At 38.8% G+C, this 64,504-nt stretch overlaps 1 long non-coding RNA gene across 1 annotated transcript; it reads right to left on the bottom strand.

Moving 5' to 3' along the window:
* Positions 1-26,506: 26,506 nt before the first annotated feature.
* On the bottom strand, positions 26,507-43,774 carry LOC116561485. The gene is made up of 2 exons (XR_004273452.1): positions 43,728-43,774; positions 26,507-26,607 (listed from the first exon to the last, which is right to left on the bottom strand). It is a non-coding gene; the product is annotated as an uncharacterized LOC116561485 (long non-coding RNA).
* Positions 43,775-64,504: the final 20,730 nt, after the last annotated feature.

Raw genomic sequence — 64,504 nt, 5'->3', positions numbered from 1 at the left:
TTAGGTTTTGGGGTACATGTGAAGAACATGCAAGATTGTTGCATAGGAACACATATGGCAGTGTGATTTGCTGCCTTCCTCCCCATCACCTACATCTGACATTTCTCCCCCTGCTATCCCTCCCCAGCTCCCCACCCCCCACCGTCCCTCCCCTATTTCCCCCCAACTGACCCCAGTGTGTAGTGCTCCCCTCCCTGTGTCCATGTGCTCTCATCGTTCAACACCTGCCTATGAGTGAGAACATGCGGTGTTTGATCTTCTGCTCCTCTGTCAGTTTGCTGAGAATGATGGTTTCCAGGTTCATCCATGTCCCCACAAAGGACCCAAACTCATCGTTTTTGATGGCTGCATAATATTCCATGGTGTATATGTGCCACATTTTCCCTATCCAGTCTATCGTCGATGGTCATTTGGGTTGGTTCCAGGTTCTTGCTATTGTAAACAATGCTGCAATGAACATTCGTGTACACGTGTCCTTATAGTAGAACGATTTGTAATCCTTTGGATATATACCCAGTAATGGGATTGCTGGGTCAAATGGAATTTCTATTTCTAGGTCCTTGAGGAATCGCCACACTGTCTTCCACAATGGTTGAACTAATTTACACTACACTCCCACCAACAGTGCAAAAGTGTTCCTACTTCTCCACATCCTCTCCAGCATCTGCTGTCTCCAGATTTTTTAATGTTCGCCATTCTTACCGGCGTGAGATGGTATCTCAATGTAGTTTTGATTTGCATTTCTCTTATGACCAGTGATGATGAGCATTTTTTCATATGTTTGTTGGCCTCATGTATGTCTTCTTTTGTAAAGTGTCTGTTCATATCCTTTGCCCACTTTTGAATGGGCTTGTTAGTTTTTTTCTTGTAAATCTGCTTTAGTTCTTTGTAAATTTTGGATATCAGCCCTTTGTCGGATGGGTAAACTGCAAAAATTTTTTCCCAATCTGTTGGTTGCCGATTCACTCTAATGATTGTTTCTTTTGCTGTGCAGAAGCTGTGGAGTTTGATTAGGTCCCATTTGTCTATTTTGGCTTTTGTTGTCAATGCTTTTGGTGTTTTGGTCATGAAGTCCTTGCCTGCACCTACGTCCTGAATGGTTTTGCCTAGATTTTCTTCTAGGGTTTTTATGGTGTTAGGTCTTATGTTTAAGTCTTTAATCCATCTGGAGTTAATTTTCATGTAAGGTGTCAGGAAGGGGTCCAGTTTCTGCTTTCTGCACATGGCTAGCCAGCTTTCCCAACACCATTTATTGAACAGGGAATCCTTTCCCCATTGCTTGTTTTTGTCAGGTTTGTCAAAGATCAGATGGTTGTAGATATGTTGTGTTGCCTCCGAGACCTCTGTTCTGTTCCATTGGTCTATATCTCTGTTTTGGTACCAGTACCATGCTGTTTTGATTACTGTAGCTTTGTAGTATAGTTTGAAGTCTGGTAGTGTGATGCCCCCCGCTTTGTTCTTTTTGCTTAGAATTGACTTGGCTATGCGGGCTCTCTTTTGGTTCCATATGAAGTTTAAGGTGGTTTTTTCCAGTTCTGCAAAGAAGGTCATTGGTAGCTTGATGGGGATAGCACTGAATCTGTAAATTACTTTGGGCAGTATGGCCATTTTCACGATATTGATTCTTCCTAACCATGAACATGGAATGTTTCTCCATCTGTTTGTGTCTTCTCTTATTTCATTGAGCAGTGGCTTGTAGTTCTCCTTGAAGAGGTCCTTTACATTCCTTGTTAGTTGTATTCCTAGGTATTTTATTCTCTTTGTGGCAATTGTGAATGGAAGTTTGTTCTTGATTTGGCTCTCTTTAAGTCTGTTATTGGTGTATAGGAATGCATGTGATTTTTGCACATTGATTTTGTATCCTGAGACTTTGCTGAACTTGCTTATCAGTTTCAGGAGGTTTGGGGCTGAGACGATGGGGTCTTCTAGATATACAATCATGTCGTCTGCAAATAAAGACAATTTGACTTCCTCCTTTCCTATTTGAATGCCCTTTATTTCTTTTTCTATAGCAGTGGTGAGAGCGGGCATCCTTGTCTGGTGCCACATTTCAAGGGGAATGCTTCCAGTTTTTGCCCATTCAGTATGATATTGGCTGTTGGTTTGTCATAAATAGCTTTTATTATTTTGAGATACGTTCCATTGATACCTAGCTTATTGAGTGTTTTTAGCATAAAGGGCTGTTGAATTTTGTCAAAGGCCTTCTCTGCATCAATTGAGATAATCATGTGGTTTTTGTCTTTGGTTCTGTTTATGTGGTGAATTATGTTTATAGACTTGCGTATGTTGAACCAGCCTTGCATCCCCGGGATGAAGCCTACTTGATCATGGTGGATAAGCTTTTTGATGTGCTGTTGCAATCGGCTTGTCAGTATTTTATTGAAGATTTTTGCATCTATGTTCATCATGGATATTGGCCTGTAGTTTTCTTTTCTTGTTGAGTCTCTGTCGGGTTTTGGAATCAGGATGATGTTGGTGTCATAAAATGATTTGGGAAGAATTCCCTCTTTTTGTATTGTTTGGAATAGTTTCAGAAGAAATGGTACCAGCTCCTCTTTGTATGTCTGGTAGAATTCAGCTGTGAACCCATCTGGACCTGGGCTTTTTTTGGGTGGTAAGCTCTTAATTGCTGCCTCAACTTCAGACCTTGTTATGGGTCTGTTCAGGGTTTCGGCTTCTTCCTGGTTTAGGCTTGGCAGGAGGCAAGTGTCCAGGAATTTATCCATTTCTTCCAGGTTTATTAGTTTATGTGCATAGAGTTGTTTGTAATAATCTCTGATGATGGTTTGAATTTCTGTGGAATCTGTGGTGATATCCCCTTGATCGTTTTTTATTGCATCAATTTGGTTATTCTCTCTTTTCTTTTTTATTAATCTGGCTAGTGGTCTGTCTATTTTGTTGATCTTTTCAAAAAACCAGCTCCTGGATTTATTGATTTTTTGAAGGGTTTTTTGTGTCTCTATCTCCTTCAGTTCTGCTCTGATCTTAGCTATTTCTTGTCTTCTGCTAGACTTTGAGTTTTTTTGATCTTGCTCCTCTAACTCTTTCAGTTTTGACGATAGGGGGTCAATTTTTGATCTCTCCTTGCTTCTCATGTGGGCACTTATTGCTATATATTTTCCTCTAGAGACTGCTTTAAATGTGTCCCAGAGATTCTGGTATGTTGTGTCTTCATTGTCGTTGGTTTCGAAGAACATCTTTATTTCTGCCTTCATTTCATTGTTTATCCAGTCAACATTCAAGAGCAAGTTGTTCAGTTTCCATGAAGCTGTGCGGTTCTGAGTTAGTTTTTGAATTCTGAGTTCTAACTTGATTGCACTGTGGTCTGAGAGACTGTTTGTTACGATTTCCATTCTTTTGCATTTGCTGAGGAGTGATTTACTCCCAATTATGTGGTCAATTTTAGAGTAGGTGTGATGTGGTGCTGAGAAGAATGTATATTCTGTGGCTTTGGGGTGGAGAGTTCTGTAAATGTCTATTAGGTTTGCTTGGTCCAGGTCTGAGTTCAAGTCCTGGATATCCTTGTTAATTTTCTGTCTGGTTGATCTGTCTAATGTTGACAATGGGGTGTTAAAGTCTCCCACTATTATTGTGTGGGAGTCTATGTCTCTTTGTAAGTCATTAAGAACTTGCCTTATGTATCTGGGTGCTCCTGTATTATGTGCATATATATTTAGGATCATTAGCTCTTCTTGTTGCATTGATCCTTTTACCATTATGTAATGTCCCTCTTTGTCTCTTATGATCTTTGTTGCTTTAAAGTCTAATTTATCAGAGATGAGAATTGCAACTCCTGCTTTTTTTTGCACTCCATTTGCTTGGTAAATCTTCCTCCATCCCTTTATTTTGAGCCTTTGTGTATCCTTGCATGTGAGATGGGTTTCCTGGATACAGCACACCGATGGGTTTTGTCTTTTTATCCAATTTGCCAGTCTGTGTCTTTTGATTGGGGCATTTAGTCCATTTACATTTAGGGTTAATATTGTTATGTGTGAATTTGATACTGCCATTTTGGTGCTAGCTGGCTGTTTTGCCCTTTAGTTGAGCTGGTACTTGTTGTTCCTTTATATGTGTAGAGCCTCTTTCAGGAGCTCTTGTAGAGCTGGCCTGGTGGTGACGAAATCTCTGAGTACTTGCATGTTCCCAAAGGATTTTATTTTTCCTTCACTTATGAAGCTTAGTTTGGCTGGATAGGAGATTCTGGGTTGAAAGTTCTTTTCTTTAAGGATGTTGAATATTGGCCCCCATTCTCTTCTGGCTTGTAGGGTTTCTGCTGAGAGATCTGCTGTGAGTCTGATGGGCTTCCCTTTATGGGTAACCTGACCTTTCTCTCTGGCTGCCCTTAGTATTTTCTCCTTCATTTCAACGCTGGTGAATCTGACGATTATGTGCCTTGGGGTTGCTCTTCTTGACGAATATCTTTGTGGTGTTCTTCCTGGACTTGAATGTTTGCCTGCCTTGCTAGGTTGGGGAAGTTTTCCTGGATAATATCCTGAAGAGTATTTTCCAGCTTGGATTCATTCTCTTCGTCACATTCGGGTACGCCTATCAAACGTAGATTAGTTCTTTTCACATAGTCCCACATTTCTTGGAGACTTTGTTCATTCCTTTTTACCCTTTTTTCTCCAGTCTTGCCTTCCCGTTTTATTTCATTGAGTTGATCTTCGACCTCTGATATCCTTTCTTCTGCTTGGTCTATTCGGCTGTTGATACTTGTGCATGCTTCACGAAGTTCTCGTGTTGCATTTTTCAGCTCCATCAATTCACTTATATTCCTTTCTATTTTGTCCATTCTTGTTAGCATTTCGTCCAATCTTTTTTCAAGGTTCTTAGTTTCTTTGCATTTGGTTAGAACATGTTCTTTAAGTTCACAGAAGTTTCTTACTACCCACCTTCTGAAGTCTGATTCTGTCATTTCATCACACTCGTTCTCCATCCAACCTTGTTCCCTTGCTGGTGAGGAGTTGTGATCCCTTTTAGGAGGAGAGGTGTTCTGGTTTCGGGTGTTTTCATCCTTTTTGTGCTGGTTTCTTCCCATCTTTAAGGATTTATCCACCTGTCGACTTTGTAGTTGCTGGCTTTCAGATTGGGTCTCAAATCTTTCAGATTGACGTTCTGTTTGTTGATGATGAGGTTATTTCTGTTTCTTGGTTTTCCTTCTGACAGTCTGGCCCCCCTGCTGTAGGTCTGCTGAGGTTCACTCCAGGCCCTGCTTGCCTGGGGTTCACCTGCAGCAGCTGCTGAACAGCAAGGGTTGTTACCAGTTTTCTTCTTCTGCTATCTTTGTCCCAGAAGGATACCCGCCTAGTGTCAATCTGATCTCTCTTTTATGAGGTGTCTTTTTGGATATATAGGGGTCAGGGAGCTGCTTGAGGAGATGGTCTCTTCTTTATAGGAGCTCAAATGGTGAGCTGCGAGCTCTGTTGTTGTTTATTCAGAGCTGCTAGGCAGGTACTTTTATGTCTGCTGCAGCAGAACTCATAAACTGCTTTTTGTTCCCAGGTGCTCTGTCCCAGGGATTTAGGGCTTTATTTATGAGTTTCCGTTATGCTGCCGCCTTCTTTTTTTTTTTCCTTCAGACCTGCCCAGCCCAGCAAGGAGACCGCCTAGTCGCTGTCGGCCTATAGCAGCTTTGCTGAGCTGCTGTGGGCTGCGCCCCACTGCCGAGTGAACTTCCCTGCAGTCCTGTTTATATGGGTGTAGTTAGAACTGCTTTGGCAATGGTGGCCCGCCTCTGTTGGGGCGGAGTCTCTGCTGTGGCATGTGCCTTGGCAACGGCGGGCTGCCTCAGCAATGACGGGTTGCCTTGGCAACGGCGGGCTGCCTCGGTAATGGCGGACGCCCCTCCCCCACAGAGCTGGACTGTCCTTGGTTCAGCTGCGCTTGCTGTGAGACTCTCAATCCAGAGTTTCTGGTTGCTGTTCTTTTGTGGGGGTGGGGCCAGCCGAGCCTGATCGCCTGGCTCCCTGCCTCAGAGCCTTTTTTAAGTTGGTGTTCCAGTCGCCTGTTGAAGAGGCGCCGGGGTCTGTTTGTTTTCCCCTGCGGCCACTCGCTGCGCTGGCTTAAACAGCGGCACTGAGGTTTGTGGCGCTTTTTTTTCTTTTTTTTGCCCTGGAATCTACTGTCCTGGTTCTCTGCTCAGTCCCCTTTTTGAACCAGCGTATGGGCGACTTCCCGTGGCTCCAATCGCCAGCCAAAAGGGCCCCCGGACCGGTGTATTTTGTACGGAGAAGCGCTGCTCCGGGGCGCCGACAAAGCAGCCGCGCGGGGCAAAGAAGCAGCGCTGGCCGGCACAGCCGCGCTGGCGACCGTGGAGCGCCTCTGCCCGGGAATTTCCTAGTCTGTGGGCAATAAAAACACGGCGTCCACTCACCCTCTGCGCTTTCACTGGGAGCTGCAATCCTGGGCTGTTCCTAAACGGCCATCTTGGATCGTCCCCCGACACAGACTCCCGGAGATGGATTTTTTAAAAGTATAATTTTCTTTTTATACTCAATAGATTAATAAAAATATAATATTTGGAGTAATTTTTATAGAGGTTTAATTGAGAACTTGATGTTACCCAATAATTATTGCTTTTTCTGAACCTGAATATCACTTACTGTCTCATATGATTATATGTTTAATATTTAAGTAAGAAACATATTAGGTCTAATGATCGAGGCAGTGATTTTTTGCTTTTAAAAATGCATCTAATTTTCAATTGGGTTGATGGGAAAAGATTTTATATTATTTCCTAATATTTACTTTAGAAATTTTGTCTTCTCAAGAACTTATTGCTCAAGTCTCTTTAGGTTTGGGATAATCATTTTTATATGAACTTATCAATTCAACTATTGAATCCTGCATCAATATTCTCTGTTCATTGGAAGGTTTTTAACTATATTTGTTGAATAATTTATGCATATACCACTGTATTTATTAGAAGAAACTATACAAAATTGCCAATGTTTGACCATTTTTGACCTACAAAAATGTTGTTTATAATGTTCAGTGTGGAACACGTTAATAAGAAAGATTGTGGCAGCAATCTTTCTTGGGTCTCTCAGTTTGTCCATCATTCAGAGGCTACAGTGTCATTCCTTACCCTTATTTGTTTCTCATTTTTCTTTTCTTTCAAATTCTTATCTTTAACATGTAGCTTACTTTAGAACGGCTAAAGCTACTCCGTATTTCCCAAGGTATACATAGCTATAAGTGAAATAAATCATTTACAGTCTCACAATGGAAAAATCAAACCTTTACTTGAACATAATATAAATGTCTTAAGATTAATATATTCTGTGTGTATTTGTAAAGCATCTTCTCTACTGAAATTCTGATTATGTATATAATGTATATTTTAAATCTGTGCTATCTATCTTATGTCTTACATTTCTTGGGGGAAGGTCTTCTTCTATTGACTCAATCTGCACAGTGACTACTACAATCAGCCAAGATCTTTAAGTGCCTACCAAATATCCAGGAATATACTGGGGCGATGTGTGTAGAGTTGACAGAGCTGCTTAGTGGACGTAGAAAGGTGGTGCCATGAAGTCCTGCCTCAGCTCCTCGAGTTTACAATTTGTATGATCTAGTTGAGTAGAGTATGTAATGACACGAGAATATACACCCATATAAAGTTGTTTTAGATGAAAAACATTTTTGTGGAAATTTCTCCAGGATTGACTGTAATAAGAATGTGGAAGTAGGAACGTCTTCTGTAGGAAGTTATAGAAAAGACATTAGCATTTCTGTGATGAAAAACTCAGTCAGATTTCAAGGAAAAGGAAGATTTTATTGTCCGGTAAACTTACTGGTCACCATCTGGTTCCATTCATTAAAAGAGTAACCCAAGCAGAGCAACCTGCTGGTTGCAGCAAAGGTTGGAGCCCAGTGGGTTGCAGGGACTTAGCAGGAGGTAAGCAGTCACACTCCACGTTCCCAGGCACCTGAGGTCAAAGAGGGACGTGTTCTGACAATACCCTCTGGAAGATGCCTGCTGCCATGGGGTCAGGCTAATGCTCTCGGAATTTGTGGTTTTCTTATAGAGAATCAAAATTTAAAAGAAGACTGTGAAGGGACAGCCTTCTCTGTGAGAGGCAGAAGATCAATATGAAGCTTGATCTGATTGAAGGAATTTATGGTGTTCTCATTTTTACCATCTTAAAATTTGTGGGCTGGGTGCGGTGGCTCACACCTGTAATCCCACCACTTTGGGAGGCTGATGCGGGCAGATTACGAGGTTAGGAGTTTGAGACTAGCCTGACCAACATGGAAACCCTGTCTCCACTAAAAATAAAAGAAATTAGCTGGGCCTGGTGGCGTGCACCTGTAATCCCAGCTATTCAGGAGGCTGAAGCAGGAGAATTCCTTGAACCCAGAAGGTGGAGGTTGCAGTGAGCTGTGATTGTGCCACTGTACTCCAGCCTGGGAGACAGAGGGAGACTCTAACTCAAAAAAAAAAAAATTGTGTGAGGGAATTTCACTTAATTTCTTGCCAGAAGAAATAATACATATGATAATGTCTATAAATGTATGTGTGGTATACTGAAAACAATGAAATTTTGAGTTGGATGATGCATTTGAATTACAATTTCATTCCTTGGTAACTGCACTTTAGGTATCAATAAATTTTTCTGAAGCTTAGTTTTCTCATACCTTCAAAAGGTCTTATTTACTTCACTGAGCTGAGTGAGATCATATGAGATATTTATGTAAAAGACTGTGTAAGCAATGAGAGATATCATCTTTAATACAGTCTAGAGAATTTACCAGGGCTTTGTAGAAAGTAGAATCAATGATCTGTTACTGTGCTCAAAAGTGGATGGCAATATTTTTCAGTTATACTGTTATAATTCTTGGTGGTATGAGAACGAAAATGTAGTTATTGTCGATCTGCTTAATTAGTTCATACTTTGACATTTCCCAATTTCCCTACCAACATCCACTAGAAAATTATAGTGAGGGGATAAAACATTATCTCATTGGTAACTGGAGCAGCACATAACATTAATTTAGTTTGATTCAAATGAACATTTTTGAGTTTCTAATATAGTGTCACAGCTTACATCAAGAATGAGTCAGTATTTTGAATGGAGACATTGTATATACAAGAGTTCATTATTAAAATTCAAATAATGCAATGGTGGGAGGAATAACAAAATAACCTGTGATCCGTAGATAATTAGCACTTTATGCAAAAGAAATAAAGTTCAGGATGATATCATCCTTATAACTCAGACACTTTTTTACCATCTTATATAGTGCTTATTAGCCTAAACCCTAATATTGAGTTTTGAACTCATTAAAACAGAATGATTATTTGATATTATTCTAACATGATCATTTTGGTTTCAAAAGAATAGTACATAACAGCTTAATATAATTTTATCTTAACAAGTATCAGAGAAACATGGATCAATAGTAGCAACATCTAGAAGAGATTTTACTAATTAGAAAGAAAGAAAGTTTCATTAAAGTGTCTTCAATCTAAAGGTCTAATTAATAAACATTCTGTTACTTTTTTCATATATTCCCTCTGAGTAATAAAATTTCATAAGTTCAGCAAGCCTTACAGCAATAGTAATTAAAAATCTGAAGGTCTTAGGAAAACAACCAAAATCAAAATTAGTGTGATATTGACCAAACATGATAAAACACATTTTTGTCAACAAAGTCAATGGAATAGCATAAGAGAAGTTCTGCTTAAAACTTCCTTACCTGCAAATCTTTCTTCTGTTAGCCCTACTTCCCTTCTCTATTTCTCTTTCTGGCAAAGACACTTGGAAGATTACCCATACCTGTTTCTCTGTTCATCTTCCATTCTTTTCTTCATCCATTGTAGTCTGGTTACTGGTCCTACTATGGTAATATTTATAGAATGATCAATGTTTGCTGAGCACTGTGCTAAGCAAGTTATGTACATTATCATTCATTCTTTACAGCAATCTAGGGATAGATGTTAGAAATTCCATTTTTCTTATACTGGAATTACTCCAGAAATGGTCACTTTGTTAGTCAGAGTTGCTTAATAACTAATAACTAATGAAGGAAGCAAACTCAAACTGCCTTAAGGATTTATGTTGGTTTCTGACAGGTCAGTAACTTCCCTTTCTCTCTCGCTTGAGGCTGCTTGTTGTGTGTTGCCTATTATCAAGCAGGAACTTGCCACTCAGTAGCAAATACAATATCAGATCGAAACTTACATTGTACCAATTACCAGTCAGTGAAAAGGGAGTGCCTAGATTCTAGAAATGGGTTCAGATATGACTTTTATTGGTCAGGTGTGGATTATGTCCTATCGATGAAAACACAGGTGAAGACCTTTGTGACATCGTGCTAAGCAAAGTTTATTAAATAAGTCAGCAAAACATGATCCACACAAAAGAGTTGGTGCATTGGAACTTTTGTTCTTCATTCTACTTTACATCCATGCAGAATGAAACTGATGAAAATTCATACTTTGTTGTGACTTTCTCCTTTGACCTCACCATTTCAATTTAAGAACAGTTTTGTTTTGTTGCTGGGGGGGCGGTGTGAGAGACTACCAGATGCTGAGTAGACATTAAGCAGAACAGAGTTATGTTCCATTCCCGCTAACACTTGGTAAAGTCAGTTTTTAAATTTTAGCCGTTCCTATAGGTGTGTAGTGCTTTTCCATTGTGGTCTTAATTTGCCAGTGGGACTTGATGTAAGTTCAGCCCAAGGTTCTTGCATGTATATTTTGTTTTCATAGTAAGGAGATGAAAAAAGCAATAATGAAGACAAGTGAATAAGGTCCAATAAAAGAGTCAGTGATATTTAGGTAAGAAGTGAATGAAATTCAAATGAGGTAAAATATTATTTAAATGTAAAGTACCTTTGTTTTGCTGTATCTGAAACAGTCATTGTTCAGAATAGAAAACATGGTCTGTGAGCCTGAATAATTCTCTGATTTTTATCATTCATACAGGTCTGACCTTGGAATATATTAGATAATAACTTCTGGTAAAATAAATATCAAATCTTTCTGTTATAATATCTCATGTGCAAAAGCTATTGTTCTCCCTTATTTTCTTGTATTTTTGTTCTTCTTTTCTCATTAGAGTGGGTATCAGGAAGCTCCCTTTGCAGTTGATAATAATGATAAATTAATTTAGAATTCCCACTGGGTGCATATTGGTGGAGACATAGGATCTTAGGACAACTTTCTGACTCTTGATTCTTTATAGAACAGATAAAGCAAATCTCTGCCTACAATTCAAGTGAATCTCTGAATATTTGTTTCTATGAAGAGGTGGGTGAAGACAGAGGTAGTGTTCCTGCTATTACCACTCAGATTTATCACCTAGAAATTTCCATTGCCTCCTAGGATCACAAGGTGGATTTTAGGAGGGCAGTAATCACCTTCTTCCAGCATCCTCCCTCATCTCTACCAAGTCATTGGCAAGGAAGATAATGTTACTTTAAATGTTGTCCACATATGCCTGTACTCTTTCACTGATTATTTAAAAATTTTTGTTATTTGTATGCACATTATACTCTTTGTAAGTTTTCCTCCAAGAAGAAAGGTTTAGGTCCATATATTTCACGATTGAAATTTATGTTACAGGCATACCTCAGACATATGGAGGGTTTGGTTCCAAACCACTGTAACAAAGTGAATATCATAACAAACTCAGTCAGACAAATTTTTTGGGTTCCCAGTGAATATAAATATTATATTTATACCGTACTGTACTGTATGGAGTGTGTGGTAGTATGATATCTAAAAATGTACATACATTAATACAAATACTTTATTGCTAAAAATGCTAATGAACATCTGAGTCTTCAGTCAGTCGTCATCTTTTTGCTGGTGGGTGTTGCCACAATGTTGGTGGCTGCTGAGTGCAGAGTGGTACTTGTTGAAAGCTGGGATGGCTCTGGCAATTTCTTAAAATCAGACAATGATGCATTTGCCATACCAATTGACTCTTCCTTTTAAAAAAGATTTCTCTATAGCATGTGATGCTGTTTGATAGCATTTTATCCACGTAGTAGAACTTCTTTCAAAATTAGAGTCAATCTTCAAACACCGAGGCTGCTTTATCAACTAAGCTGATGCAATATTCTAACTCTTTTGTTGTCGTTTTAACAGTGTTCACAGGATCTTCACCAGGAGTAGATTCATGTCAAGAAATCAATTTATTTGCTCATGCATGTAAAGCAACTTGTATCTGTTAAAGTTTGATCATAAGATTGTAGCAATTTAGTCACATCTTCAGGCTCCACTTCTAATTCTAGTTCTCTTGCTATTTCCACCACATATGCAGTGACTTCCTCCGCTCAAGTCTTGAATCTCTCAAAGCCTTCCATAAGGGTTGAAATCAACTTTTTTCAAACTGCTGATAATGTTGATATTTTGACTTCTTCTATGAATCATGAATGTTTTAATGACATCTAGAATGGCAAATATCTTAACTGACTTTGCCCAGATCCATTACAGGAATTACCATCTTTGGCAGCTACAGCCTTATTAAATGTATTTCTTAGATCATAAGACTTGAAAGTCAAAATTACTCCTTGATCCATGATCTAAAGAATGGATGTTATATTAGCAAGCATGAAAACAACATTAATCTTATACATCTCCATCACAGCTCTTGGGTGACCAGGTGCATTGTCAATAGCAGTAATATTTTGAAAGGAATCTTTTTTCTGAGCAGTAGGTTTCACTACTAGGTTTATAATATTCGGTAAACTGTGGTGTAAACAGATGTGCTGTCATTAAGATTGCATTGCTCCATTTCTAGAGTCCAGCAAGAGTAGATTTAGCATAATTCTTAAGACCCATAGGATTTCAGAAAGGTAAATGATCATTGGTGTTAATTTGAAGTCATCAGCTGCACGAGTCCCTAACAAGAGAGTTAGATTGTTCATTGAGGCTTTGAAGCCAGGTGTTTACTTCTCTTTAGCTATGAAAATCCTAGATAGTATCTTCTTCAATAGATGGCTGGTTTATCTGTTGAAAATCTGTGGTTTAGTGTAGCCACCTTCATCAATGATCATAGCTAGATTTTCTGGATAACTTGCTGTGGCTTCCACATAAGCATTTGCTTCTATATTTTGTACTTTTGTTAGAAGTGGTGAATCTGTATAGGTCTTCACTAACCTCAGTGCTTGCCTCCTCAGAAGAAAGAATTTGACCAGAAAGCATAAGGCAAAAGGAGAGACTGAGACAAGTTTTCGAGCAGGTTTAAAATTTTATTGAAACATTTTAGAGCAGGAATGAAAAGAGGTAGAGTACACTTGGGGCCAAGCAGATGGCTTGAGAGATCCAAGTGTGCAGTTTGACCTTTGACTTAGGGTTTCATATGTTGGCATACTTCCGAGGTCATGCGTCTCTTCTCTCCTTATTCTTTTCTTGGGCTGGGCTGTCCGCATGTGCAGTGGCCTGCCAGCACTTGGGAGGGGCCGCATATGCCGTGTAATTACTGGAGTTGTATGCATGCTCATTTGAGGCATTCTTCCCTCACCAGCCAAGTGTTCCTAGGGTCATCTACCAGTTAAACTCTGCCGTTTTGCCTCTTAGTACACATGCTTGAGCAGTCACCCACTTCCTGAGATCTTAACAGGAAGCAGCTGATCACCAGCGTCAGGTGTTTTCTATCTACTCGGAGCCTGCTGTTGGCTGGTGCCAGCTGTGAGCAATTATTATCTTAGAGAGACTATTTAACCACCACCTGAGCATCCCCTCACGATTGCCTTTTCAGAAGATGGAACTGCCTGACGTGGCTGGTGAGTGGAGGGCTCTCTCCGGCCCTGTTCATGTCTATTAGTACTTTTATGCTATGGAGACAGCTTCTTTCCTCAAACCTCATGAACCAACCTCTGCTAGCTTCTGACTTTTCTTCAGCTGCTTCCTCACCTCTCTCAGCCTCCATAGAGTTGAAGAGAGTGAGGGCCTTGCTCTGTACTAGGCTTTGGCCCAAGGGAAAGTTGTGGCTGGTTTCATCCTCTGTTCAGACCACTCACACTTTCTCCCTATCAGCGATAAAGCTGTTTTGCTTTCTTTTCATTTGTGTGCTCACTTGAGTAGCGGTTTTAATGTTCTCAAAGAATGTTTCCTTTTCATTCACAGCTTGGCTTACTGTCTGGCAAAGAAGCCTAGCTTTTGGCCTGTCGCTGCTTTAGATATGCCTTCTTCACTAGGCCTAATTTTTTTTCTAGTTTTTCATTTGAGAGAGATGCGACCGTTCCTTTCACTTGAACACTTCGATGCCTTGGGACAGTTTTAATGGTTTAATTTCAATACTGTTGTGTCTCAGGGAATAAGGAGGCTGGAGGAGGGGGGAGAGACGGGAAACAATTAGCTGGTGGAGCGTTCAGAATGCAGACAATCTTTATCAAGTTTGCCGTCATATGGATACGGTTTGTGGTGTCTCAAAACAATTAGAGTAGTAACATCAAAGATCACCATAGCAGATATAATAATAATGACCAAGTCTAAAATACCGTGAGAATATTTTGAGGATTACCAAAATGTGACACAGAGCCATGAAGTGAACACATACTGTTGGGAAAATGGCCCCGATAGGCTTTCTCAGTGCAGTTGCTACAAACCTTGATGTGTAAAAAAACAGAATATCTGAGAAGTGCAATAAAGGGACATACAATTCAGCGAGATATGACTGTATAATAAATTTTGTTTGAGTTCTGAACCAAACCTTCAATGTGTGAAACACAGTGTGGGGTCATTGGCTGATGCCAGTGCTCATAGTAGATGTAAAGGTGTGTTCTTGTTTTCCAAGCTGCCTGGCATTTTCCTACCTAGCAAAAGGCACACCGTGGAGGTCCTATTTATTGACTGCAGAAATTGTTTACAGTAGTCAGTTTGGTAACCTTGAAACCTGGCATATTTCTCTGGTAAGAGAAACATATCACATTGAAAAATGATTGAAATAATGTCTTGACACTTAGTGATTAAATTGAAACAATGCAGACATTGCTTCTCTAACAAACTGAGAGAAAAGTTGGTGCTTCTCTATGGCACATTTAATCAATTTGTACCATATTAAGGTACACTGATGGCATATCTCAAAGGTTTCTTTCTACACATATTTTGATGTAGAAGACCTATTTCTACATTTTCCTTCTAGTGTTTTCTCTTAGCACTAGAATGTAAACTCATGAACAAAAGTTGTACATTTTATTTTACTTCATACTTAAAATCACATGATGAATTATTTACTAGGCACTTAATATGTGTTTTTTGTAACCATGGAATTATCAATGCAGCAATAATAAAGCACAAAGAACTGTGGGCATAGCTCAGGCTTCATGGCTCAACCCTGCTAGCTGCTGGTAATGTGACTTTGGGCTGTATTTAACCTCCTCTAAACTTTAATTTTCCCATTATAAAACTGTATGACACTTCCTGCCCTGCTTAACAAAAGATTGCTTGAAAAGTCAAGTTACTTCATATGAAAATGGTTTTAAAATTATAAAATATTAAGGAATAAAAATATGGCAGAAGCTTTTTCATAATTTCATAATGCCAAAGCTAAAGAAATGAAGTTAAATCATTCCATTCTAAAGGAACTATAGCTAAAATTTAAATGTGATTGATAAAAACAAATACAAACCAAAACAAAAATGGTTTACATAAACTTTGCCAAACTTCATTTCAGGGTGTATCAGGGTTCTCTAGAGGGACAGCACTAATAGGATAGATGTATACATGAAAAGGAGTTTATTAAGGAGTATTGACTCCCACTATCACAAGGTGAAGTCCCACAATAGGCCATCTGCAATCTGAGGAGTGAGAAAACCAGTCTGCCTCCCAAAACATCAAAAGCAGGGAAGCCAACAGGGCAGCTTTCAGTCTGTGGATGGAAGCCTGAGAGCCCCTGGCAAACAACTGGTGTGGGTCCAAGAGTCCAAAAGCTGAAGGATTTGGATTCCGCTGTTTGAGGGCAGGAAGCCCTCGAGGGCTTCATGGTATAACCTTGTCTCTACTAAAAATACAAAAATTAGCTGGGCATGGTGGTACACGCCTGTAATCCCAGCTATTTGGGAGGCTGAGGCAGGAGAATCTCTTGAACTGGGAGGCAGTGGTTGCAGTGAGCTGAGATGGTGCCATTGCACTCCAGCCTGGGCGACAAGAGCAAAACTCTGTCTTAATAAAAAAAAAAAAAAGTAATGAGAACTCCCTCATCTTGGGTCATGGTGGGATTGAATACAATGAACCCTTGTCAATAGACAAGCACTGAAATAGAAATAATACAATTTTTTTGGATAGACCAGAATAAAATTCTTTCTAGTATCATTATATCATCTATCTTAAAGGGGAGTTGTGAGATTAAGCAATATTTTTAATTTTTTATATTTATTTATTTTTATATTGCACTTTAGGTTCTGGGGTACATGTGCAGAACATGCAGGATTGTTGCATAGGTACATACATGGCAATGTGGTTTGCTGCATCTATCCCCTATCACCCATATCTGGCATTTCTCTCCATGTTATCCCTCCCCAACCTCCCTACCCACCGCTGCCCCTTCCCTAGTCCCCCACAACAGACCACAGTGTGTGATGCTCCCCTCTCTGTGTCCATGTGTTCTCGTTGTTCAACACCAGCCTATGAGTGAGAACATGTGGTGTTTGATTTTATGTTCTTCTGTTAGTTTGCTGAGAATGGTAGTTTCCAAATTCATCCATGTCCCTGATAACCAAGATAAACAATATTTATGAACCAATTTGAGTTCTTTAGGAAGGGACACTTTATTTAGCAAGTCTACAATCACATACAAAACTTTTTATAGAGTAATTTTGGCAAAAAATTTGAACTTTGGCATAGCTTGTGTAAGAAATCAGGAGTAATCACAGTAATAGTTTTAAAATGCTTCTTTCCATTCCAAATGTTGTAAAACTCTAGCACTTCAAAGGAAAAGATATATTTACAGGTGCTTAAAATACATGTGATGTGGCCAGGCGCGGTGGCTCATGCCTGTAATCTCAGCGCTTTGGGAGGCCGAGGCTGGCGGATCATGAGGCCAAGAGATCGAGATCATCCTGGCCAACACAGTGAAACCCCTTCTCTACTAAAAATACAAAAAATATCAGGCCATGGTGGCACATGCCTGTAGTCCCAGCTACTCGGGAGGCTGAGGCGGAAGGATCACTTGAATCTGGGAGGCAGAGGTTGCAGTGAGCCAAGACTGTGCCACTGCACTCCAGCCTGGAGACAGAGCAAGACTCCATCTCAGAAAATAATAATAATCATAATAAAATACATGCGATGTTCTTAATTAAACATAAAAGCAGAGGGTTCCATTTCTTCAAGGAAGAATATTCAGAAGTGCTGTCTTCCAAATATAACCTTATATTTTGCTGTCTAAAGATAAGGAAAAGTGCCATTTGTGGAAATCAGATGATATATATTTTAAGTCTACACAAAGCAATAAAATTTTGTGACAGACAGTAAGATCACAATAAAAAGTAGAAATACTTTTTACTCCTATCACAGTGTGTAACAATAAAATGAGCCAATTTTGAGCATGTTCTTAATTTAGTATCTGCAATAATGGAAAATGATATTCCTACAACACAAATTTTAGCTACTAAAAAACTTACATAAAAATGAAACTCTCAATTCAAGTGTTGAATCCAGGAACTATATTATCCCTTGGATCTGGGAGTGTGGTGTTCTTATCATTGGACGTTTTAGTTAACTAAAATTTAGCTTTGGGCAAGCAAGGACGATTAGCTGTGCATTTTTGAGAGACAAAAAGAAAAAGGGAGGGAGAAAGCAGAGAGAGCTAGAGAAAGACTTAACACTTAGCATGAAGTTAAACTTCCAGAGGCTTCTGTTTGATGATCAGACTTATCCCTAACCAACCCAGGCTCCCTGTCATATAACTTTGTCATTGCTTCTGGGTTTGTTCTTATCCTGTTGCTTCAGAAGGCCTTGATTCCACTTTATGACTTTTTTTTTTTTTTAAATATAAAGTATATGAAAAAATGCACCAGATGAGCTATGTGGAATAGGACTGTGAACAAAATCTTAGTGCTATACAGAGTCTAAAGGAATGTCTATTAATGGATTTCTTTAAATATGTCATAAAGTTTGAATTTTCATTTCTATTTTTAGGCATAGCAGGACCCAATCATAAAAAATGAGCCATCCAATACACACAAAGGTTTTCCTACAAAGAAGTAGCAACTCAATAAATATTTGAACTCAAATGAGATTAATCAGCCATTAGATCATGAAAATGGAAAACATTTCAAAGATCTAAAATAAATCCCTGAGACAAACAAAAAACCAAATTAAACTTTTATTTCTCAGTACGATGCTCTCAGAATCCATGGACAATGAACATAATTATTTAAAAAATCACTGGAAGCTTAATGAAGGTAAAAGACCTGTGTATAAGCAAGTGATGAAACAATGGGGAAGGATTAGAGGCATTTTGAAATCATCTATTGAGGTCTCATTATTGTTTAAAGTTGCTGAAATTCTTAGTCTATAGAAATACGTAATGAAGTTTAAAACAGCATAACTGAGTCTAAAATAGATATTATCATAGCTTTGGTAGGATTGTTTTCACTTTTATAGAGAAGGATTTTAAAATATTATATGTAATTACCTGGACCCAAAGGAACACTTGCTATCTAATTGGTTTTATTTGTTACAAGAATGATTCAAAGAAAAAGCTTTGTTTCGTGACTTAGGAATAAACTCATATGCCACAGACATCTTCTGCATGGTACATATCATTACCTGTTAGCGCCAAGGAGATCGTTATAGCATATGCAAGTGTTTTGAGAAAGACTGCTAAGAATTCATCTGTGGAATGGAGCTGAGAGTCACTCTGTCTGGGTTTAGAAATCTCAGATTTTGAGAAAATAGAGGCCTCATCTGGTATAAATACATCAGTAGAGGTCTATCTAGGGGTGCTGTTTTGAATATCAGCAGATGGACATGTATAAAAAAAATACATGTACACACCTTTTTTTTTTTTTTTTTTTTTTTTTTTTTTTAAATTGAAATGGGGTCTTGCTCTGTCGCCCAGGCTAGAGTGCAATGGCATGATCTTGGCTTATTGCAATCTCCTCCTCCTGGGCTCAAGTGATTCTCCTGCCTCAGCCTCCTGAGCATCTGGGATTATAGGTGCCTGCACCATGCCTGGCTAATTTTTGTATTTTTAATAGAGATGGGGTTTCACCATGTTGGCCAGACTGGTCTTGAACTCCTGACCTTGTTTGGGAGGCCAACTTGGCCTCCCAAAGTGCTGGGACTACAGGCATGAGCCAAGCCTACACAATTTTTTTTTTGGTGAATACTTTTCTAATATTTCTTTCTTCTAAAATTGTGTTGGATTATGGAATCTTTGTCACTTTCTGGGAGGGAGAGGAAACTCTTTTCTCAGATAAGTAATTTTTGGTGTGAGCTGAGAATTATTTCCAGACTTTCTGGTATTGAGGATGCAAAGATAAAAACTGGTTTCTCCTGACAATTCTGGAAAGGCTAGGCAATATATTAGAGAGCAGGTCTGTGTCCTTGAAAATAATTTTTATCCCTCAACTGACCCCAGTGTGTAGTGCTCCCCTAGGGACAGTGGGGGGTGGGGAGCTGGGGAGAGATAGCAAGGGGAGAGATGCCAGATGTAGGTGATGGGGAAGAAGGAAGCAAATCACACTGCCACGTGTATACCTATGCAACAATCTTGCATGTTCTTCACATGTACCCCAAAACCTAAAATGCAATAAAATAAATAAATGGGAAAAAAAGAAAATAATTTTTATCCATATAAGAGGAATGCACGTTTCTTTCTTCCTTACTGTCTGTGTTATCTAAAGTTGCCACAATTTATGATGCTGCATTAAAATTGCATGTTGCCTTTGTTTAAAAAAACACTCATTGTTTTAACTTTATAAAATCCTAGAGTCAGGAGAAACAACAGTAAAACTTTTTAAGCACATCCATTTTATTTCTAGGGTTTAGTATAATCCATGAAAACATGTCAATTTTTATTCTCTGCCTCAAGGTTTGCACTACATCTCTTTATCGTGGCTTAGATTCATACATAGAAAACAGGAAAATTTGTTTCCTTTTATTCTTTTCTTTGTGGAGGCAGAAAAATATTCAATATGTACTGTAAGTATAATGAAAGGGGAAAATCATTTATACATTTGTTCAATACAGTCATAAACCTGCTATGAAATGTTTGATGATTCAAATGCTTAATATTCTGTACAGTTAAGAAGATTATACAGGTGCTATCTGCAACTATCATTTTTTGTATTTTGTTTGCTTTTCCATCTGATGTTGGCTTTCATCTACTTCTGATTCAATTTCCTTGAGCACTTTCTAGCCTTTTGTAATAAATTGCTTTAAATGTTTCTATATGGGAATAAAATATCTTTAAAATAACATTTAGGCTCCAATTTAAAAGTAATACATTTCTGTAACTTTGTAACAAACAGAAAACTTAAAAGAATAAAATCGTAATTAGGTCTCTTTCACTACCTGGGGATAATCCTTGTTAGCATTTTGCCCGCTGATCTTTTAAAGTTCATATGGAAAATAGAAAGCTATGTATAATATACATTTTTATTCAGAGGAAATATAAAAATTCATATAATGTTACAAATCAGAGTTGAGTTTATATATGTGTATATTTAAAATTAGATGACAAAATAGGATTTTTTCCACTTAATGTTATATTATTACGATGGATTAAAGATCCTTTGCCAATCTTTCTGTTAAAAGATAAACTTCAGCCAAATTAAATTTAAAGGAGTTTAATTGAGCAATACATGTTTCACGAAATTGGGCAGCTCCCAGAATCACAGCAGATTCAGAAACACTCCAGGGGTGCCTCGTGTTCAGAACAAAGTTATAGACAAAAAAAGGTGACTCGTGGTCAGAACAAATTTATAGACAGTAACAGCTGGATTGGTTACAGCTTGGCATCTGTCTTATTTGAATAGAGTTTGAACACTCAGCAGTGTATGACTGGTTGAAGTATGGCTGCTGGGATTGGTGACAACTCAGCAATTGTTATAGGGTGCACTCCTAAGTAAGGTTTTCAATCTTGTCTACCTATTAAGTTAGGTTGCCGTTCATTCATAAGAACTCAAATATAGAGATACTGAGTCCTTTTTAGGCTGTATTTAGTTTGCTTTCACATTTCCATTGAAAAGCAATCTCTTTTCCCTTCCCTTGAAACAAGGTTGGTCCTGGGATTTAATTTGACCGATAAAACACACAGCAGCAGAAGTAATTCTGTGTAATTTTGGAGACTAGGCCTTAAGAGATCAATGGCTTCTTACTGCTGCTTAGAACCTTTCTCCTTGGATTCTAGTCCCCATTCTTCCAGGGAGCCTAAGGAACTATATGGAGAGGCTCATGGACAATAACCCAGGGCCAGGCATGTGAGAGGGGCCATTTTGGACCTTCCAGACATTACGAAATTGTAGCCAAAATCATGCGAAGCAGAGGAGCCACACAGTCAACCTATAGGACTGGGAGAAATAATAAACTCTTATCGTTTTAAGGCATTAGGTTTTGGAGTGGTTTGTTATATAGCAACCTGACTGAAACAATCAGATTTTCGTGCTGCTAAAATCTTTATAAACATGATTTTGATGGCTTCGTAATATTGCATTAGATATACACACTATAATTTATTATTTTTCTATTGTTAGACATTTAAGGAATTCTTATTTTCTGTTATAAAAATTTTATAAAATTATATTTGTACACAGAAATCTGAGGATGGAATTGAGATTATTTTCAATCAGGCTTATCCCTAATGGACCCAGGTTCCCTGTCATGTAACTTTGCCATTGCTTCTGGGTTTGTCCTTATCCTGTTGCTTCAGAAGGCCTTGATTCCTCTTAGTTCTATGACCTTTTTTTTTTTTTTTAAAATATAAAGTATATGAAAAAATGTGCACTAGATGAGCTACCTAGAATAGGACTATGAACAAAATCTTAGTGCCATACAGGATCTAAAGGAATATTTATTAATGAATTTTTTAAATTCATTGTTTGAATTCATAAAGTTTGGATTTTCATTTCCATTCATTTTCATGCTGCTAAAATCTTTATAAATATAATTTTGATGGTTTCACAATATTGCATTAGATATATACACTATAATTTACTACTTTTCTATTGTTAGATATTTAAGGAATTCTTATTCCCTAAATGAATCGCTGAAAAGTGTATTATTGCTTAAAATAATGCCAATCTTCATAAAACCATTGGTAAAGCTTTCTAAATTCATTCCATAAAGGTTGGGCAAATTAACATTGCCTTCACAAATTGCCAGAGTATGCCTTTCACCACACCTTATCAGTGCTGAAAGAAACAAAACATTTAAGAAAGAAACAAAGCATTTAAGAAACAGAACAATAAACATAAAGCAATAACAGAACCAAAATATTTTGTTAATGTAATAGGCAAAAGTGGTATCTTGTTTTAAATTGCAATTCTTTCTTAGTGAGAGTAAATGATTTAAATATGAATATTTAATAACCCCTTTCTAGTTTATCATTGCTAAATTGTATATTAATATCATTTACCATTAAAATTGTAGAATTGGTATTTTTCTCACTGCCTTGTGAGAGTTCTTTGTTTTTAAGGATGTTAATTTTTTATGTTTCTGGCAAATATTTTTTTAGAGCTGATCATTAGCCTTTTAATTTTGTCTGTTGGTACTTCTGTCCTAAGTAAGTTTATAATTTTTACTTATATTTATTGATGCTTTTGTGGTGACTTACAGTGCCTTTAAGTTTAAATTTTCATCTATCACAGCGTTTTAAATCATTTAGGAAAATATAATGAACATTTTAAGTGGCCTCTGCTGTATCTCTGTTTTCTTTCTCTTTCTTTTTTGTTTTTGTATTTCCTTCCGGAACTTGTTCTACGTAATTTGTGCTTTGTGCAGTGAATTGAAGTTTTCTTTGTGGCCTGGTCATGGTCTATTTTTGTAAACATCTGATTTATAGAAGCATTTTCTATATCTGGGTTACAAAGTTCAGTATTTATTAATGTAACCTTATTATATAGTTCAATTCTTCTATGCCCTTATTGATTTTTTATTCAATTGATTTGTCAAAGATGGATAGTGGTGTGTTAAAATATCTCGTGATTGTATAACTGTCATTTCTACTTCCACTTGTTACAGTATTTTTGCTATGTATTTTGATGTCATGTTACTTTGTGGAAAAGATTCATGCCTGTCTCATTCATCCATTCACCGTTTATTAAATGCTGGAGATAAAATATAAAAAAAATATCAAAAGGCAGTCACTCCTCCCAAAGAACTACAGAGGAACCCCACAGGACAAATGATGTCAGTAGTTAGAGGGGTTAGGGGATTAGGTGAGGGGGTTAGGCTGGAAAACCAGGCTGGATGGCAAGGGGAGAGCTCCTGAAGGAAGTATCACCCAGTGGAGACATTGCCTTCTTATGAATTGTGCCATTTGGTTAAACAAAGTGATTCTCTGATTTGTTTGATTATTCCCTCTTGAATTGTTCTTCATTTCACAGTTTTGCCATGACATTTCCATTCTTTTCTATGTTGCATGTAATTGGATTTTCTCATAAAATTTAACCTGAGAGTATGACTTTTAGTAAAACAAATATTGAGCTCCTACTGTTACTGGTGGAGGGTGGCCAGGTTCCTGGCGTCTTGAACACAGAATTAGACAAAGCAAAGCAAGAAAGGAATGAAGGGATTTATTGAAAATGAAAGTACCCTCCACAGTGCGGGAGCGGCCTGAGCATAGAGGCTCAAGTGTCCCATTATAGAATTTTGGGGGGTTTAAATACCCTCTAGGGGTTCCCATTAGTTAGTTGGAGTAAGCCCTATGGAATTCCTGTCATAGCTGAAGTGTGAATCGGCCATATGTTCCCTGCCTCCAGCCCCTATTTTCCTGCCTCACTACTATGTGCCAGGTGCCTGGCTAAGCCTGGCATAAGACAACCACTCCTCAAGGAGCTTGGACTTCACTTCAGGATTGGCAAATCAAGAAACTGACCAAGCACAAATGAAGCCCAAAGGAAAGCTTCCTAGGCTAGACATAGTGTTAAGCCCTGAGAGATAAGTAGGAGTGAGTGAGTAGATGAGGAAGGCAGAGATGGGTGTTGCAGGCAGGACACAGCATGTCCTCTGGCCAAGAGCTGAGAGAGCACGTGATCCATTTCAGGAACCGCAAGTACAGTAGTTCCCCCTTATCCACAGGGATACGTTCCAAGACCCCCAGCGGATGCCTGAAACCATGTACAATATTGAACTCTATATACACCATGCTTTCTCCTATACATACATACTTGTGATAAAGTTTAATTTATAAATTAAGCACAGTGAGAGATTAAAAACAATAGTAATAAAATAGAACAATTATAACAATGTCAGCATTGCTACTCTTGTGCTTTGGGGCCATTATTAAGTCAAATGAGGTTTATATGTGCATGCGCACCACAATACTGTGGCAGTGGATCTGATCACCAGGTTGGCTGCCGAGTAAGGAATGGGTGGGGAGCCGAGGCACCATGGAGACACTGACACAGGGATGATTCCCGTCCCAGGTGGGATGCAGAGGGATGGCATGAGAATTCATTATGCCACTCAGGACGGTGTACAATTTAAAACCTAGGAATTGTTTATTTCTGGAATTTTCCGCCTAATATTTTCAGATTGGGGTTGATCATCAGTAACCGAAACCTGTAAAGCAAAAGTGGATTGCAGGGAACCACTGTAGTTCAGTATGGGGGATCACTGGGGCTAAAAGACAACAGGAGTGAGTGGTGGGAGTTGTGAGATGGAGGTAAAGGAAAGGGCACATCATGATGGACCCCATGGGAAGTTTAACTTAGTCGGTGCGTGGTATGACTGCGTTAGCTTTTGAGTGGCTCCTTTAGCCTTAGCTTCTGCTACCTAACAGCTCTGATTCCTGCTCTTTATCCTGACTAGTACTGACTACTTCTATGAGAGTCTATGCTAGTACAGTAGCAGTTTCTACTACTGTGTAACTCAACTTACTTTTAATTTTGACTTGCCTATGGCACCTTTCAGCGCAGCTTCTCCGTTTTAGTTACTGCTCTTGAGGGCCTGAATACTTCTGTAATTTCAAATTACAGTGTCAGAGATCAAGAATCAGATCGATGCAGATTGTTCTCACTGGAACAGAGCTTTTTTGCTGTTGTTATCACTAGAATATCTCACAGAGGACCAGATGTTCTCATGCATTCATGGCCTATTGCGTCCTGGCCCTTGGTTTCAAATCCCTTGTCAGATAGTTTCCTGGATGCTTACTTTGATACTCACAGGAGACAAAGGAGAGAGAACATTAGGGAACGTAAAAATCTCAGGGGATTTTACTGAAAACTTTTTGAAGGTTAGTGAACATTGAAACAGGCTATACCCAAACTTAGGCTCAAATAAGGAAACTTTAAAAAATTTTTACATGATATGCCATGTTCTTCCAGTGATCCCCTCTGCCAACTCCGTGACCACTCACATTCCATAGTGAACAGTTAGAGCAATTGACAAAACACATAGGATGGGAGAACTCTGGTATTTGCTTTTTTCAGGTCTTATGTAGTACATTTTTTCATTCATCATTATATAAAGATTATTTCACCAATTTAGACAGCTAAATTAATGATGTCACCAACTATTCAGAACATCCAGGACCTCTACCACAACATATCACTCCTTACATTCCATATCACAGAGTTCAAATAACCTACTTTTGCACATCAAACAGAGCCAAACTAAGTCAATAGGGCCTCAAACCAAATAGGAAAAATGCAAAGTCTAGAAAAGGGCATTATAGGACACTGAACTGGAAAAATAAAGAAAAATCATTACGGAAGCTAAAGAAGACAATAAAAGGAAAGACATCCAGTGTGCACAAATAGGAAGATTTATTAAGATAGTGAAGAACTACAGATTCAAGGTATACTACAGATTCAGTGCAGTCTCTCAAAATCCCACTGGTGATTTTGAAGAAATAGAGAAATCCACCCTAAAGTTCATAATGGAATCTCAAAGACTCCAAGTAGCCAAAACAATCTTGAAAAAGAACAAAATTGGAGGTGTCGTACTTCCTGATTTCAAAACCGTAAGGTTGGGGGAAAGGTGGAGAGGGAGACCCACCCTTCTGGGTCAGGTTTAGCAAGCTTTTTTCAACCTGCCAGGCTGGCTGCCTCACCACAGGCAGTGAAGGCAGCAGCTTGGCTTACAGCAGTGAGGAGGTCTAGGCCTCTGCAGTTTTTGTAGGTTGATTGCTGTTAAATAGTCTAGCTGGTTTTGAAGGTAAGTGGTAGAGTTTGCAATTTTTTTATTTTGAGACTATTGGAAGTTTTGGGAGAGCAACTGGAAATAAGATAATGAGGTTTTTAGGCTTCCTGCTTTTTTTTTTTTTTTTTTTTTTTGGTGAAGATCATGTTTATTAATGCATTTTTTTCAACTTGCTTTTTTTTCATGGTTTCTTGTGGAACAGACATACTATAGTAAACTGGCATATTTTATATATATATATAATTGTACTTTAAGTTCTGGGGTACATGTGCAGATCATGCAGCACTGTTGCGTAGGTACATTCACGGCCATGTGGTTTGCTGCCTCCATCCCCCCATCACCTATATCTGGCATTTTTAACCTGATATTCCTCTTGACTCCAAGGGCTGCTAATAAGGAAATGAACTGTATTGTTCTTTTTGGGCAGGCATGTAGTGGAGCAGGAACAGGGAGTTTTTGGTTTGGAGGCACAAGGTTAATGTTGGGGGCAAGGTAGACTAGGGTGCAAGGACCTGGCTAGTTGGTAGGGAGACAGAAGTAGGCTGTGGATCTGCAGAGGAAGAAGATGCCTGTGGTGTTAATGTAAACAGTCAAGTGGATTGCGAATAGGTGTTAGAGTGTACAGGTTCTTTGTTTGGAGGGACTTGGTCCAGCTTTAGCAACCCAGAGTGAAAAGGAGAGAGACAGCCCTTTGAGAACTCCTGTTTGGGGAAGGGGTTTCCATGTTTGAGAGGCAGGAAGAGAGGTAATGTGGAGGGGCTGGGTAAAGAGGCGGTTTGCTTCAGAGGAAACTGAATAATTTACATGGAGTGAGGTATGGGAACAGCGGTGGGAGGTCGTTCGAGCTGAGCCACAGGTGGAGGGAGGGATGCTGCCTACGTGTATGTGTTTGTTGGAAGAGGTGACACAAAGGGGGGGCTTGGCCAAGTTTTAGGGTGTGAAGGGTTATGGGAGTTTGGATGGCAGGCTGAGGGAGCTTTGTGTGGTTGTTACTGGCAGTACATGTGGAGCGAAATTTGGTAGCTCTGTTAGCGAGGGGAGTGGGATCGTTTTTAGTGAGGGTGAAGGCTCTGTCTACAAAGGCAGAGCCTTTTTGGACGGTGTGTGAGAAGCGAATGGCATTATGGTCCTAGGGCTGAGAAATTGGGATAGCTGAGTAGGCAGTAGAGGAAAGAAGGGCTCTTTCCTTTGGGAAAGAGGTTTTCCCTATTCAAAGATTTTCCCTGTTCAGAGCCCTCCCCAAATAGTAAGTGTAGAGTTGGAGTGCAGTAACAAGGAGTGAGAGAGATTGAGAGATTGAGAGATTGTTTGAGACTTGTAGAAGTGAGAAGGGACTTTGAGAGAGCAGAGGCAGTTGGGCTATTTTTTTTTTTTTTTTTTTTTTTGAGACAGAGTCTTGTTCTATTGCCAGTCTGGAGTGCAGTGGTGCAATCTCGGCTCACTGCAACCTCCGCCTACTGGGTTCAAGCGATTCTTCCACCTCAGCCTCTTGAGTAGCTGGGACCACAGGCACGTGCCACCATGCCCGGCTATTTTTTTGTATTTTTAGTAGAGATGGGGTTTCACCATGTTGGTCAGATGGTCTCAATCTCTTGACCTCGTGATCCACCTGCCTCGGCCTCCCAAAGCACTGGGATTACAGGCGTGAGCCACCATGCCTGGCCCTGACTATTAAAAGAGTTAGGAACTTGAAGAAGAATTGGAGTCTGTGTCTGGGGGAAGGAGTTGTTAGGAGTTGTATGAAGAGGTGGCATCTTTTAGAGGGTTTATGAGGAGTGGCTGATAGAGTCCTATGGATAGCCAAACTCTCCTTGCAGATGAGCAAGAAATAGGTGAGTTAAGACCTTTTTACCTTTTGTGGGAATGGGGGAGAGGAGAGGACTTTTAATATTTGGTATGCTATGGGAAGAGGCTGTTCCTCTTAGCTGATGTGTAGGGGATAGGAGGAGAGCGGAGGGCCCCTTGAGAGGAAGTGACAGAGCATACATGACAGTTTGAGGTTATTTTTTTAGTGTAGTAAATAGGTGAAGGGAATAGAAGTAAGGGCGAAGGAGAAGGTACAGGGAGTGTGCACCGATATGGAAGGATTGGTGAAGAGATGTTAGAATTTCCTTGGTTTGTTTTTGAGGGTGGATGAGTTTTTTGTTTTTGACCATCCATTTCCCTTGTAAGCAAACTTTTTGTTGTAACAGTGAAGTTTTTTGGTGGGGGAATACTGGGGTTGGATTGTGGCGGTGGTGAGGAGGAGAGGATCCAGGGGAGAGGAAAGGGGGTCTTTTTTGTTGCCTTGTTGGCCTTTCTGTCCCCTTTTGAGATTTTATCTGATTTTGTTTGGTGTCCTTGGCAGTATATATAACTCCTGCCTTAGTTGGGAGGTGTACAGCTTGGAGGAATTGGTAAATAAGGAGACCATTAGTGATGGGGGTTCCTGTCTAGAATGGGAGTAGGACAGCAAGGGGCGATAAGGAAAGAGTGTGAGAAAATGGTATTAGATAGGGAATAATTGAAGGATTTGGTGGTGCATGGGTGTGAGATAAGTCTATCAGCCTCTACAACTGAGACCTATGATTGATGAATTGGTCCTGAAAATTCAGGAAAAGCCAGTAGGTGGCCTTGGTATTGACTAAAAAAGAGATTGTCTACCTGCTGCTGACAGCTACCCTGGACTCCGATACAGTGATGGTGGTTAGGGCCGGTGGCCCTGGGCCCTGTCAGACTTCAGTGGCTAAGTCAAGGAGTTGTGGGAATGCAAGTAATTCTTCACCTTTTCTCTTGGTGAAGGGGTTGTGGGTTGGAGGTACAGGCTTTTCTGTCGGCCTGTTGAGAGGACAGTCAGACTTCAGTGGCCTGTCTGCTGGCAGATGGGGCAAGGGCTCTTTAGCGCCCATGGATTGGGACATGCCTGTGCCTAATGGCCTTCCTTGCCACACTTGAAAAATGTCCTTGGAGGTGCACTGCTGTCGGTCTTTTGTGCCCCTGGGTGTTACAGCCAGGCTGTTTAGGTTGGCGAATGTCTGCTGCTAGAAGCTGGTATTTAGCATGATCTCTTTGGGCCTTCTCTATTTTACTTTGTTCATCCTTGTTATGGAAGACCTTGAGAGCTAGGCTAAGGAGGCCCTGTTGTGGGGTTTGAGGGCCATCTTCAGCTTTTTAAGGTTTGCGCTAGATGTTTGGAGCACACTGGGAGATAAAATGAGTGTTAAGAACTATGAGTGCCTTTTTGAGGGCAGGATCAACATGGGTTTATTTCAGGAGGGCCTCTATAATGCAGGAAAGAAACAGGACAAGATTTTTGTCTGCCTTTTGGGAAATTTCTTTGAATTTTAAAAAATTCACAGCCTTATGGGCAGCTTTGTTAAGACCTACAATAAGGCAAGTAATTATATGGTTATGGGACGCTTGGCCTGGATCTGTGGACTGGTATTCCTAGACTGGCTCTTCCCAGGGGACAACAGCGGCTCCTACAGGCTTAGTGGGATCTTGCTGATGAAGGTTATTGGCATGTGCCTGGGCTGTACCCCAGAACCTAAAGTGCAATAAAATTATATATATATAATACACATACACAAAAAAAATACATGTGCTGTGTCTTTGTAATAGAATGATTCATAATCCTTTGGGTATATACCAAGTAATGGGATTGCTGGGTCAAATGGTATTCCTATTTCTAGATCCTTAAGGAATCACCACACTGTTTTCCACAATAGTTGAATCAATTTACACTCCCACCAACAGTGTAAAAGCGTTCCTGTTTCTCTACATCCTCTCCAGCATCTGTTGTTTCCTGATTTTTTTAATGATTGCCATCCTAACTGGCGTGAGGTGGTTGGTATCTCAGTGTGGTTTTGATTTGCATTTATCTAATGACCAGTGATGATGAGCTTTTTTTTCATATGTTTGTTGGCTGCATAAATGTCTTCTTTTGAAAAATGTCCATATCCTTTGACCACTTTTTGATGGGGCTGTTTGTTTTCTTCTTGTAAATTTGTTTAAGTTCTTTGTAGATTCTGGATATTAGCCCTTTGTCAGATGGGTAGATTGCAAAAATTTTTTCCCATTCTGTTGGTTGCCAGTTCACTCTATTAATAGGTTTCTTTTTTTTCTCTGTGCTGAAGCTCTTTAGTTAGATCCTATTTGTCTATTTTGGCTTTTGTTGCCATTGCTTTTGGTGTTTTAGTCATGAAGTTCTTACTCATGCCTATGTCCTGAATGACATTGCCTAGGTTTTTATCTAGAGTTTTTATGGTGTTAAGCCTCATGTTTAAATCTTTAATCCATCTAGAGTTAATTTTCGTGTAAGGTGTAAGGAAGGGATCCAGTTTCAGCTTTCTGCATATGGTTAGCCAGTTTTCCCAACATCATTTATTAAATAGGGAATCCTTTCCCATTGCTTGTTTTTGTCAGGTTTGTCAAAGGCTGTAGTTGTGTGGCATTATTTCTGAGGCCTGTATTCTGTTCCATTGATCTATATCTCTGTTTTGGTACCAGTACCATGCTGTTTTGATTATAGTAGACTTGTAATATAGTTTGAAGTTAGGAAGTTAGGTAGCATGATGCCTCTAGCTTTGTTGTTGTGCTTTTTTTTTCTTTCTTTCTTTTTTTTTTTTGCTTAGGATTGTCTTGGCTAAACAGGCTGTTTTTTAGTTCCATATGAAGTTAAAGTTGTTTTTTTGCCACTTCTGTGAAGAAAATCATCGGTAGCTTGATGGGGATAGTGTTGAGTCTATAAATTATTTTGGGCAGTAGGGCCATTTTCATGATATTGATTCTTCCTAACCATAAGCATGGAATGCTTTTCCATCTGTTTTTGTCCTCTCTTATTTCCTTGAGCAGTGGTTTGTAGTTCTCCTTGAAGAGGTCCTTCACATCCCTTGTTAGTTGTATTCCTAGGTATTTTATTATCTTTTTAGCAATTGTGAATGGGAGTTCACTCATGATTTGGCTGTCTATTATTGGTGTATAGAAATGCTTGCAATTTTTGCACATTGATTTAGTATCCTGAGACTTTGCTGAAGTTGCTTATCAGATTACGGAAATTTTGGATTGAAACAATGGGGTTTTCTACATATACTGTCATGTCATCTGCAAACAGGGACAATTTGATGTCCTCTTTTCCTATTCAAATACTGTTTATTTCTTTTTCTTGCCCGATGGCCCTAGCCAGAACTTTTAATACTATGTTAAATAGAAGTGGTGAGAGTAGGCATCCTTGTCTCATGCCAGTTTTCAAACAGAATGCTTCCAGTTTTTGCCCATTCAGTATAATATTGGATTTGTCATAGTCACTCTTATTTTGAGATATGATCCATCGATACCTAGTTTATTGAGAGTTTTTAACATAAAGTGCTGTTGAATTTTGTCAAAGGCCTTCTCTGCATCTATTGAGCTAATCATGTGCTTTTTGTCTTTGGTTCTGTTTATGTGATGGATTACATTTATGGATTTGTGTGTGTTGAACCAGGCTTGCATCCCAGGGATGAAGCTGACTTGATCGTGATGGATAAGCTTTTTGATGTGCTATTGGATTCAGTTTGCCAGTATTTTACTGAGGATTTTTGCATCAGTGTTCATCAGGGATATTGGCCAGAAATGTTTTTTTAGTTGTGTCTCTGCCAGGTTTTGGTATTGGGATAATGTTGGTTTCATAAAATGAGTTGGGAAGGATTCCCTCTTTTTGTATTGTTTGGACTAGTTTCAGAAGGAATGGTACCAGCTCCTCTTTGTACCTCTGGTAGAATTTGTCTGCTAACCGTCTGGTGCTGTACTTTTTTTAGTTGGTAGGCTGTTAATTGCAGCCTCAATTTTAGACCTTGTTATTGGTATATTCAGGAATTCAACTTCTTCTTGGCTTAGTCTTGGGAGGGTGTAAGTGTCCAGGAATTTATCCATTTCTTCTAATTGACTGGTTTATCTGCATAGAGGTGTTTTTAGTAATCTCTGACGGTAGTGTTACCCCTTTGCCATTTTTTTGTTGCATGTATTTGAACGTTCTCTCTTTTCTTTTTTCATTAGTCTAGCTAGTCTATCTATTTTGTTGATCTTTTCAAATAACCAGCTCTTGGATTTATTAATTTTTTGAAGGGATTTTTTGTCTCTATCTCCTTCAGTTCTGCTCTGATCTGAGTTATTTCTTGTCTTCTGCTAGCTTTTGAATTTGTTTGATCTTGCTCCTTTAGCTCTTTTAATTGTGACATTAGGGTGTCAATTTTATGTCTTTCCTCACTTCTCTGGTGGGCATTTAGTGCTATAAATTTCCCTCTAGACACTGCTTTAAATGTGTCCCAGAGATTCTGGTACATTGTGTCTTCATTCTCATTGATTTTAAAGAACATCTTTATTTCTACATTCATTTCATTATTTATCCATTAGTCATTCAGGAGCAGGTTGTTCAGTTCCCATTTAGTTCTGCAACTTTGAATGAGTTTCTTAATTCTGAGTTCTAATTTGATTGCACTGTAGTCTGAGAGACTGTTTGTTATGATTTCTGTTCTTTTGCATTTGCTGAGGAGTGTTTTACTTGCAATAATGTGGTCAGTGCCACATTATTGCAAGTAAATAATAAGTGCCATGTAGTGCTGAATAAGTGCCATGTAGTGCTGAGAAGAATGTATATTCCGTGGTTTTGGGGTGGAGAGTTCTGTAGATGTCTATTAGGTCAGTTTGGTCTAGATTTGAGTTCAAGTACTGGATATCCTTGTTAGTTTTCTGTCTTGTTGATCTGTCTAGTATTGACAGTGGAGTGTTAAAGTCTCCCACTATTACTGTGTGGGAATCTAAGTCTCTTTGTAGGTCATCAAGAACTTGATTTATGTATCTGAGTGCTTCTGTATTGGGTGCATATAGATTTAGGATAGTTAGCTCTTCTTGTTGCATTACTCCCTTGACCATTATGTAATGCCCTTCTTTGTCTCTTTTGATCTTTTTTGGTTTAAAGTCAGTTTTATCAGAGACTAGGATTGCAACCCCTGCTTTTTTGCTCTCCATTTGCTTGGTAAACGGTCCTCCATCCCTTTATTTTCAGCTTATGTGTGTCTTTGCATGTGAGATTGGTCTCCTGAATACAGCCCACTAATGAGTTTGAATTTTTATCCAATATTCCAGTCTGTGTCTTTTGATTGGGGCATTTAGCCCATTTACATTTAAGATTAAATACTGTTATGTGTGAATTTGATACTGCCATTTTGATGCTAGCTAGTTGTTTTGCTGTTAGTTGATGCAGTTTCTTCACAGTGTCAATGGTCTTTACAGTTTGGTATGTTTTTGCACTGGCTGGTACTGGTTGTTCCCTTTCATGTTTAGTGCTTCCTTCAGGAGGTCTTTTAGGGCAGGCCTGGTGGTGATGAATTCTCTGAGCAATTGCTTGTCTGTAGAGGATTTTATTTGTTCTTTGCTTCTGAAGCTTAGTTTGGCGGAATATAAAATTCTGGGTTGAAAATTCTTTCTTTTAAGGATGTTGAATATTGGCCCCCACTCTCCTCTGGCTTGTAGGGTTTCTGCCAAGAGATCTGTTATGAGTCTGATGGGCTTCCCTTTGTGGGTAACCCAACCTTTCTCTCTGGCTTCCCTTGACATTTTTTCCTTTATTTCAACCCTGGTGAATCTGACCATTATGTGCCTTGGGGTTGCTCTTCTCAAGGAATATCTTTATGGTGTTCTCTGTATTTCCTGCATTTTAATGTTGGCCTGCCTTGCTAGGTTGGGGAAGTTCTCTTGGATAATATCCTGAAGAGTGTTTTCCAACTTGGTTTCATGCTCCCTGTCACTTTCAAGTACACAGATCAAACATGGATTTGGTCTTTTCACATAATCCCATACTTCTTGGAGGCTTTATTCATTTCTTTTCACTCTATTTAATCTTGCCTTATTGCTTTATTTCATTGAGTTGATCTTCAATCTATGATATCCTTTCTTCCACTTGATCAATTCAGCTATTGAAAGTTGTGTATGCTTCATAATGTTCTCCTGCTGTGTTTTTCAGCACCATCATGTTGTTTATGTTCTTCTTCATGCTGGTTATTCTTGATAGCATTTCATCTAATCTTTTTTCAAGGTTCCTAGTTTCCTTGCATTGGGTTAGAACTTGCTCCTTTAGCTTGAGAAGTTTCTTATCACCCACCTTCTGAAGCCTGCTCTTGTCAATTCATCATACTCATTTCTCCATCCAGTTTTGTTCCCTTGCTGGTGAGGGGTTGTGATCCCTTGGAGGAAAAGAGGCGTTCTGGTTTTTGGTGACTTCGGCCTTTTTGTGCTGGCTCCTTCCCACCTTCATGTGTTTATCTACCTTTGGTCTTTGAATTTTTTGACTTTTGGATGGGGTTTTTGAGTAGGCATCCTTTCTGCTGATGTTGAAGCTCTTTCTTTCTGTTTTAGTTTTCCTTGTTAACAGTCAGGTCTCTCTACTGCAAATCTGCTGGAGTTTGCTGGAGGTCCACTCCAGACCCTGCTTGCCTGGAAATCACCTGTGGGGGCTGCAGAACAGGAAAATTTGCTGTGCAGTGGCAGAAATTGTTAATGTCCTGGAGAATGTTGAAATTGAAAGTGCCATTTTCCAGCCACTGAGAGCCATTATCTCATTTATGTTGGGGCCAGGCCATATTACAGTAGAAAATTGATCTTTGGGCCTTACTTCAGACTGGAGACCCAGGGTATCCAGATTCTGGAGAAGACATCCTAAGCAGGTAGTTTTAGACAGAACAGATTGGCTAGACCCCATGGTAAAAGGCCAGAAGTGGAGGAGGCTACCGAGGAGAAGGAAGACAGGAGGGAGTGTCCTCTGTCCTGTTTTCTTTACCTAAGACAGTGACTTCGGAACAGTCACTGTCGAGTTAGGCATCCCCAAGATGACAGGACTGAGGACCCTGGGACCAGAAGTGTGTCCTCAGCCCAGTGCTGGGATTTTCAGACAGAAAATGAATGGTTGAGGAACCCAGATGGAGACAAACCTCTATCCAACTTACCAGCCAGGAAGTGATGATTTGGTTGGAGATAACTGTAGTTGGCAATGGAGGTTTGGGGTTTCCCTCCTGGGTCTGGAAAGGGGTTTGGAATCAAGGTGGGGGGGTCCTAGCCATGGGAGCAGGGAATGAGAGAGAGAAAGAGTGGCCAGTACCTACTCCCATCCTGGGTTTCAGCACCAAAATGTAAGGTTGACGGAAAGGTTGGAGAGGCAGACCCATGGTCAGGTTTAGCAAGTTTATTTCAACCTGCCAGGCTGGCTGCCTCACCACAGGGAGTGAAGGCAGCAGTCTGGCTTACAGACTATGGGGGTTATATAGGGAGTTTGCAGGTAGCCAGGTGCTATTCTAAGAAAAACTGCATCTTGGTTCTTAGGGGCTAACATTCTGCTTAATTGGGTCAATGTTCTGGGTTCGAGAGCTGGGTACAACCACATCCTGGAACCTAGGTGTCCTGTTTACAAGGCTTGAAGCTGTTTTTGTTATGGGCTTGGCTTAGCAGTGAAGAATGGGGAGGGCGTCTATGGGCTTGCTTTGCTGTGACTCTAATAAAAACTTACGATAAAGCTACAGTAATCAAATTAGTTTTGTACTGGCATAAAGACAGATACAGAAGTCAATGGAATGAAACAGAGAGCTCGGGCTTGGTGCGGTGGCTCACGTCTGTAATCCTAGCACTTTGGGAGGCCGAGGCAGGTGGATCATGAGGTCAAGAGATAGAGACCATCCTGGCCAACATGGTGAAACTCTGTCTCTACTAAAAATACAAAAATTAGCTGGGCATGGTGGCACGTGCCTGTATTCCCAGCTACTTGGGAGGCTGAGTCAGGAGCATTGCTTGAACTTGGGAGGCAGAGGTTGCAGTAAGCCGAACTTGTGTCACTGCACTCCAGCCTGGCGCCTGGTGACAGAGCGAGACTCTGTCTCAAAAAAAAAAAAAAAAGCCCCAAAGCAAACCCTTACATATATAGTAAATGATTTTTCAACATGGGTGTTAAGACCATTCAGTGAGGGAAAAGACAGTCTTTCAATAAATAGTGTTTAATCCAGCAATTCCATTTCTGGATTGTACCCAAAAGGATTGAAAATAGGGACTTGAAGAGATTTGGTATACCCATGTTCACCGTGGCATTAGTAACAATAGCCAAAACATGAAAGCAACTAAGTCGCCATTAATGAATAGAGATAAAATGTGGCATATTCATGCAACGGACTATTGTTCAGTCTATAAAATGGAATGAAATTCTGACACTTGGCACATCATGGATGAAATTTTTTTGCTGATGTTAGTGAAATGGTATGTCCTTTAAATTTAACTTAATGTAATTTTTTTTAACTTTTAGAATCTGGGGGGTCCATGTGATATGTTTGTTTAAAAGGTATAGTGCCTATCGTTCTTATCTTTATGTCCATGTGTACCCAACATTTAGCTCCTACTTATACATGAGAACACATGGTATTTGATTTTCTGTTTCTGGGTTAGTTCACTGAGGATAATGGCTTCCAGCTGCCTGCCATGCAGATGAACTTTGAGGCCATTATGCTAAGTGAAATAAGCCATTCACAAAAGGACAAACACAGCAATGATTTCATGAATATGAAATATCTAGAGTAATCAAATTACTAGAAACAAAGTAGAATGGTGGTTGCCAGGGTCTTGTAGGAGAGGGAAGAAGTTATTGTTGAATGGGTACAGAGTTTCAATTTTGCAAGATGAAAAGAGTTCTGTGGATGAATGGCAACAATAGTTGTACATTGTGAATGCCACTGAAATTTACAGTTAAATGGTTAAGATAGTAAATTTTAAGTTATGTATAATTTACATACATACATTTCAAAGAAAGGTATTAGACCAAACTCCAGGTCTTTTAGATTTGGGAAAAATTTTAGATCCATAGTTATGACAGAGAACAAGGGAAAGTGGGAAAATAAATTTTGTTCTTGCCATTCTACATAGTCCATGCTAAAAATCTACAGAACATTAAACTTTTCTCTGATTAAAATTAGTCCTTTGCAACAAACAACAGACAGTAACATGATTAAATAGTGGGTGAGTCATGTGTTCTGCCAAGGACTATTCTTCACAGGACCTTAGGTAGGATATAGCATCTTAGAAAAGGCGGCTTTGTGTGTTTGGCCCCAAAGCAGGTGTGCTATGGAAAGGAAGGGTGTTTTAGGGTTGGAGGGAGAAGGGTGGAAGTTTAAAAGCTGTACTTTAAGACAAATCATGTGCAACATGGATATATTAAACATGGCATATATTACTATGCTCATAGAGAAGGGAGCATAGAAATAAGAAAAATGTATTCTGTTTTTCAGTCACAGAGAGCCTTGGCGTATAGATCCTTTTAGGATATTTTCTACCCTAAAAGGATATTTCCATTATTCATCTTTAATAAAAATGTCTTAGTGTACATTTTTAACTATTAAAAAATGTAATAATATATTTTGACTTTTTCCATGTTAAAATAATTCTTGAGCATCTCCATAATTGGTTTGTAGAATTTTATAATTTACCTAGTAAATTTTACAATTTACATTTACCTACCCTTTCACAGGGAGCATAATATGCTTTGCATTTTAGAAACATCATGCCAGCAGCTTGCAGGAAAGTTTAACTCAGCCGCTTCCTAGCCCAGCTACTTAAGAACCATAGGATTTTCAGAATGGTAAATCAGCACTGACTTTCAATTAAAGTAACCAGCTGCATGTGTCCCTAACAAAAGAGTTAGACTGTTCTTTGAAGCCAGGTATTGACTTTTCCTCTTTAGCTATGAAAATCCTAGATGGCATCTTCTTCCAATAGATGGCTGGTTTGTCTGTTGAAAATCTGTGGTTTAGTGTAGCCACTTTCATCAATGATCATAGCTAGATTTTCTGGATAACTTGCTGTGGCTTCCACATCAGCATTTGCTTCTTTACCTTGTACTTTTGTTAGCAGTGGTGAATCTGTATGGGTCTTCAGCAACCTCAATGCTTGCCTCCTCAGAAGAAACAATTTGACCAAGAAGCATAAGGCGAAAGGAGACTGAGGCAAGTTTTAGAGCAGGTTTCAAATTTTATTAAAAATTTTTATAGCAGGAATGAAAGGAAGTAGAGTACACCTGGAAGGGGGCCAAACAGGTGGCTTGAGAGATCCAAGTGTGCAGTTTGACCTTTGACTTAGGGTTTCATATGTTGGCATACTTCTGGGGTCATGCGTCTCTTCTCTCCTTATTCTTTTCTTGGGCTGGGCTGTCCGCATGTGCAGTGGCCTGCCAGCACTTGGGAGGGGCCGCATATGCCGTGTAATTACTGGAGTTGTACGCATGCTCATTTGAGGCATTCTTCCCTCACCAGCCAAGTGTTCCTAGGGTCATCTACCAGTTAAACTCTGCCGTTTTGCCTCTTAGTACACATGCTTGAGCACAGTCACCCACTTCCTGAGATCTTAACAGGAAGCAGCTGATCACCAGCGTCAGGTGTTTTCTATCTACTCGGAGCCTGCTGTTGGCTGGTGCCAGCTGTGAGCAATTATTATCTTAGAGAGACTATTTAACCACCACCTGCGCATCCCCTCACGATTGCCTTTTCAGAAGATGGAGCTGCCTGACGTGGCTGGTGAGTGGAGGGCTCTCTCCGGCCCTGTTCATGTCTATTAGTACTTTTGTGCTATGGAGACAGCTTCTTTCCTCAAACCTCATGAACCAACCTCTGCTAGCTTCTGACTTTTCTTCAGCTGCTTCCTCACCTCTCTCAGCCTCCATAGAGTTGAAGAGAGTGAGGGCCTTGCTCTGTACTAGGCTTTGGCCCAAGGGAAAGTTGTGGCTGGTTTCGTCCTCTGTTCAGACCACTCACACTTTCTCCCTATCAGCGATAAAGCTGTTTTGCTTTCTTTTCATTTGTGTGCTCACTTGAGTAGCGGTTTTAAGAATGTTTCCTTTTCATTCACAGCTTGGGTTACTGTTTGGCAAAGAAGCCTAGCTTTTGGCCTGTCGCTGCTTTAGATATGCCGTCTTCACTAGGCCTAATTTTTTTTCTAGCTTTTCATTTGAGAGAGATGCGACCGTTCCTTTCACTTGAACACTTCGATGCCATGGGACGGTCATTAATGGTTTAATTTCAATATTGTTATGTCTCAGGGAATAAGGAGGCTGGAGGAGAGGGAGAGAGATTGGAAACAATTAGTTGGTGGAGTGTTCAGAATGCATATAACCTTTATCAAGTTTGCCATCATATGGATACGATTTGTGGTGTCTCAAAAGAATTACAGTAATAACATCAAAGATCACCATAGCAGATATAATAATAATTACAAAGTCTGAAATAATGTGAATATTGTGAGGATTACCAAAATGTGACACAGAGCCATGAAGTGAACACATACTGTTGGGAAAATGGCCCCGATAGGCTTTCTCAGTGCAGTTGCTGCAAACCTTGATGTGTAAAAAAACAGAATATCTGAGAAGTGCAATAAAGGGACATACAATTCAGTGAGATATGACTGTATAATATATTTTGTTTGAGTTCTGAATTATAAACTACATGTGATTTAAGTTGGTCATTTAAATTGTTACCATTAATATGGACATTCTATCTTTAGGATACTTCTAATATGTTAATATAGGGCTTTATTTTCTTTTTAAAAATTGATGTTTTAATTTCTGGGATACATGTGCAGAATGTGCAGGTTTGCTACATAGGTAAACACGGGCCATGGTGGTTTGCTGCTCCCATCAACCTGTCATCTATGTTAGGTATTTCTCCAAATGCTATCCTTCCCCCATTCCTCTCCCCTGACAGGCCCCAGTGTGTGATGTTCCTCTCCCTGTGTCCCTGCTTTCTCATAGTTCAACTCTCTCCTATGAGTAAGAACATGCAGTGTTTGATTTTTCTGTTCTTGTGTTAGTTTGCTGAAATACATGCAAATGTATTTTTAAAAGTGATTTTCGCATGTAAACCCTGAGAAGTTTCCTCCAATTTTCACTGGGGAAATAAAATAGTGGCCTGAAGGTTTAGATAGTTGTTTTTCTATTTTTAGAATAAAAATTAAATTTGGAAGCATGGTTCACATCACCAGTTTGCTTAAATACTAGGCAATACTAGTTGGTTTCCTGCAGTTTTCTTCTTTTACCTTTTTTTTTTTTTTTTTGATGCATAATGGATGTACACAGTTTTGGAATCCATGTGAGAATACATTTATATAATTAGTAGAGATCAAATCAGGGTGCTTGGGATGTCCATTACCTTAAATGTTTGTCCTTTCTTTATGCTAGATCTATTTGAATTATCTTCTAGCTATTATGAAATATACAATAGATGACTGTAAACCAGAATTACTCTACTGATCTCTTTAGCTCTGGGTCTTATCTCTTCTGTCAAGTCACCTGTTTGTACCCATTAATCAATTTCTTTTCATCCTCTTCTTCCCTACACTTTTCTGAATATGTCAGTCTGTCTTTCCTCATTGCCTTTGCATATGTTTTCCCCCGTGTCTGGAATATTCTCCACCAGTCTCTAATTATTGATATTCTTCAAAATGATCTCAAGTACCAATGTAGCCATGAAATCATTTCTATTACTTACAAATGAATATATGCTTCCACTTCTGCTGATTTGAATTGACACTCACTTTACTGTGCGTTTTATTGTGAACATTCATGTCCTGGTGTGTACATGCTTAAAGGCCAGGTTTAATGTACCAGCCATTTTTGCATCTCTTTCAGAGCCTGAGATTCAAAGAATTGGAAGAAGGCCAGTGGCTAGGGATGTGTGTAGGTACATACATGTGGGAGTGCTGAGGGAGGGATGGATCATTTAGTTAATTTCTTTCAACCAGTACCCAAACAAATTATTAGATATCTGCCTTGTGAATTTTGCCTGAGGAATATTATTCCTTTCAACTAGAAAAATTGAAACCAGAAAATACCAAGTCAAATAGGAATGAGGAAAGTTACTGTCACTTAGATATAATTAAAATCCACCCAACCCAGCCTGACAAAGCAATTGGACTTGATTTTCAGATTATCTTACAATTGGTAACAAATAGGGGTCCTGCAAAGAGAGAAAGTTTTGTCAAGTTTATGTCTCAGTCTTACTTTGAATGAATACGCACAGGATGGACTCATTATGTTAGCACTGTGTGTAGTAGCATGCTTCCTGCTCACTTACAGAGAATATATAATGTTGTCTTCCTCTATGGCTTGTAATTTTACTCAGGGGAGCGCACGCACGTACACACACGCACACACACGCACACACGCACACGCGCGCACACACACACACACACACACACACACACACACACTCCCATACACTGACCTTTCTTTTACCTACTTGTCTCAGAAACCCTTTCTTCAGGAAAATTTTTTTCTGACTTTTGAAAATGTAGCCTAAGTAAGGGATGAGCAAAGCTTAGGCCTCTGCAGAAATGGTGGGTGTGGAGAAAAGTGGACGGATATAGAAGGCTTTGCCCTCTCCAGCTCTAGTCTCCAGACACCATCTTATTTTAGGCCCTCATGTGTTTCTCATCCAGATTGCTGCAACAGCTTTCTAATTCGTCTCTTGTCTGATGCCTCCCTTTCCCATCATTCAAACCCACCTATACGTGGCTACCAGAGAGATAATTCTAAAATTTAAGCCTAAATATAACACTCCACTATTGAAGTGGTCCAATAACTTTCTGCTACTTTCAAAATAAAGGTCGAAATAAGTTTAGCATATAAGCTTCTCTATTTTCCAGCCCCTAGTTCTGGCTCTTGCTTCATCTTTAGATATATTGAACCTCTAGCAGCCCTGAGATAGGGTCATGCTCTCTTGTGCTCTATGGCTTTTTACGTAGTCTTCCCTCTGCTCAGAATGACTTCCCACCACCTGTTTTCCTAAATAATGTGTATTCTACCATCAAATCTCTGCTCAATATCACCTCCCTTGAAAAGAATCCTGGTGCTCCAAATCTGATTTACATAACCCATGCTACCCAAGCAAGGATTGGGATAATAACCTGACCCATCTACCTATCCCAATTCATTGTGCAATTCTTGAAGTCACAGAGTGTCTTGTTTCAACTTCGTATTGAATGAATGGTTAAAGTTCTATCATCAATGACTATGTACTTGATACGTAACAACTAAAATACCTTAAATACAATTAAAATTTTATTCAGTATTAATTTATTATATGAAATAGATCTTTTAGCTTTTCAAATGTGGAGCTTTGTTATAAACAATTTATAGTTATTTTAAAATGTTAGTTCTGTCTGGCTTGGTGATTCCCTGATTTCTTAATCCATTATCGCTTTGTCGTAGACATTTTTCCTTTGTTGACTGAGGCATTTTCCAGCTGTCTGTTGGCACAAATGTTGGGCATCTTGGAAACAGGAACTAATGCTATAAAAACACAAGATAAATGACCACACTGAGAAATCACCATATTTGCCTCCTATGATGTTGTAAAATTAGTACCAACTGGGGAACGAAAGTGTTGCAAGTGAATCTTAAACTTCATGAGCAACTGATAATTGAGTAAAGGCTGTTTTCTTTTATACTTTGACAATAGAAAGTTTCTGTTGTCATTTAGGTTTATAGTCATTACAGATAATCTTAAATATTCTCTACTGTTAAGTTTTAATCAAGTAATTTGCACAAATTTGGCAAAAAATCTGACAAGGCTGATTAGATTCTTAGGACTACTGGTAGGGTTGTGAGAAGATGATTTCTGAGTTGTGACTTTTGTTTTTGGTAAAAAAAAAAAAAAGTGAGATACCTGCTTATAGTTATTTTAATCAAAGTTGCAATGAATGGCATGTAAATGATTTATTTTAAATCATTGGTGGAAAAGCCAAGGAAATAAAAAGGAGTGGACCATTGGGGTGATATAAACTGAAAATAGTGAAACTTTGATATATTAGAATCTCTCCATTTTGCCAGATAGATACGCTTACTGAATTTTCATATAGAATAAATAAGAAATAATTTAAAATATATATTATAATGTATTTAATAGAAATTTTAATAAATTTCTTTGTGCAAAAAGTAACTCATGTCAATATGTAAAAAAAGGACATGTTACCTTCTCCCATGAAAAAATAGAAAATATACTAATAATGCTTCTAAAAGGCCCTATTGAGAGAAAAGGAGAAATAACATAACATTAATAATGTTTTGTTGGAATGGAATAAAGTAATTTTTTAAAGAACAATTATAGTTTTACTTGGCAGAATAAATTACTGATGTCTTATTGAACAAATGGAATTTGAATAACATGAATACTGCTTTATTCAAGAGATCAGTGTATCAGAAATCACATAGCTCACAATTCTAGGTGGATCACATTTGGCCAACCATTGATAAATGTCTCCAAATTAAAATTGTGACAAAATAATCACTTTCTGAAACTACACAATTGCTTTAAAAAAATATATATATGTTTTATTGCACTTTAGGTTCTGGGGTACCTGTGAAGAACATGCAGGATTTTTGCATAGGTGCATAGATGGCAATGTGGTTTGCTGCCCCCATCCCCATCACCTATATCTGGCATTTCTCCCCATATTACCCCTCCCCAACTCCCTACCTCTGCTGTCCCTCCCCTAGTCCCCCCCAACAGATTCCAGTGTGTGATGCTTCCCTCCCTGTATCCATGTGTTCTTATTGTTCAACACCCGCCTGTGAGTGAGAACATGCGGTGTTTGATTTTCTGTTCTTGTGTCAGTTTGCTGAGAATGATGGTTTCCAGATTCGTCCATGTCCCTACAAAGGACATGAAATCATCATTTTTTTATGGCTGCATAGTATTCCATGGTGTATATGTGCCACATTTTCCCTGTCCAGTATATCATTGATGGACATTTGGGCTGGTTCCAGGTCTTTGCTATTGTAAACAGTGCTGCAATGAACATACATGTGCATGTGTCTTTATAATAGAATGATTTATAATCCTTTGGATATATACCCAGTAATGGAATTGCTGGGTCAAATGGAATTTCTATTTCTAGGTCCTTGAGGAATTGCCACACTCTTCCACAATGGTTGAACTAATTTACACTCCCGCCAACAGTGTAAAAGTGTTCCTATTTCTCCGCATCCTTTCCAGCATCTGTCTTCAGATTTTTTAATGATTGCCATTCTAGCTGGTGTGAGATGGTATCTCAATGTGGTTTTGATTTGCATTTCTCTAATGACCAGTGATGATGAGCATTTATATCCTTCGCCCACTTTCGAATGGGTTTGATTTTTCTTGTAAATTTGTTTTAGGATTGTTAGCTCTTCTTGTTTCATTGGTCCTTTTACCATTATGTAATGCCCTTCATTGTCTCTTTTGATCTTTGTTGGTTTAAAGTCTATTTTACCAGAGACTAGGATTGCAACTACTGTTTGTTTTTGATCTCCATTTTCTTGGTATATCTTCCTCTATCCCTTTATTTTGAGCCTATGTGTATCCTTGCATGTGAGATGGATTTCCTGGATATAGTACCCTGATGGGTTTTGACTTTTTATCCAATTTGCCAGTCTGTGTCTTTTGATTGGGGCATTTAGTCCATTTACATTTAGGGTTAATATTGTTACGTGTGAATTTGATCCTGCCATTTGGATTCTACCTGGTTGTTTTGCCCATTAGTAGATGCAGTTTCTTCATTGTGTCGATGTTCTTTACCACTTGGCATGTTTTTGGAGTGGCTGGTAGTGGTTGTTCCTTTCTATGCTTAGTGCTTTCAGGAGCTCTTGTAAAGCAGGCCTGGTGGTGATGAAATCTCTGAGCAATTGCTTCTTTGTGAAGGATTTTATTTCTCCTTCACTTATGAAACTTAGTTTGTCTGGATATGAAATTCTAGGCTGAAAGTTCTTTTCTTTAAGGATGTTGAATATTGGTCCTTACTCTCTTCTGGCTTGTAGGGTTTCTGCTGAGAGATGTGCTGTGAGTCTGATGGGCTTCCCTTTGTGGCTAACCCGACCTTTCTCTCTTGCTGTCCTTAGCATTTTTTCCTTCATTTCAACCCTGGTGAATGTGCCTTGGGGTTGCTCTTCTTGAGGAATATCTTTGTGGTGGTCTCTGTATTTCCTGTACTTGAATATTGGCCTGCCTTGCTAAGTTGGGTAAGTTTTCCTGGATCATATCCTGAAAAGTGTTTTCCAGCTAGGATTCATTCTCTCCCTCACATTCAGGTACACCTATCAAACATAGATTAGGTCTTTTCTCATAATCCCATATTTCTTGGAGGCTTTGTTCATTTCTTTTTACTCTATTTTGTCTATCTTGCCTTCTGATTTTATTTCATTGAGTTGATCTTCAGTCTCTGATATCCTTTCTTCTTCTTGGTCAATTTGGCTTTGAAACTTGCGTATGCTTCACGAAGTTCTCGTGTTGTGTTTTTTCAGCTCCATCAATTCATTTATATTCCTCCCTAAGCTGTTTATTTTCGTTAGCATTTCTTCAAACCTTTTTTCAAAGTTCTTAGTTTCTTTGAATTGGGTTAGATCATGTTCTTTTAACTCAGCAGTTTCTTATTACCCACCTTCTGAAGCCTGTTTCTGTCAATTCATCACACTCATTCTCCATCCAGCATTGTTCTCTTGCTGGTGAGGAGTTGTGATCCCTTGGAGGAAGAGAGGCATTCTGGTTTTGGGTGTTTTCATCCTTTTTACACTGGTTTCTTCCCATCTTTGTGGATTTAACTCCCTGTGGTCTTTTTAGTTGGTGACTTTTATATGGGGTCTCTGAGTGGACATCCCTTTTTGTTGATAATAAAGTTATTTATTTCTGTTTTTTAGTTTTCCTTCTAACAGTCTGGCCCCTCTACTATAGGACTGCTGGAGGTCCACTCTGGACCCTGCTTGCCTGGTGATCACCTGCAGCATCTGCAGAACAGTAAGGGTCCCTGCCAGTTTCTTCTTCTATTATCTTTGTTCCAGAAGTATACCCACCAGATGTCAGCCTGAGCTTTCCTTTGTGAGGTGTCTCTTTGGATATATGGGGGTCAAGGAGATGCTTGAGGAGACAGTCTGTCCTTTATAGGAGCTCAAGCGCTGAGCTGTGAGCTCCATTGTTCCATTCAGAGCTGCTGGGAAGGTGCATTTAAATCTGCTGCAATGGAACTCATAACAGGCTTTTTTTTTTCCCCAGGTGATCTGTCCTGGGAAGGTGAAGCTTTATTTATAAGTTCTTGTCATTCTGCTGCCTTTTTTCAGAGATGCCCTGCCCAGCGAGAGTGTAGCCTAGTCACAGTCTGCCAGCAGAGGCATTGCTGAGCTGCTGTGAGCTCTGCCCAGCTGCTGTGTGAACTTCCTTGCTGTTTTGTTTATAGAGGTATAGTTAGAACTGCCTCGGTAGTGGCGGTCTGCCTCGGTAGTGGCGGTCTGCCTCGGTAGTGGCGGTCTGCCTCGGTAGTGGCGGTCTGCCTCGGTAGTGGCGGTCTGCCTCGGTTGTGGCGGTCTGCCTCGGTTGTGGCGGTCTGCCTCGGTTGTGGCAGACCATTCTGGGTCCAGCTGTGGCAGACCATTCTGGGTCCAGCTGTGCTTGCTGTGAAACTCTCAATCCAGTGTTTCAGATTGCTGGTCTTTGTGTGGGTGGGACCCACGGAGCCAGATCACCTGGCTCCCTGTTTCAGTCCCCTTTTTTTCAGTTGAGTGTGTGACTCTGTCTCCCAGGTGTTCCAGGCACCTGTTGAAACGGCACCCAGATTTTTGTGAGTTTTAGTACAGAGACCTGCTGCGCCAGCTGAAACAGCTATGCTGGAGACTGGTGGTGCTTTTCCACCTGGGAATCTCCCGATCTGTAGGCAGTAAAATTTCCTTTGGAAATGTGGCGTTCACTCACCCTATGCGTTCTCACTGGGAACTGCACTCCAGAGCTGTTCCTATTTGGCCATCTTGTATCTGGGTCAAAACTACAGAATTTCATCTATTTTGCTCATAGTTTTGCATGCTGATTAATGAAAAATCATTTGCATGACATTCAAATTAAAGCTTTTAAATATGTGTATTTGTGGGATCTCTCTTTCCCTCTCTCTCTCCGTATATATATATATATATATATAAAATCACATTAAACAAGGCATCAAAAATGATAGGAAATTTGGTCTGTAATTAAACCACAGGAAAAAAATGGAGAAATTTGATGTTTTAAGATGAGACATAAAATGATATTTTGAATTCAGACAATGAGCATTCTCATCAAAGAGGATTATTTTATCACTTTTTATAAACGTTGTTATTTTTTGGTTCACTTGGATAATTAAATGCAATTGATATCTTTAGTTAAATACTGAATATATTGTAAAAGAATATTCAAGATGTTCTGAGTCATTTACAGAAATTGTTGTACCCTGTAAAACCAATAATTAACGGCAAGTTAAAATCAAGGAAAGCAGCTACTAATAATTTTACCATTAATATAAGATGATATTATGTTATGCATGAGTCAGATAATATTTTATTAAAAATGAATAAAGACTATGAATAGTTTAGAGACGGCAAGTAGCCAACCTGCCGTTTTCAAAATGCTCACTTATGACTGTTTCCAGACAACACAAATTGATCATAGCACCCTTTTATGGGACCTGAGCTGAGCCTCATATTTCTTTCCACAACTCAAGGCATCATTACCAATCAACTGGATTTGACACTTGAGATGAAATTTCTTTATCATCTCTGAGACAGACAATCCCTTTTCTCAGAAAAGGGAATTGAAAGAGGGATTATGTGACTTGGCTCAAATCACATCACAGCTCTGTGATACATCCCAGATTGGTATCTGTTTATTTTTATTATTACTATTTTTATAGTATTTGATTCTTTAGGGGGTTTAGTATAGATTCTACATATAGTATCCATTCAACAAATATTTTTAAATGACAGGCTCAACCCTAAGCATAAGTTTCTCATTTCATTATAAAGTTAATGAAGCACATTAACTATTATGGAACTCAATAGATGGTATTTCTCTTATACACTTTTGGCTGAGTGCAGATTCTGAGACACTGGTGCTTAAGGAAAAAAGGAGCACTTGAGTAATGAAAAGAGTGCTTACTTTTACTTTTAGAGAAAGTGAAGCTGTGTAAATTTAGAGAGGTTTTCTGTGAATTCAAGAATATGCAAAATGGTAAGCCAAGATCATAACATTTTAATTCATTTATTCAATTGTGGCGTTATGAAAAAAAAGTAGGTAACAGCTTCTGTTGAATAGAAATACAATAGAAGGAAGGGAACAGCTTGGGTAAAAGGTATTAAGTTATAGTGTCGATCTATATTTGCTGAATGGATAAAGTATTGATGAGGGCATGCAAAATCAGCTAAAATTAAAGCTGGGTTGGGATTAGTTTGGGATATTTGTGTTTTGGAGTAGAATTTTGGCTCTAAAATGATTGTCTTCTCAAAGAGCCAACAACTTACATTAAATGTTCATTGCAGCTCACACTGATGCATTTTAATGTCTGACAAGCCAGTTGTTCTCTTGCCTTGTTGCCCTGGCTAGAACCTTCAGTACAATGTTGAATAGAGCTGGTAAGCTTGAACATGCTTGTCTTGTTTCTGATACTGGAGGAAAAGCATCAAATCTTCCACCACTAACTACTATAAGTTAGCTACAGGTTTTTGTAGATGCCACTTTGATAAACCTCAACCTGATGGTTGAGGAAGTTCTTATCTATTACTAGTTTGTTGAATGTTCTTACCATGAAATGATGTTGAATTTTGCCAAATGCTTTTTCTTAATCTATTAACATGATCATCTACTTTTTGTTTTTTATTCTATAGATATGAAGTGCTTTTTCAGACATTAAACCAGCTTTGCAGCATTTGGTTATGATGTATAATTCTTTTGATATATTGCTAGATTTTGTTTGCTAATATTTTGTTGGTTTTTGTATCCATATTTATAGTTTTCTTTTTGTGTAATGTTTTAGTCTAGTTTTGGTATGAGGGCAATGCTGGCCTCATTAAATGAACTGAGAAGTGTTTTCTCCACTTCCATTTTGTTTTGAAATGTTTGATAAGAATTGGTATTAATTGTTCTTTAAGTGTTTGATAGAATACAGCAGTGAAGCCATGTAGGCCTAAGGCTTTCCTTTGTGGGAAGCTTTTGTGCTATTCAATCTATTCTCGTTATGTCCATTCAGATTGTCTATTTCTTCTTGAGTCTTTTTAACTAGTTTGTCTCTTTCTTCATTTCATCTAATTTAACTAATTTATTGGTATACAATTTTTAGTAGTACTTTTATAGTCTTTTATTTCTATAGGTTCATTAGTAATGTCCCCTCTTTCATCTATGATTCTAGTAATTTGGTGCTTCTCCTTTGTATTGTTGTCAATGTATTAATAATAGCTAATGCTTTGTCACTTTGGTTGATTTTTGTCAAAGAGCCAACTTTTGGTTTCATTAGTTTTTGTTTTATTTTTCTATTCTCTATTTCTTTAACTATAATAATTATTTAGTTTATTTTGCTTGCTTTGGGCTTAGTTTGCTCTTCTTTTTCCAGGAACTTAAGGTGAAAGTTTAAGTGATTTGATATCCTCTTTCTTAATATAGGCATTTACAGCTACATATTTTCCTCTAAGCATTGCTTTAGCTGCATCTCACACATTTTGATATGTTGTATCTTCATTTTGATTAATCTCAAAATATTTTTGACTTTGCATTTTATTCCTTTTTCAACCTATTGATTATTTAGGCATGTGTTGTTTAATTTTCACATATTTGTGAGTTTCTCAAAATTTTTCCTGTTATTGATTTCTAATTTCATTCCATGGTGGTCAAATAATACACTTTGTATTATTTTTGTTTTAAATTTACTGCAGTTGGTTTTATGGCTGAACATGTGCTCTCTCCTGAAGAATGTTTTATGTGTACTTGGGAAGAATAGATATTCTGTTGTGGTTGGATGGAATGTTCTATAAATATCCTGTGGGTCTAGTGGTTAATAGTGTTATAAAAGTCTTCTATTCAAATGTTATTCTTCTGTCTAGTTTTATCCATTATTCAAAGTGGGATATTAAAGTCTGCAACTATTGTTGTTCATATCTCTCTCTGTTTCTATTAGTCTGTTTTATGTATTTTGGTATTCTGCTATTATGTGCATATAGCTATAATTGTATCTACCTGTTTGTCCCTTTTATGTTTTTAAACTGTTACTTTTATTTCTAGCTTTTTTTTGGTTTTAAGATGTATTTTATATAATAGTGGTGTAGCACTCCAGTGTTCTTATGATTGTAGTTTGCATGACATAACCATTTCTATCCTTTTACTTTCAATTTATTGGCACATTTAAGTCTAAAGTATGTCTGCAGTAGATAGCATGTAGTTAAATTATGTTATGCAGTCTAACAATCTTTGCCTTTTGATTGGATTCTGTAATCCATTCACATTTAATGTTTTCATTGATATAGTTGTATTAATGTCTGTGATGAGTAAGAGGTACCTGGTAGGTATCCTTTGAGAAAAGCTCAAGTAAGTGAGAAGTGTAAGTGATGTGGACCTTTGCCTTTATCTCATCCAAGTGACTTACATATATATCTAACATATGGTGAACCCTTGAGTACTTAGGATTAGGAAAGGGGAGAAGAGAGGTCAACAGAACAAGGCACCAGCCACTTAGTGCAGTTACTCTAAGCCCAGTACTTACTGCATGAACTTGAGTAAGTCACTGTTCTTTTTGAGCTACAACTTCTTTATCTCTAAAGTAGATGTAGCATTACCTACTTTACAGGGTTGCTGTGAAAATTAAGTGCCCTGGTGTGTACAATGGCACCTGGAACTTGGCCTGGCTTGTGGTGCATACTCTCCACCATTCTTTTTTCAGTGTTCTCCTTTGTGGAGGGATTTGAGACTGTAGAATTGAATAGACATTTAAGAAGTTTTGTGAGTGATCCAGTACCAACTTTAAGCACATATAGATAGCAACTCTCTATAACCATGCACATTACGCTCTTGTGTATCTTTATAAAAGAAAAATTCTACCATGTGTCACTTCTAATAAATAGTGTGCAAGCCAAAGGGCCTATTTGAAGAAAACCAGTGAGGATGCAGAACTTTGTTTAAATAAAACAAGATTCTAGATGACTAGAAGGTGAAAACTACACTAATAGTTCCAAAGTTCATGATAAATGAATTAGGAAAGTAATCAAAAAGACTTAGCAAAGCAATGCAGTCATTCTTCATCTTAATGAATCTCTTAAAGTGTAAATAAAAGGAGAAAGATGAAAGTAATTATTGCCTGTGTACCTAGTTGTTGGAGCTGCTGGTATCTCCAAGGAATACAGCTCATAAAGCTGAGGCTTTAGGTGAATGTACATATATATCATGTAGCTGCCTTAGCGCTGGGGAATGATATATCATGTTTACATAGTGGACATATAAATACTTAGTTTAATGAACATGTTACGTAGAATTCCATCCTTTTGTCAGGACTGCTGAATTTGTAGAGTGAGTTTCTTGGGTGTTAGGAGGTCTAGAGAGAACATGGCAGTAACCATCAGATGCTTGAGTTAGCTCTCATTTTAGCAATCCTTGCTGGATAGATAAGACTTTAAATTTCCCTGCCTGCCATTGAACAGCGAAAAAGTCAGAAGACAAATGAAAAAGAAAACATTTTTGGCAAGCATTTCACGAAAGGAAGAGGAATGATCCACAATATTATTATTGCTATGAGAAATGTAATAAATGTTGTTTCTGACTATTGTGTCAGAGGGTGGGTTTGCTGGAGCAGATTTTATGAGTCAACCCAATAAAATACTTTGAGTTGGGAAATTCCTGTTCATTTTAATGATGAATAAGGAATATGCAGATTAGCGTGGTCATTTGGACTGACAACAATTAAGTCATCTTGGCCAGTAAGTTGTATAATAACTCTAATTATATAATGATCACATTACTTGACATGGTGGCTGAGGATCAGAGCAGGAGGAGACCATACAACACTTAGGGGCTGGTTGCAGTAAAGTTCTGCATAAAAGATAATGTTTCCAGGATGAAGTAAGACACCAGTCAGCAGTTGAAAGCTCTGGAACAGAGAGAAGATCTATTAAGGGCAGATTGCTGGGGCCCAAGTCAAACAGAATTCTAGTTCCAGCCCACTTTTTAGTGTGGGCATATCCAGGTGTGTTGAGGATATTGGAGTGCTGGCTGTAGCTGTTTTGGGATCCCAGGTTCCAGACACTTGACTAATTTCTCTCCTCACCTTCTGGAGAAGGCAAGGTGCTAAATATCCAACAGATTTGGTTAGAATTGACACAAAGATTAAATGTAGCTACTTTTTTCCAGCTGAAGCTCTTTAGGGCCTGATACTGAGCAGGGCTGAGCAAGGCTGAGATTGACATACTCTTTGTGTAAGTGTAGTAGAAATGACAGATGTGTGGCCCAAGGCTGCCTTTTGGCTTGCAGATACAACTGATATTTACAGAGCCTTTTGTTGTCTGCCATTAGGTTATATCTAGACAGAAAAATATGCCCAAAGAACAGTCAATCCAAAACTTCAGACATTTTCATAGCAGAATTGAATCAACTATAATCAAATGGATATATTATGTCTAAACCAATCCTAAAATGACCTTCCTCTAAAAATAAAGAACGGTTCTGAAAAAGGTCAATTCTGTTGTACTGTGTGGTCAAGGTCTAAACTATTTGCCTCTTAAAATCTTTGTTCTAAAAGAATAATGTTACAGGGATGGTCACTAAAAAAATCCTGCCTCTTCCTGTTGCTTCTGTGAGTCAGAATTATTATACTGTGGTAACATGGAGCACATGACAGCAAAAGGTTGCCTCATGATTTCTAGGAAACTTTCTAGACCACATTCTCTTTAGTCCTCCGGTCCATGGTGAAAGCTACACCTAGTTTGTTAATCACCAGGAAAACCATGTTCTCTCTTTAAATTCTTTAAAGGTATAACAATGAAAAAAGTGTGAACTATGTTTAATTTTGTTTGCTGATATTTAATAAATGAGTTAATATGTGTAATCTTTTCCCAGGTTTGCCAAACATTCAGAAAATTTGAACAGTTACGATTGCCTCACTGGGAGAGATTTATATAAAAAAATTCTATTTTTTTCCCAAAATTAAAATGATGATAGCATATTAAAGGGAAATATACTACCCATTGTGGGTGTCTGAACTCTAGGGATTACAATTTTGGCCAAGATTGTTGGATTTCTAATTACACATAGTTTTGGTATTATATTCTATTTTAGTGGTGAGATCTTTATGATAAGGGGCAGGAGAAAGAAAGAGATTATGAATATAGTTTATTTAACAACATGTTTTTTTTAAAAATATTTGTTATACTTTAAGTTCTGGGGTACATGTGCAGAACATGTAGGTTTATTACATAGGCATACAAGTGCCATGGTGGTTTGCTGCATCCATCACCTCGTCATCTACATGAGATATTTCTCCTAACGCTATCCCTCCCCAATTCGCCCACCCCCTGCCATCCATCCCCCTAGCCCCCCACTGCCCACAGGCCCCAGTGTGTAATGTTCCCCATTACCTGTTCCCCTCTCTGTGTCCATGTGTTCTCACTGTTCACCCACTTATGAATGAGAATGTGGTGTTTGGTTTTCTGTTTCTTGTATCAGTTTGCTGAGAATGATGGTTCCAGATTCATCCGTGTCCCTGGAAAGGACATGAACTCACCCTTTTTTATGGCTGTGTAGTATTCCATGGTGTATATGTGCCATATTTTCTTTATCCAGCCTATCAGTAATGGGCATTTGGGTTGGTTCCAAGTCTTTGCTATTGTGAACAGTGTTGCAATAAACATACATGTGCATGTGTCTTCATAATAGAATGATTTATAATACTTTGGGTATGTACCTAGTAATAGGATTGCTGGGTCAAATGGTATTTCTATTTCTAGATCCTTGAGGAATTGCCACACTGTCTTCCACAATGGTTGAACTAATTTACACTCCCACCAACAGTGTGAAAGTGTTCCTATTTCTCCACATCCTCTTCAGCATCTATTGTCTCCAGATTTTTTTAATGATTGCCATTCTAACTGGCATGAGATGGTATGTCAATGCTCGTTAGATTTGCATTTCTCTAATGACCGGTGATGATGAGCTTCTTTTCATATGTACATTGGCTGCATAAATGTGTCTCTTGAGAAGCATCTGTTCATATCTTTTGCCCACATTTTGATGGAGTTGTTTGTTTTTTTTCTTGTAAATTTAAGTTCTTTGTAGATTCTGGATATTAGCCCTTTGTCAGATAGGTAGATCACATTTTTTCCCCCCAATCTGTTGGCTGCCAGTTCACTCTAATGATAGTTTCTTTTGCTGTGAAGAAGCTCTTTAGTTTAATTAGATCCCATTTGTCTATTTTGGCTTTTATTGCCATTGCTTTTGGTGTTTAGTCATGAAGTCCTTGCCCATGCCTATGTCCTGAATGATATTACCTAGGTTTTCTTCTAGGGTTTTTATGGTGTTAGGTCATATATGTTTAAATCTTTAATCCATCTGGAGTTAATTTTTGTATAAGGTATAAGGAAGGGATCCAGTTTCAACTTTCTGCATATGGATAACCAGTTTTCCCAACACCATTTATTAAATAAAGAATCCTTTCCCCGTTGCTTGTTTTTGTCAGGTTTGTTAAAGATCAGATGGATGTAGATGTGTGGTGTTATTTTCGAGGTCTCTCTTCTGTTCTATTGGTCTATATCTCTGTTTTGGTACCAGTACCGTGCTGTTTTTGTTAATGTAGCCTTGTAGTATAGTTTGAAGTCAGCTAGTATGATATTTCCAGCTTTGTTTTCTTTTTGCTTAGTATTGTCTTGGCTACGTGGGCTGTTTTTTTGGTTCCATATGAAGTTTAAAGTGTTTTTTTCCAATTCTGTGAAGAAAGTCAATGGTAGCTTGATGGGGATAGCATTGAATCTATAAATTACTTTGGACAGTATGGCCATTTTCATGATATATATTCTTAACTATGAGTATGGAATGCTTTTCCATCTGTTTGTGTCCTTTCTTATTTCCTTGAGCAAGCTCTCCTTGAAGAGGTCCTTCACATCCCTTGTTGATTGTATTTCTAGATATTTTATTCTCTTTATAGCAATTGTGAATTGGGAGTTTGCTAAAGATTTGGCTCTCTGTTATTGGTGTATAGGAATGCTTGCTGAAGTTGCTTATCAGCTTAAAGAGATTTTGGGCTGAGATGATAGGGTCTTCTAAATGTACTTTCATGTCATCTGCAAATAGAGACAATTTGATTTCCTCTTTTCCTAATTGAATATGCTTTATTTCTTTTTCTTGCCTAATTTCCCTGGCCAGAACTTCCAACACTACATTGAATATGAGTGATGAGAAAGGACATCCTTGTCTCGTGCCAGTTTTCAAAGGGAATGCTTCCAGTTTTTGCCCATTTAGTATGATACTGGCTGTGGGTTTGTCATAAATAGCTCTTATTATTTTGAGATACATTCCATCGATACCTAGTTTATTGAGAGTTTTTAGCATAAAGGGCTGTTGAATTTTGTCAAAGGCCTTCTCTGCATCTATTGAGATAACATGTGTTTTTTATTTTTGGTTCTGTGTATGTGATGGATTATGTTTATAGATTTGTGTATGTTTAACCAGCCTTGCATCCCAGGGATGAAGCTGGCTTGATCATGATGGATAAACTTTTTGATGTGCTGCTGGATTCGGCTTGCCAGTATTTTATTGAGGATTTTTGCATCAATGATCATCATGGATATTGGCCTGAAATGTTCTTTTTTAGTTGTGTCTCTGCCAGGTTTTGGTATTGGGACGATGTTGGTCTCATAAAATGAGTTAGGGAGGATTCCCTTTTTGTATTGTTTGGACTAGTTTCAGAAGGAATGGTACCAGCTCCTCTTTGTACCTCTGGTAGAATTTGGCTGTGAACCTGTCTGGTTCTGGACTTTTTTTGGTTGGTAGGCTTTTAATTGCTGCCTCAATTTCAGACTTTGTTATTGGTCTATTCAGGGATTGACTTATTCCTGGTTTAACTTGGGAGAATGTAAGTGTCCAGAAATTTATCCATTTCTTCTAGATTTACTGGTGTAGTTGCATAGAGGTGTTTGTAGTAATCTCTGATGGTAGTTTGTATTTCTGTGGGAATGCTGGTGATAAATCCTCTTCATCATTTTTTATTGCATCTGTTTGATTCTTTTTCTCCTTTATTATCCTGGCTAGCAGTCTATTTTGTTGATCTTATCAAAAAACAGCTGGATTTGATTTTTTTAAGGGTTTTTTGTGTCTCTATCTCCTTCAGTTCTGCTCTGATTTTAATTATTTCTTATCTTCTGCTAGCTTTTGAATTTGATCTTGCTCCTCTAGTTCTTTTAATCACGGCATTAGGGTATAAATTATAGATCTTACCTTGCTTCTCTGGTGGGCATTTAGTGCTATAAATTTTCCTGTAGACACTGCTTTAAAGGTGTTCCAGAGATTCTGGTACATTGTGTCTTCATTCTCACTGGTTTCAAAGAACACCTTTATTTTATTTATTTTTTATTGCATTTTAGGTTTTTGGATACATGTGAAGAACATGCAAGATTGTTGCATAGGTACACATGTGGCAGTGTGATTTGCTGCCTTCTTCCCCATCACCTATATCTGGCATTTCTCCCCATGCTCTCTCTTCCCAACTCCCCACCCCCCACTGTCCCTCCCCTATTTCCCCCCAACAGACCCCAGTGTGTAGTGCTCTCCTCCCTGTGTCCATGTGTTCTCATTGTTCAACACCCACCTATGAGTGAGAACATGCGGAGAACACCTTTATTTCTGCATTCATTTCATTATTTAACTATTAGTCATTCAATAGTAGGTTGTTCAGTTTCCACATAGTTGTGCAATTTTGAGTGAGTTTCTTAATCCTGAGTTCTAATTTGATAGCACTATGGACTGAGAGACTGTTTGTTATGATTTCCATTCTTTTGCATTTTGAGGAATGTTTTACTTCCAATTATGTGGTCAATTTTAGAATAAGTGTGATGTGGTGCTTAGAAGAAACTATATTCTGTGGATTTGGGGTGGGGAGTTCTGTAGATGTCTGTTAGGTCTACTGGGTCCAGATCTGAGTTCAAGTCTTTGATATCCTTGTGAAATTTGTCTCATTGATCTCTCTAGTGTTGACAGTGGGGTATTAAAGTCTCCCACTATTATTGTGTGGGAGTCTAAGTCTCTTTGTAAGTCATTAAGAACTTGCTTTATGTATCTGGGTTCGTATGTATTGGGTGCATATATATTTAGGATAGTTAACTCTTATTGTTGCATTGATCCCTTGACCATTATGTAATGCCCTTCTTTGCCTCTTTTGATCTTTTTTGGTTTAAAGTCTGTTTTATCAGAGACTGAGATTGCAACCCCCTGCTTTTTCACTCTCCATTTGTAAATCTTCCTCCATCCCTTTATTTTGAGCCTATGTGTGTTTTTCCACGAGATGGGTCTCCTGAATACAGAACACAAATGGGTCTTGACTTTTTATCCATTTTGCCAGTCTGTGTCTTTTGATTGAAGCATTTAGCCTATTTACATTTAAGGTTAAATATTGTTATGTGTGAATTTGATCCTGCCATTTTGATGGTAGCTGGTTGTTTTGTCCATTAGTTGATGCAATTTCTTCATAGTGTCAGTGGTCTTTACAGTTTGGTATATTTTTGCAGTGGCTGGTACTGGTTGTTCCTTTCCATGTTTAGTGCTTCCTCCAGGAGCTCTTATAAGGCAGGCCTGGTGGTGACAAAATCTCTCTGCAGTTGCTTGTCCACAAAGGATTTTATTTCTCCTTCACTTTTGAAGCTTAGTTTGGCTGAACATAAAATTCTAGATTGAAAATTCTTTTCTTTATGGATGTTGAATATTGGCCCTCACTGTCTTCTGGCTTGTAGGGTTTCTGCTGAGAGATCGGCTGTTAGTTTTATGGGCTTTTTTTGTGGGTAACCCAACCTTTCTCTCTGGCTGCCCCTAGCATTTTTTTCTTCATTTCAACCCTGGTGAATCTGACCATTATGTGCCATGGGTTGCTCTTCTTGTGGAATATCTTTGTGGCGTTCTCTGTATTTTTTGAATTTGAACATTGACCTGTCTTGCTAGGTTGGGAAATTCTCTTGGATGATATCCTGAAGAGTGTTTTCCAACTTGGTTTCATTCTCCCCGTCATATTCAGTTACACCAATCAAACATAGATCAGGTCTTTTCACATAATCCTATATTTCTTGGAGGCTTTATTCATTTCTTTTCACCCATTTTTTCTCTAATCTTGCCATATTACTTTATTTCATTGAATTGATCTTCAATCTCTCACACGCTCTCTTCCAGTTGATTGATTAGGCTATTGAAACTTGTGTATGCTTTATGAAGTTCTCATGCTGTGTTTTTCAGCTCCATTAAGACATTTATGTTCTTCCCTACACTGGCTATTTTAGTTAGCATTTCATCTAACCTTTTTTCAAGATTCTTAGTTCCCTTGCATTGGGTTAGAACATGTTCCTTTAGCTCAGAGAAGTTTGTTATTACCCACCTTCTGAAGCCTGCTTCTGTCAATTCATCAAACTCATTCTCCATCCAGTTTTCTTCCTTTGCTGGTTAGGAGTTGTGATCCCTTGGAGGAGAAGAGGCATTATGGTTTTGGGCAATTTCAGCTTTTTGTGCTGGTTTCTTCCCATCTTCATGTATTTTTCTACCTTTGGTCTTGAAAGTTGGTGACTTTTGGGTGAGGTCTCTGAGTGGATGTCTTTTCTGTTGATGTTGAAGGTGTTTCTTTCTGTTTGTTAGTTTTCTTTCTAACCGTCAGGCCCCCTCTGCTGCAGGTCTGATGGAGTTTGCCTGTGGTCCATTTCAGACCCTGTTTGCCTGGGAATCACCAGCAGGGGCTGCAGAACAGCAAAGAGTGCTGCTTGTCCCTTCTGGTAGCTTGGTTCCAGAAGGCAACTGCCAGATGTCAGTCAGAGCTTTCCTGCCTGAGGTAACTTCCAGTGAGGATACACTGGGGTCAGAGAGCCACTTGAGGAGGCAGTCTGTCTCTTATCTGAGCTCAAACACTGTGTTGGGAGATCTGTTGCTCCCTTCAGAACTGCTGGACAGGGATGAAGTCTGCTGAAGGGTAACCCACAATTGCCCCTTTTTCCAGGTGCTCTGTCCCAGGAAGGTGGGGGCTTTATTTATAAGTCCCAGATGGGCTGCTGCCTTTTTTCAGAGATGCCCTGCCCAGCAAGGAGGGAGTCTAGTTGACAGTCTACCTACAGAGACCTTGCTGAGCTACTGTGGGCTCCACCCAGTTGCTGTGTAAACTTCTCAGCGACTTTGTTTACATAGGTGAGGTTAAAACTGCTTACTGAAGCCTCAACAATGGCAGATGCCCCTGCCCCCAAGGAGCTGTACCATCCCAGGTAGAACTCAGACTGCTTTGCTGGCTGCAAGAATTTCAAGCCAGTGGATCTTAGGTTGCCGGTATTCATGGGGGTGGGACCCACTGAGCCAGATCATATGGCTCCCTGCCTTCAGCCACCTTTTTCAGGGGAATGAGCAGTTCTGTGTTGCTGGCATTTCAGTTGCCACTGGGGTATGAGGAAAAAAGAAAAACTGCTTCGGCTCAAACAGCTGCCCAGTTTTCTTCTGGAAACCCAGGGCACTGGTGTTGTAGGCACCAGAGGGAATCTACTGGTCTGCAGGTAGTGAAGACAGTGGAAACGTGCAGTATCTGAGCCAAAGTGCCGGAGTGTCGGAAACATCCCTGATGGCTTCCCTTGGCTAGGAGAGGGAGTTCTTCAGCCCCTTGCACTTCCTGGGTGAGGAGATGCCCCACTCTTCTTTGGCTTGCCCTTCTTGGGCTGCACCCACTGTCTAACCAGTCCCAATGAGATGAACCTGGTACTTTGGTTGGAAATGCGGAGATCACTGACCTTCTGGATTGCTTTCTCTGGGAACTGTGGACCAGAGCTCTTCCAATTCAGCTGTCTTGGCCTGCAGCAACATATTTCTCGTTGTTAAGTAAATTAGATCCAGATATTTAAAATAATTAGTGTTGGGTGATGTGATGTAGAGTTTACACTTTTATATCTCAAATCAGTATCATTAAATTCATATTTTGCAATAATGAAATTCTGACCATTTTCAGTGAACCCTATAAATTTTCATGTACTTTGATTACATATTGCTCTCTCTGTAGTAAGATCAAAGTTTGATTTAGTGGAAAGTGTATTCTGTCTTGCAGTCAGAATATTTGGGTTTGAATCCAGATGGCTCTACCTATTGAGTGTGTAAACTTACGAGGTTAAGTTATTTAATCCTGTCAGGTCTCAGTTGTCTCATCTGTAAAATGGAAACAATAATAGTTTCATCACCACGTAATATTGGAGATGGACTTTGAATGCAGCTAGACTAGTGTTGATGCTTGGTAGTGCAGCCATGTGGTTGATACATGGCTGTTCCAGGTAACCTTGAACATATCCAACCTTAGCTTCCTTGACAAATAGGCTATAAAGGGTTCTTTGCACTGTTTTTCATTCAAGTCACACACTATTGGGCATTTACTATGTATCAGTTACTCAGCTGTGTCCTTGGTGGGTATATATGGGGGACATGAGCACGTGGGGGAAAGGAATACATTTACCTCTTTTCTGCCTTTTTTCTGCACATTCCAGCTCACCCAGAACTTGTCCCTTGACTCTGTCTCCATTGACTGTGTCCAGCATCTGGCGCTTCCTCCTTTTTAGGGCTCATTCTCATCCTCTGAGGTTTTTCAGAGGGTAAGTGAATTAATACAGTCAAACACTTAGAGCAGTTTCCTGGCGTTAAATAAATACTCCATAGTTATAGTTATTGTTATCTGCCCATTTCCCCTGAGCTGTGGTTTATTCTACTGGGTTGGTCACCTTCTATTCAGGTCCCTTCTGGGAAAGAAGTTTCCTTACTGTCTGTGAGGAATACAAGAAAGATAAGGGCAAGGATAAGAGTGTTGGCATTTAGATGAAAAACAATATTGGGAATGACCTTTGTTAGATAAGAAACTGCAGAGTTATCCATAGGACAAGCATATCTTATATAATACAATGTCGATAAAAGTATTATTTATAATTTATCATAAGTTGTATTTTGTCATACTTCTCATATTTCTAAGTTTTACAGTCAATTTATATAAGATATCAAAAAATGAAAAAGACTACAGAGAAAAGCATCCATGCACAGTCACATATCTTCTGCATTCTCTAAACAACTCAGTTTATTTCCAACAATTGCATCAGCAAATTTCTTACCAAGGAAGAGTAACCTTTAAAAGGAAAGACCTGATAACCAGAAAAACTACACACCATTTACAGAGGGATTCAGTGGAATTTACTTTCTCTGTTTCCTTGGTCCCTGGAGGAAATTATTCATTCTGGAAGGGCACAGCTGATTGAGGAAGAAAGACGTTCGGATTGAAAGAGACAATGCTTTGAACTATGTTTTTGGGCAAGACCTCTAGATTGTCGTCCATAAAGGAAGGCATTTAGACCAGGTTATTTTAAAAGAGCCTTCTAGGTCAAACAAGGTGAGCTCTGCTGTGCTAAGCTACAGTTTGTGCCCGTTAGGTAGAAATCATAAGATTGTTACCAGACATCTGCAATGCCTAGCTAGATGAGTCCAAGAACTTCAGCTGACTACTTCTTGAATGCATGGTACATAGTGCAGTACCTGGCCAGTCTTCTGTGCTCTATTACACCTGCAGAGAGATACTTTAGAAGAGATGTTTTACCTTGCAGGAATGTGGTGAGGGGGCAAGTAAGGTAATGCATTTAGAAGTGCTTAGAAAGCTGAGAGGTTTTTTTTCCTCCCTTTAGAGTTATGAAATGAAGGAACTAAAGATAGGGTGAGGATATTTCTTTGATTTTGAGAAATCTAGAGCTGGAAGAAAATGTAAGCATAATCTAGTGCAGCCTACTCACTTACAATGGAAGGAGCGGTTCCAGAGGTCAAGTGACTAACCAGTAAGGTAGTTGGTGGCGGACAGATAACAGAAGGTTACAGTTCTGAATTGATGAACCTTCTGTTTTTGATATAACCCCCGAGGCCATTGTGATATTTGGACTTGAAGATTTCAACAAAAAAGTAATAGTCATTTTATGAAAGAAAGCTATATTGCAAGTCAGGCTTTTTTTTTTTTTTTTCTCCTGTAAAACAGTGGAAATACAAATTTAAATATGGGAATAGTTCAACACTTCTTTTAGATGGCGACTCTTGCTTTACCGTGGGAGGCTTTGTACAGAAATTGCCTTTATTTGCCCTTATGGAGTTAGTTTGCATATATGCAGAGCACAATTTAGTAGTAATAAACTAGGTCTTCATTTGTAGTAAGGAACCAGGTCCTCCTTGGTGTTTTTTTTTTTTTTTTTTTTTTTCTGAGGCAGAGTCTCACTCTTGTCACCCGAGCTGGAGTGTAGTGGCATGATCTCGGCTCACTGCAGCCTCCACTCCCGGGTTCAAGCAACTTTTCTGCATCAGCCTCCCATGTAGTTGAGATTACAGGCATCCACCAACATGCCTGTAAATTTTGTATTTTTCATAGAGACGGGGTTTCACCATGTTGGCCAGGCTGGCCTCAAACTCTTGACTTTAGGTGATCCGCTGGTGTTAGCCTCCCAAAGTGCTGGGATTACAGGTGTGAGCCACTGCACCAGGCCGGTTTCTTTCATTTTTAATGACAGTATCTAGCTATTTGTTTACCAATGTGTATTTTCATCCCAAATTATTGAGATGTTTAAATATATTTACTTCTCATAGTTGCAACTTTTAAGTGAAATGCTTGAGAATGTCTTTGTTGATGGGATCCAGAAAGGTTTCTATAAGCTCAGAAAAATGCAAAAAATCTGCTTATGTTGTATGTGGATATGTCTTCAGGATAACCTGAATTTTCAAAATTTACTCACAGGTAATTAGCTTTGGAGTTCATTATCTCTAAGGAGTGTTTGCATTGGGAATGGTTTGAGTGGGAACTGGCAATGTGGCAATTAACAGGTGAGCGCTCAGGGAGACCAGATAGAAGCAGAAAAAAAAATAAGGGCTAAGCTCACTTTTCACATATATCTATATATCTCTTAAAATAATGGTCTGTTCTTATACATGCTCATTTTAGAACATTTAGAAAATAACAAAAAGCACAAAGAAAAAAGGGAAAAAATATCCTGCAGTCCTCTTATTCAGAGATAATAGCTATTATCAGTTTAGTGTGTAGGATCCCCAGACTGTTTTTTAAAAAAATATATTTAAACAATATGTATAAAGAAAAATGAAATCTTATTGTCTTATAATCAGTCTTGTACAATACCCTAATTATATCTTATATAATTAAATGCAACATATGCTTTCAATCACATATTAAAATATTTTTTAGGATCATTTGAACCAAGTACCATATGTAAAAACTTGATTTGTAAAATACCATAAATTGTTTAATTTCTATAAAGCTCCCACCTTGCATTGTGTCAGGCATATAAGAGATTTTACAATGATAATTTTGTTGTAATGCAGTACTATGAGATAAATTTTTGAGGACAGTGATTTGGATTTTTGCAGGAACTTGTGATTTTTAAACCTACAGCACTGGTTCTCAGGTATACTTACACATTAGAAGTAACAAGTCTTCTTCCCAGAAGAATTCTCTATATGTTTTTCTTTCATAAGGTGAGGAGAAGTAGGGATTTAAAAACTTTTAGATAATGCCTTATATAAGACAGTGTAATAAAGTTAGCTGGATTGTTATGGGGTGGTGTCTTCTTTACCTCAAGGAAAAATATGTTTTGAGCATAGAGAATTTTAAAATAGCTAATGCCATGGGCAAACCACTTACTAACATTCTCTATAGAAAAAGAGAATTCTATTTATAGAAAAGAACTTCAAGAGATTGGGGGCCATTAGTTTGGTCCATGAAGAACAGAGACAGGTGGGGATTCTAGAGAATTGCGATACTTTATTTACCCTTGAGGTTCAAATTTGGTGTTGTGGCCATTATTGGGAGTATCCAAAATAAAAAGAATGGGTACACATTTACATGGATGAAGACAGAGGTTCTTTTATTTATATTTATTTATTTTGAGACAGGGTCTTTCTCTTTCACCCAGGCTGGAGTGCAGTGGTGCAGTCATGGCTCACTGCAGCCTTGACTGCCTGGGCTCAAGTGATCCTCCTACCTTAGCCTCCTGAATAGCTGGGATTACAGATGCATATATAAATATATATATATATTTTTCCTGGCTAATATTTTAAATTTTTTGTAGAGGTGGAGTCTCACTGTTTCCCAGGCTAATCACAAACTCCTGGGCTCAAGCGACACTCCTGCCTCAATTGCTGGGATTACAGACATGAGCCACCATGCCCATCAGAG

Source organism: Sapajus apella, unplaced genomic scaffold (assembly GCF_009761245.1).
Source record: "Sapajus apella isolate SASKATOON/1434 unplaced genomic scaffold, GSC_monkey_1.0 scaffold29, whole genome shotgun sequence".
NCBI classification, from domain to species: Eukaryota; Metazoa; Chordata; class Mammalia; order Primates; family Cebidae; genus Sapajus; species Sapajus apella.
Note: the sequence above shows the minus strand (reverse complement) of the source record. Positions and strands in the feature narration are given on the sequence as shown.